The sequence below is a fragment of the Camellia sinensis genome, chromosome 7 (assembly GCF_055761805.1).
Source record: "Camellia sinensis isolate YWXY chromosome 7, ASM5576180v1, whole genome shotgun sequence".
In the NCBI taxonomy this organism is placed as follows: Eukaryota; Viridiplantae; Streptophyta; class Magnoliopsida; order Ericales; family Theaceae; genus Camellia; species Camellia sinensis.
In genome coordinates this window covers 164,461,903-164,533,991 of record NC_138967.1, presented here as the reverse complement: position 1 = coordinate 164,533,991, position 72,089 = coordinate 164,461,903, and the positions used below count along the sequence as shown (strand labels likewise).

Sequence of the window (72,089 nt, the reverse complement as noted above, 5' to 3'; positions counted from 1 at the left end):
TAAGTTGTAAGAAGATCAATTTTGAACAAAGTCAACTTTTATTAAAACTTTTCAAAACCATTTTCGATATGGATCAGAACTGGACACGCCTGAAATCTGTCACTGAGATGCACAACCCCGAATCCCAGCAACTGGAAAGTTGCCCCTAGTCTGAATTGTACCGCAGCATTGCGCAGTAACGGAAAGTTGCCCCTAGTCTGAAGAGCACTGCACCGGAGATCATAACCGAACTCTTGAATGCTGAATAGACAAAGATGGCCGAGATGATCAAATGGACAAAGTTGATCGGGGAAAAGTTTATTGCTGAACTTCAGGATGAAGTTGCCTACGTATCCCAAAGATGGGAATCAAGCCTTACGTAGTTCAGGCTTAGGTTCACTCGAGTATTTTTACTCTCCTTTTATGCTCTAACTTTTAAAAAGGCCGCCCTTTGCGGGTTTTCAACCTTGCGAGCTCAGTTTTTATATTTTCCAATTTTCTGTGCTCTAACTTCTGCCTAGGTCGCCCTTTTGGGTTTTCGGCCTAGTGAGCCTCTCGGGGGTAATATTTCTTCAACTTGTCTATGTTGATCGGTTGGGAGAACTCTAGGCCATCTAGGTCCATCAAAACCATAGCTCCACCCGACTAGATAGACTTAATGATGTAGGGACCAGTCCAATTGGGTCTGAACTTGCCCCTAGGGTCGTGGATGAGAGCTCGGTTGTCCTTGAGCACCAAATCTCCTTCTTTTAGATTCCTGGGCTTAACTTTCTTGTTAAAAGCCCTGGCAATTCTACGCTGATAGCCTTGAACATGGTACAGTGCTTTCAATCTATGCTCGTCAAAAAGCATGAGTTCTTCAAATCTACTCTATTGCCAATCTACTTCGACTATCTGACACTCAGCCAGCACTCGCAAAGACGAAACCTCAGTTTCAATAGGTAGAACGGCCTCCATCCCATAAACTAATGAATACGGAGTCGCCCCAGTAGAAGTTCTAATTGAAGTCCGGTACCCCCACAGAGCAAACGGCAGCTTATCTGGCCAATCCCAGTAGGTTTCCACCATCTTCTGTAATATGTGTTTGATATTCTTCTTGGCGGCCTCGACTGCTCCATTGGTTTGCGGCCGGTATATGGATGACTTATGAAAAGCCACGTTGTATTTCTTCAACAAGTCAGTCACTTCCTTCTTGAAGTGGGAACCATTATCTGAAATGACCTCGTTCAGGACCCCATAACGACAGATGATGTTGTTTCTGATAAACTTTACAACATGCGACGCCTTCAACACCGCATAAGATTGGGCCTCAACCCACTTCGTGAAATAATCTATCGCGACCAGGATGAACTCATCCCCATTAGACCCCTTCGAGGTAACAGCCCCGATCACATCGATTCCCCAAACTGAAAATGGACATGGCGAAGTCATATTGTACAGCTTCGACGGCGAGATGTTCATGCGGTTTGCATGGATCTGACATTTGTGGCATCGCCGAACAAAGCCGATACAATCCTCCTCCATGGCGGACCAGTAGTAACCCTGTCTGAGGATTTTCCATGCCAGCATTACCCCGTTCATATGCGCACCGCATTCCCCTCCATGGATGGCCTCCATCAGGTGTTTTGATTCTTCAACTTCAACGCACAGCTTATGCATTCCCAGATGACCTCTCTTATACAATTTACCTCCACAGATGATGAACTGAACGGCCATTCTTCTGATTGCCATTTTATCCTTGGTATTTTCCCCTGGTGGATACGCCTCTTTCTCTAAGAAATTCCAAATATCGTAATGCCGGGGGTTCTCATCCTGAACCTCATCTATAGCAGCAATTGACTCGTAAGCTGACACAAATTTCTGGTCGATAATGACTGGACACATCCGGACTCCAAACGGGATGTCTATCATAGAAGATAGAGTTGCTAGTGAATTTGCAAACCTGCTGTTTTCTCTTAGTAGATGAGTAAAGTTTAACTTCTCAAACTGAGGAATTAACAAATCCAAGGTCTGGTGATACATAATCATCTTTCCTTCTTTGACTTTCCAATCTCCTTTCGCTTGAGATACAACAAGGTTCGAGTCCCCAATGACGTTCAACCGTTTTGCTCCTAGTTCCAAGGCTACTTCTAGACCGGCAATGCATGCCTCGTATTCTTCTTCGTTGTTCAAGATTTTGAACTGGAGTTTGAAGGCTAGAGGGATACGGGAATTGTCGGGTGCTATCAGCAACACTCCTATCCCATACCCATACTGGTTGGACGCTCCGTCAAAATACATCGTCCAAAACTCGTCGTCGATATGCAAAATGGCCTCATCTGGGAATAAGTACTCAACAGCTTCACCCCCTTCCACTGGATGATCGGCTAAGAATTCTACTACTGCTCTTCCCATGACTGACTTGCGCGTCACATATTTCAAATCGAATTCGGAAAGTAACAGCAACCAACAAGCTAGCCTACCCATAAGTGCTGGTTTCTCGAAGAGATATTTGATGGGATCTAGACGTGAAACCAACATTACGGAGTGAGCTAACAGGTAGTGCCGCAGCTTCCTGGTAGCCCATACCAAGGCTAAGCAAGCCTTCTCCAATGGTGTGTAGCGGGTCTCATACTCTAGCATCTTATTGCTCAGATAGTAGATGGCCCTCTCCACTTTGTCCTCTGATTGCTGCGGGAGCATGCAGCCCATTGTGGTCTCAGTTACTGAAAGGTACAATATCAACGATCTCCCCGGCTCTGGCGGTGACAACACGAGTGGGTTCTGTAAATATTCCTTGATTTGTTCAAAAGCAGCTTGGCATCGGCCGTCCCACTGGAATTTCTTTCATTTCTTCAGGAGACCAAAAAGTGGTTCACAAGTCAAGGTTAATTTTGAGATAAACCGTCTTATGAATTGCACTTTACCCATAAAGCCTCGCACCTCCTTTTCAGTCCTTGGTGGTGGCATTTCTAGGATGGCCTTGATTTTGGAAGGGTCGACTTCGATACCTCTCTGTGTAATCAGAAACCCCAGTATTTTCCCTGCTGTAACACAGAACGTACACTTCTGAGGATTCAGCCGCAACCGAAATTCTCTGATCCTTTGAAAGAACTTTTGCAAGGCGGTGTAGTGGTCGTCTCTTTCTTTGGACTTGACAATCATGTCGTCCACATACACCTCAACCTCTTTGTGGATCATGTCGTGCAATATTGTGGTTGCGGCCCGTTGATATGTAGCTCCAGCGTTCCTTAGCCCAAATGGCATCACTCTGTAGCAGTAGGTCCCCCACGGGGTGGTGAATGCAGTCTTTTCCCGGTCTTCAGGTGCCATCACTATCTGATTATAGCCTGAGAAGCCATCCATGAACGAAAGCAAAGCATGCCCCGCTGTGAAGTCCACCAACTCATCAATATGGGGCAAGGAAAAGTCGTCCTTCGGACTGGCTCTATTTAAGTCCCTGAAATCCACGTATACCCGGATCCTACCATCCTTCTTCAGCACCGGAACGATGTTGGCCAACCAAGTTGGGTATTCGGATACCAACAGGAAACCTGCGTCAATTTGCTTGGTGACCTCTTCCTTAATCTTGAGAGCCCAGTCCGGACGGATCCTTCTGAGTTTTTTTTTAACGGGTCTGGCCTCGGGGTCAAAAGGGATCCAATGCTGTACAATCCAGGATCGATTCCAGGCATGTCTTCGTAAGACCACACGAAAACATCTTTGAAATCTTTTAATAAAGCGACTATGCGCTCGCGTTCCTCCGAAGACAACGTGGACCCGATCTGGACCAGCCGCGGGTCCTCCTCAGTACCAATGTTCACAGTACTGATTTCATCCATTAAGGATTTAACAAATCTTTCTTGCTCTTGTTCAATTAAGCGTTGCAAAATCGGAGGAATTTCTTCCTCGTCGTTTTCATCAAAATTTTGAAAGTCTGAGTTAATGCAATAAATCAAGGGCACAGAAAAGTACTCAGAAATCGCAGCCACAGCATTCTCATTAAGCACATCCAAAGCGTCTGATTCTTCAGTTACAATAGACTCAAAAGAGAAAGAAAAAGACGACCTGGACAGGACTGTGGTATTCGGGTTATCACCCCCTGGAATACCGAACTCAGACTCAGTCAAGCTGGAACCTGATTCTGACTCAACAGACTCAGTGGAATCAGATTCCAGCTCACTACCTGACCCAGTGCTGCTTGACAAAAATCCCTCTTCATACTGCCAAATGAGAGAGGGTGCGATAGATGCATCCAAAATGTTTGCTGGTAGGTCCGCAGCCGTTCCATTCCCTATCACGCATACCGAGAAGTTATCCCCTAAGCACTTTTATTCGATCGGAGGATCTGAAAGTAGACACGCCAGCGCTACCCCCATTTCACTTTCGGCGTCCTCAAACTCCACTTTCTTGCTCTGCTCAACCTCAGCTAATGGGTCTGTCTACTCTTCGGCAACGTCATCCCCGGATAACTATAGGTCAAAGAAAATCTCAAAACTTGGCACGTGCTTCCTCTCCGCATTTAGCCACGGCTTTAGGAAGCCACAAAATAGAAAATCCTCCCCCTCCCGGACGAAACGTTCGTTTAGGGTACCCTGAATGGGCCGGTGCATTAAGGCTTCCCCGCCTTCTTCGCTCTGGCTCTCCCAGCCATCTCCTTACCCTTCCTTATCCAATCCTCTTTGGTGGCCAGATAACCCAAGCCAAAGGTATGTGGGTTGTGTGGCACCTCAGCCAATGCTACGATGCCCTTCCGGCCGCTCTTTCCCAATCCCATCCCGGGGATGTGTTGAAGCTTGTTCATGAGGTGTACCGATTGAGCACTGACATGCACCCCCTCATTAACAGCTAAGATGTTCTGCACGACCCGAGCCTTAGCTAGGGTAAAACCGAATAAGAACACATCCTCCATACCGTGCTCAATTTCCAAAACTGGCGTAGATACTTCCAGCAGTGGATGGATCGATGAATTCCCAAAAATAATGTCTACTCCCTTTCCATGGGGGTATTTCACCATCTGATGCAAGGTAGAAGAAATTGCCTTCACTTGATGCAGCCATGGCCGTCCCAAGAGTAGATTGAAAGTGATGGGAACCTCTAGGACGTGAAAGTTAATTTCATGCTGCCCCGGCCCAACCTTGGTCTGAATTTTCATTGTCCCCATGACTTCTCTGCTTGTGTTGTCGTATGCCCAAATCACATGGGCTGTTGGCACCAAGTCCGCGGTCTTCAAACCGATTGCATAGGCAGTCCTTGCTGGGCACACATTGATGGCGGACCCTGTGTCGACAAGCACCACGGGTATCCATTTGTTTCTGCACTCCACAGAAATGTAGAGTGGCTTGTTATGGTTCGCGCCCTCAGGTGGCAATTCTTTGTCGGAGAAAGTCAACATCAAGGTAGCCCCTCCCGGAAAAACTAAGCCCACCAGCTGCTCGGGCGTGGTGTCTATTGAGAGCTTGGCCTTGTCCATGGCGGATAAGACAGCTTGTCAATGCACTCGCGATGCCATAGGCAGTCCCCAGATGGAGATGTCTGCCTGTATCTTTTTCAACTGCTTCAGTACAGCCTCTTCTTCGAGTTGCTTCTCTTTCTGCTTCTTCGTCTCCTTATCTTTCCCAGATGCCTCTGGCTGGTCTAGGTGCGGGGGCTTGAAATACCGCCGCTCCTGGTCATATGATCGACTTCGCCGATATACCAGGTATCATCTGGCTAATTGCTCCCCCAATCCTCATCCGTGTGGGCAAGACATAAATCATCGTCCTCCCACCACATTCCGTCGGCAGCCAACCGACACCTGTCTGGCTCCGGTACAATTGCACCTGCAGTACTCTTCGTCCACATGCTCGCAGCATTCTCTATCCTCGTGCACACAGCACTTTCAGTCCCCTCAGGGCCCTTAGCTTTCCTGATTCTTTCAGAATCCTCAAACCTTTCTTGTTCCAACTGCGTCAATACAGCTGGCTGTTCAAAAATTCTCGTATTCACAATGCCCAAGTCTTGAGCGAAATTCTTAGCACCGGTGCTCTCCGACGATTCATTCTGATTTCCGGCCCTTCCGGCCACAACTGATATTCTTGCCCCTGCCGGGCCCCATTCCAACTGAGTTTTGTCGACAACGTCTGGCAGGTCATCAAGCCACTCAGTGACCTCTGCTGACTCCTCAAAATCTGACCAGTTGACTACCATGCCCTCTAGCTTTTGTTCATTAAAAAATTAGAGGTTAGCAAAGTCCTCTTCCACAGCTGCTAGGTCATCTATCCTCTGACCAGATTCATCCCCCTGTATTATACAAAGCTCTGCCCCCGCCGGCAGTTCAAAGTTCTGTCCAACCTGGCCCACTGATAGAATGTAGTCACTCGGACTGTATACTTCCTCAGCAAAACTCCCAGATTCCTCAGATCCTGGATCGGCAATCCCATTCTCCCCTGGAATCTCCCCTGTTCTGTCTTCGACAGTCATCACCAATGGTTCGGGTTGGGCTCTGGAGATGTCCAACATGCACAAGTCAGTGCAGTCAGGAAGGAGAACCTCCGGCTTGGGTAGGTGGGTTGGGGTAATATATATGCTGGGATCGTAAGACACGACCCCAGCCTAGATAAAGTTGATTCTTTTGGGAGGTGGAGCTTGGTTATGCGGTGGGAGAGGGTTTGTTGTAACATTGGGTTTTTCTAGAGGCACAATCACCTGCTTTGTCAACGAGATCTTGAATCTCATGACGCAATCTAAAACATTGGTCAATGTCGTGACCATGTTGTTGGTGATATGCACAATATTTTGTTGGGTTATGAGAGGGAGGGAGTGGATTTGGCAATGGCCTCGGTTCCAGGGGCTTTAAGTGCCCTTTCCTGATTAATACCCGTAAAGCCTTGGACAGGGGCATGTATAAAGGCGTGAAGGTTCTTTGGCCTCTGGGTTGGAATTTGGTGGTTTGTGTGTTGCTTCTGGACGCGCCGGAGAAAGGTGTAGCTGCCATGGGTCTTGGAGGGGGAATGGTGGTGGCCCATGCTTACTTCTAAAGCCCTAGCTTTTGCGACATTGCTGGTGCCTGTGTTGTTGTTACGGTTGAAGGTTCTTCGGGGTTTCTCTCTATCTTGGTCAATCAGACCTTGTTTCATAGCATCCTCTATTTGTACCCCCATCTCGTGTAAATCTGAAAAGGTAGAGAAGGGGAGCACAATCATTTTCTGCTTCAGTTTTGGCTGGAGATTGCACACAATCATCCAAATTTGATCTTTATCTGTAGGCCTTAAGGTCATCATTGAGGTCTTCGCCCTCCATCGGGCCACAAAATCCGAAAAGCTCTCCTTAGGCTCCTGCCTTGTTGTCTCAAGATCACGGGTTGTAATCTCGATCTGAGCGTTATAGGAGTATTGTGCAATGAAAGCCTCGGCCATCTCGTCCCAGTTCCACTTAACATCATCTTCTAATTTTGCATACCAGATAGCGGCCACACCTGACAAGGTCCGGCCGAATAGTGAAAGCTTCTGTGGTCTGGTGAGGCCCATCGGTCGTAGTATATCTGAGAACAACTGAAGATGGACCATGGGATCCCCGGATCCGTCAAAGCGGTCGATTTATGGCATCTTGAACCTATCTGGCAGTGTCACGGCCACGTTAGTATATCCGTCCTCACTGTCTGGGATGGACTTCACCCCCTAGGATTTCTTAAACAACTTCTCAAGCTTGCTCAATTTCAATGCTGTATGGTCTACCTCGAACTCAAAGGGAGAGTCCAGTTGATTGACAAGCATAGGTGCCCTGGATAACTGTGGTAGAATCGGGGGCGGAGCCAGCCCCGTTGGGATGTCTGTATCTCCTTGGACATTTAGTGCCTCCCCGGGTGCTGGAACTCCTGGTGGGGGAGGAGCTGGGTGTGAAGCAGATGCCCCGGTTTGTTGTTGCAACCTGGCAATTAACTCTGCCTGCTGGGCCATGATCTCGGCTTGTTGTTTGGCAAACTCATCCCGGCGAACAGCGTCCTGCTGCATGGCTCTCATGGTCTCCTGCATCTGGCGCATCATTTCTTCAACTCCTGTCGGTACCGCCATACTTCCTTGATCTGTCTGAACTACTGGCAGGTCTATCTCTATAGCAACAATTGAGATCTCAGTCCGACTATCCACTGATGGGGTAATCCACTGCTCTGGCAACCTCTGCTCGAATACACTGCGTCTTCTCGACCTCCGTCTGATAATCGGGGGTAGGGAATGATACATTGGTTGTCCGTCGACCAGATCCTCAGATCGATGGAGTCGGCGACCTCTTGTCCATAGTACTTGGGGAATATTTGCTTGGTCTGAAGCAATTGTGCTAAACTACCCCTAGCCAAAAGATAAATAAAGCAATGATAAGGAAATAAACGAGCAGACAAACGGACAGCATAACAGCATAAATAAACACAACACACAGTCGGGTATAATTAACACGCAATTGATACACTGTTCTTAAAGACTGATCATTATTCCCAAATCACTATCCCGGAACCTGAATCTGATACCCGCAGATAACTGATTCCGAAAATACCGAACTGGTGCCCACAGGCCTGATACCTAAAATACTGAACTGGCGCCCGTAGGCCTGATGCCTAAACTTGTAAACTGATACATGCATTCGTATAGAAACGCACTCTAAAAGCACATAACAAACAAGTGAATGCCAAAACACCCTTATGTTGGGGTAGGGTTTCCCAGTCCTATTTTGTCAGGAACTAGGGTTTCACTACACACACAGCGGTTTCAAACAACCTATAATCGGGTAAGCAACCTGTCCTAGCTTTGGAATGGTCACTATGGATTCCGAGTATGCACTAGGTCGAATGGTCAAAAAGGGTGCCCCGATAAAACTGGGGTTTGTGTTCTCATCGTGGCAGAGCCCGCAACCGGTCAGCCTAATGGCACGCTTCTCGAAGCGAGCCTCCGACAAACCGTTCATAAATAGCATGAGGCAAACACGGTGTCCTAGGCACACCAATGCAAATGCAATGCAAAGAAACACACAAGTGTAGTCAAAACCAGATATCATGAGTTCGAGTCAAGTTCTCTAATTCCCCAGCGGAGTCGCCAAAAACTGTAGACGTCCCCGAACGTCCCGGGAGGATGAGTCTTGTTCTGTTCATTTGGGCTCACCACAGTTCAGGACTCAAAGTCACGGTCCTATATCTAATCTCACAGAGTGCAATGCAAGACCGATGAATCATCAAAGAGTCCAAATCCGGCAAATCGTTTTTGAAAACAGATTTTTTTTTTTTAAAGAAGTGTCAAACATGGACTGCTTTGCCAGATACAGAATCACCACCTAAATATTTTATTTTGGAAAATTTAGGAAACCCTGACTCGTTGCCTAAGGCCACGTGTCCGTCATCACCAAAGTTGCCTTGGCTCGGGAACTTGGGTACGATTGGGGAAGGTCACTTCGTGAGCACCCCCGCTCGCCCGATCAAAGATCGGCCTCTACTAACCATGATATCAAGTTTTGAAAACATTATGTATTCTTATTCCGGTTATTAACCTAGATTTACTATGTGATGCGCACAGCATACAAATATAGACCAGATCACCTGAGTTGGAACAATACATCTCAAGTTTGTTTTGAAAATGGTTTGCTACTCGCAAGTAGGCTTAAAATGCAGGTTTTGCCACCCTCGGGTGGGCTTAGAAAAACAAGATGATTTGCCACTCTCAAGTGGGCTTAAAAACTCACAGCCGATAAATTGTTCCAATCCAAATAACCCAACCTTCACCCACAGGCATTCAGGCAGGTATATCACATAAGCAAATAGCCTCATGGTAAGCACGCTATCATGGCAGTCACTCACACGCATGCAAGGATGCTAAAGCATAAAACTTACGGAGTATTCCAAGCCAAAACAGAAGCTAATTACAAATCATGCATGATCCTAAATATACAGAAATGCTTAATGCAACACATGCAAAATGCAACTATAGTAGGCTCAGCTATTCTAAGGATGGCATGTCAAATGCTACAACTAACAAGTATTCAACTCGAAATTGAAATACAATGCAGTTAATATGATGCGCCGAGCCCGGTGCATGCAATACAGATAAATGATGCAAACATGCAAGCATAAGTATGCTAATTGAAACATGCCCTGATCTAACCATCATAAGCGAGTAAATAAAAGGAAAAAAGACGTGGGGTTGGAAGACATACATCACACGCACACACACTTATTACAATTGTGCCCTCGCTCGGAGGGTCCGAATAAATAATACAGTCCGAATAAGTACAAAACCCTAATTAATTAACAATTTAACTAGAAAATCAAGTAAATTAGCATGCAAGCTTATGGACCGCCTCAACTCTGTTCCGAATGATGAAAGATGCATGCTTGAGTTGCCTGGCGCGAAAATCCATTGCGATGCCCCGATTCACCTCTATTTGCAATTAATCCCGGAATGCTATGCCAGGCTCTGGAAGGCTGTTGATTTCTGATTTGCTGTAACAGAGAGCAAGAAAGGGGCACAACAAAGTATTTTCACATATGTATGCAGGACTACTCTTCAAGGAGTGTAGTCCTCGATCCTCGTGCCACCAATCACGCATCTCGATGCATGATGGCCGAGGAGTCGAATTGCACGACTCAAAGCGATATGAATGCACATAAAAACACAGCAAGACCTAAACTCCATCATGGGTAATCCGGAATGTCGGCGACCGGGAATTGAGACACGTTCCGTCACTCGGAGTACGAAACGTCCCTCGTTTCCCGTGCTTGGGCTAACTCCTATCCCAAACACAATGCAAATGAGATGGCATACACAATGCGACTAACATACAAACTAGCATACGCAATGCTATGAAATGGCATACACAATGCTCGATGTAACATGGCATACACAATGCTCTAACATGCAACCTAGCATATGAAATGCTATGGACCGAAATGGCATACACAATGCATGATGGACTTACACCAAAATGAGTGGACCTCAACCACACTCACATCAGTGGCCATTAGATGAAAATGAGACACTCGAAATGCGTGCACACATGCACGAATACCAACGACCGAACCTAAGGCATGGAATGCCACTCTACCAAAGCATGGCAAGGATGAAACATGACATGGAATAGCATAAATTATAGCTCTAAAATAGCATGAAATATGGTCCCGAAATATGCAAATATGGCACACAATGCAAGCTAGGGGCCCGGGTACCGAAACTAGTGAAGTGCGTTACACTAGAGGTACCCAAAGCAATGCACCAAAGGCAAAACCAACCCCAAACAGATCCTAGGTAGGTCTAAAACAGTGGGGAAATGGCCTAAAATGATGGCTCGGAATGCAACGGAATGGAGCTCATTCAATGGTCGGTAAATGAGGCAAGCAAGCCCGACTCTCAAATGCATTTAAAGAGATGAAAACATGGCAACATGGCATTCATATAAGCTCTGAAATTTGATAAAAAATGACCCCAAGGCATGAAAATACCTCAGTATATGCATGGAATGGATCTCAAAACTCAAAGCTAAGCATGGACCTTGAACTAGAAGCATGCAAAACTAACATCATTCAACCACAAGACCCAAAAATAGAGCTAGGGCAGTCCAAAATAATCACATTATCAGTTTAAGGCATAGCCAAAATATGCTAACATGAGGAGCTAAAACAACACGCAACCTAGGCTAGTAAGCATGGTTTACATGGCATGTACATGAAGTATAAGAGAGGTCACCAAACCAGCCAAAAATAGGAACATGATATATCAAATAAACCCCAAATAACCACTGAAATGCATCCAATGTATGCAAAAATGATGAGCTCCTTTGGAGGGCCATGCAAGGGGTTACTCAACACACACAACAACACTTAACATGGAAAAACCAACTCTGGAAATCAATTATGATAGCCCTAAAAATCACCAAATTGGCCCTAAAATGGGTCAAGGAAGCGTGCAATGAAAGGCCCCTTTGAGAGGCCTTGAATGGAATTGTTCTACACATGCATTATAGACATAAAATATGGTCAAAGAGGCTTTGGACAGGGCTAAGGCAGACCTTGAAACTCACCAAATTGGTCCTAAAAAGTGACTTCACAACATGCAAGTAAAGGGCCCTTTGGAAGGTCAATAATGCTAGTAAAGAGAACAAGGGGTGAGACAGTCACCCCTCTCTGATTTTGAAGCTCAAAATTACATCTAAGCCACTGAAAATCCACTGGATTTCAGTGGCTAAAAGGCCAAACCAAGACCAATGCAAATGCTCAAATGCAAGGCTCAAAACATGAGGAAATGAAGCGTGAAAGGGGGAAGATGACCCCAAACAGAAAAGTAACCTTAAGTAAACATGTTTATAAGCTCAAAAGGAAACTTTTTTTAGTTTATGAAAAATCTCGAAAATGCTCACAAGTAGGACTAAGATATGAAGCAAGACAAGCCTACAAAGAGGGATAGAGCATACAAGGAGGTATATGACCTCAAACAGAAAAGTGTCCTTAATCAAACATCAAGAGGAGAACAAAATAAGACACTTTTAAGTTTATGACAAAGTCCAGAAAAGCTTGCAAACAAGGCTAGTCAATGGAGCAAAATAATGCAAAAAAAGGGAAAATAGAGACTTACCCTTGAAGAGTAGATTTCCAGCAACTTTTGGACCAAGAAAGGACTTCTTCAACCTCTAAAAATCAGCTCCAATATGCTTGAATGGATGGTGGAGGTGGTAGGCTATGAGGTGTAGTGTAAATGGTGTGAGAATATTTGGGTTTGGAGCTTGAAGAAGAAAGCTATGGAGGGTGGAGTGTAAATGCCTTAGCAAAAATTGTTGAACCCTTGCAAATGAAGACAAGCCTCTCCTTTATAGAGGAGAGGCTCTAAAGCTTCTCTAAGAAGCCTCAAATATCCTCCATAAGTCCAAATGCCTCCCAGCTGGCACAGCTGGATTGCATTCAAAGAGAGCAAAAAGCAAGAAGCAGGCTGACCAGTTCAAGTGGCCAGCTGGCCACTTCCCCTGGTCGGCCGACCAGAGTCAAAAGGTTCAAGGAGAAATGCTGGCCGGCCACCCCAGAAAGGTGGCCTCCCAGATGAGTGCAACACAGCTGTATGGTGGAAAACCAGAAAATATGACCCAAGAGAGAGAAAAACCAACTTTTTAGCAAGGTTCAAAAGGGTCAAGAAGAATTACTGGTCGGCCTACCCATATTGGTGGCCTCCCAGATGGGCATAACACAATGGTGGTATGAAAAACCAGAAATTGTGGCTCAAAAGTGAGAAAAACCAGCTTTCTGTCAGAAAACCCAGTTTTAGGAGAGAGAAAAAAGAGAAAACTGGTTTCCAAAGGGAAAGGGTGGCCTCCCACCATACTACCACCTCCCTAACAATGAAAATAGGGTCCCCACCAAAAATAGACCAAGACGGATGCAAAACGAGGGTTCGGGGGGCCAAAAAGGCTGTTAGGCACCGGAAGTGGCGTATGACCATGAAGGTGGTCTCCTGGGCCACAGTGTCCCTCTAAAGGGAGGAAATAAGGTGTGTGCCAAAAACCGGAGCAAACAGAAGTAATTAAGCGGTCCCGAACCGAGGCACATGGTCGACGGCTCTGAAAACTGAAAACTGGCCTCCAAACGGGAAAAATGGCCTACAACCACGAAACATAGCCTACGGCTGCTGAGAGATGGTCTACGAGACCTCTCCCTCCCTTCGGGAAGAGAAAACAGAGAAAACAGGACCTGGTTCGCAAACCGAGGCAAAGCACAAAAGAGCCCCGAAGTCCGGGGGCAAGGCTCGCAGCCGAGACTCCGCAACCTCAGAACGAGCACAATATGCAACATCACCGAGCGCTCAGTTGGTGACGTCTGAGTCTTAAGGTCGGTCAAAAATAGGGGTGTCTACACGGTGTGGTTGGGGGCCTAGTTGGTGGAGGTTTCCTATGATTGGGAGCTTTGGTGGTGATGGTGGAAAGTTTTGTTTGTTGTTGGTTTGCGGAGAGAAGAGCCATTTCAAAAGAAACACAAAGAGGGAGAGGAAGAGAAGAAAGATAGGGTGGAAGGGAACATTTCTCTGTTCCTTTTGCGTGACTTGTTAATAGTGTAGCCTAAGAAAAGCTCTTATTTAACCAACTTGGCCACCCTTCATTCCTTAGGGTTTAGTCCCAAAAAGGTCATGAGTTCAATTTTTCTTAGAGAGGTTGGATTAAGGGAGTACAACCATTTAGGTACTTTGTCAATGGAGGAGAAATTTTCTCCCATAGGTACTAATCTAACAATTAACATTTGCCGATCCAAAAAAAAAAAAAAAAAAATTCCTATTTAAGTTAGCGAGTTAGCCATGAAAATGAAAAAATCTATGTACACGTAAAGTTCGAAATACATAATGGATAGATGTGAGGTAAAAAATATTCATATATGTAATGCTCAACGTGTTCACATCTATTTTTTCTCAATACTAAGCACCAAAAGAATATATGAGTAATTAATATTAAAAAAATTAATTACCCAAAAAATAATATGGGTAATTAATACTAGCAATACTAGGCATCAAAATAATAATAATAATACTAAAAAATATGGGTAATTAATAGTAATAAAAAATATATATAGTAGCAATACTAGGTACCCCAAAAAAAATAATATATTCGGTGGTGTTGATAAAAGAGAAATGTTAGAAGCATTACATAGAATTTTTGATAATTTTTTTAGGATTTCTAGCATGGAGCTGGGGTGCCTAGTTGTGCTCGGTCACAGCAGGCAATGTTGTGCGGCCTTATGGGTTTATTTTGAGGTTCGTTTTGATAATCTAAATCTTTCACATTTTAAAATATATCAAGTAGAATATTCATGTAAAAAATTAAGTTAATCGGATATCGTTAACCCTTTCATCTATTCACATTTGTATTCATTTTAATACTTTAAATCACAATATCATTTATTTTTGAAGACACAAATATAAGTGGATGAAAGGTTAACGATAACTGATTAACTTAATTTTTTACAGGTATATTCTACTTGATATACTCTAAACTATGAAAAGTTCGAATTATCAAAACAGACCTCGAAATAAACCCATAAGAGTGCACAAGAGTGCTTACTGTGCTAGGTGCACAGCAGACATCCCAAACTCCTCTAGCATTGGTTGTCGATAAATTTCTTCTAGAATAAGTATAGTTGGTGTTCCAAATTAATAACTATTTGTCTAAACAATAGGCCATCACTTTTGTATTGGTAATTTAAGTGACAATATTGAAGGTCTATAGAGCAATGTTTTAAGTTTCCATAATAATTTTTTGGTAGTGTTGGAGTTTCTGAGTAATATGTGACATTATGATATGATGCTTTCAATTAATAATTTGTAGAAAACTTTATGGGTAGAACAACATGGACTCATTTTTATTAAATAATTGATTGACAAACAATAAATTTCCTAGTGTGTTTGCAATTCTTTATTTGTCACCAAGTACCTAATAATTTTTCATGCTTTATATGCAACATATAGCTTTTGAATCGTAATCTTTAAGTAACATGTGACATTATTACTATGGTGCTTCTAATTAATAATTCTATAGATTTTCTATATATTATATATTAAGCAAAATGGGATTTTTAACCCTAAGCCTTGTGGAAGTTCCAATCTCCCAATCTAAAATTCCTGTTTTTTTTTTTAATTTAAAAAAAAACTTGGCATTTATTAACTTTTTCCAACCCCCAAGTCTTACCTTTATGATAACACTTTAATGCATTAAGAACAAGCAAAAAAAAAAAATTGAAATCCAACACATGAATTCTTTGAAAAGTCCCAACACATATGATTAGTATCCCTCATAATAACGCTTTAATGTATTAAGAACAAGCATAAAAAAAATTTTTTTGCAAAGTCCAACACATATAATTATTATCAAAATATTAAACTTCAATATAATATAATAAAAAAAAAGACATTTAATTTTTTGAAAAGTCTAACACATATGATTATTATCAAAATATTAAACTTTAATATGATATAAAAAGGGAAAAAAAAAAGCATTTAAAAAAAATACATTTAAAAATCGCAATTTACATATATAGTTAATTGTAAACACATAAATGCAACTCTTACTCTTTTTTCTTTTTCTTTTTTTCATTTATCAAATGGTCGTTTATGTTAAAATATTTTTTTTACTTTCCCCCTTGTCACCTAAATCAGCCAAAATCAAACATATAATTTTTATTTGATTAAATAGCCAATATATATATATATATTATATTAAGTAAAATGGGGTTTTTAACCCCCAAGGCCTATGGGAGTTTTAATATCCCAATCTGAATTTTCTAAATTTTTTATTTAAAAAAAAAAACTCAGCATTTATTGATTTGGTCAAAATTCCCTGATCAGCATTTATTAATGTTTTTCAATCCACATGTCTTTCTGCATGCCTGCATTTATTGATTTTGTCAAAATCCCTTGATCAGCATTTAAAATTCCTTCATGCAAATAATTATAGATACAATCTGTGTATAATTACTACAGTACCCTTTTCAACTTCTCCCACACACTATAGTTAGTGATAAGATTGTTAAATTATTTTTATAAAAAATCTTAAAAAACATAATTTATATATTAAAAAAAATATAAAACAAATATAAACATCTATAATTATCCCGTGCATAGCACGGGTGGTAGGCTAATATCTATCTATACTATATATTAAGTAAAAGGGGGTTTTTAACCCCAAGCCTTGTGGGAGCTCCTATAGCGATCCTGGGTTTTCCCCTTTATGTATAGTATTTCGGACTTGGGTTCCATGATTGAGTATTGTTGTATATGTCTCTTTCCATCCTTTAATTCTCTGTATTTGAGTTTTAGGATGTGTTGGGCAGGTTTGTAACAAGTTGGGTATGTTTTGAAACAAATGGTTGTTGTCCAGTTTTTGGTCTCTTCGCTCGAGCGAGGACTTTGTCGGTCGAGCGAGCCTTGTGTTTTTTCTTCTTTGCTCGAGCGAGGACTTTGTCGGTCGAGCGAGTGTTGTGGGTCTTCAGGTCTTTCCTTTCAAACACAGCCTTGGCTCGAGCGAGCTTTTCTTCGCTCGAGCAAGGTTGGTCTGGTGTGTCTCTTCGCTCGAGCGAGCTGTCCTTCGCTTGAGCGTGCGTCTGCGTTTCTGTTAGACCTGAAGGTTGTAGTTCTTCGCTCGAGCGAGCTTTTCTTGGCTCGAGCGAGCGAGGCCTATGTTTTGAGTTCTTTTGCTCGAGCGAGCACTCTTGCGCTCGAGCGTGCTTCTGGGTTGCAGACCTGAAGCTTCGTGTTGTTCGCTTGAGCGACCCTTCTTGCGCTCGAGCGAGGTTTCTTTGTGTCTGGTTACTCGAGCGACCACTCCTTCGCTCGAACGAGCCTCACATATATCAATTCGTAGTAGTGGGTTTAAACTTCACTTTTTCTTCTTCTTTTCACCACAAACCCTAAATTCGGCTATCTCTCATTCTAAACTCTCTCTCTCTATACAAATACACTTGGTTCTAGGGGTTTGCTACCTTGGTCTCTTTGTAAAAAAGGTAGAGCTTCGCGTGGTCTACATTTTGATCCGAAAATCCTTGGACTTGGACCAACTTGAGTTTCCTCCTTCATCTGCTTTGAGTCTCTCCATTTGAGATAGGGATAACTACGCATTTTTATGAGCTTTGACATAAACTTTAGACATTTTGATTAAATGGTGGAATTATGAAAATTTTGGAAAGTTAGGGTTTGAGATTTGAAATGTTAGAAAGAGGCGTTTTGTAATTTTGAGCTCTATGTGCCTATGAGTCCTTGAAAGTGAGATTAATGGTGTATAATGGGTAGAATGTGGACTTGGAAACAATATTTGAGAATAGAGGAAAAGTGCCATAATTTAATATAATTGATTAATTTGTATAATTAATTTAGTAATTGTGGGAATATGAAATTGATTTGAAAATCATGAAATTGGATGGAATTGAGATTGAATGGTGTAGTTGGATTGATTAATCACTCACCTTGGAAATTGTTGATAGTTTATCTATTTGATAAATTTATTATCTGTTTAGAAATAACTGTTTTGGGCTATCGGTGGAGGATAATCTTGAGTGTTGTAGACACTGTATGATGATTAGCTAAACTGAAACTAATCACCTGGAATATGTCCTGAATATGACGGTTAAAATAACACATTGTATATGTGCATTAAATGATCATTGTATATGATAAAGTGTTTAAATACATTGCATATGTATCTTGTATGGGAGGAGATAGGGGATGTACTCTATGGGTTGGGAGGAGATAGGAGATGTACTCCACTGTTTGGGAGGAGATAGGGGATGTACTCCATGGTTTGGGAGGAGATAAGGGATGGACTCCATTGATAATTGAGTTGTAATCTCATTTTGAATTATTGATAATTAAAGTGTTAATAACACGAGTTGTACTCTCATTTTGAATTGTGGATAATGGAAGTGTTGATGATATGAGCTGTAGTCTCACTTAAATTGTTTGGTTAGATAATGAACCATGCTCTAGAATTCAATTGGATAAATAAAAGGGAAGTGGATTGAAATATGGATATAAATGTTGATTGGTATGGAAGTGAAGTACATTGGTTTACCTGCGTTAACCATTTGGTAAATGCTAATGTTTTAGTTATCGTTCATATTATGTTTAGCATATCTCTACTGGGCTTTGGCTCACCCTATATGGGACATCATTTTCAGGTACAGGAGACATGCCGCCTCCAAGGACTTAGCTTGGGTGGTTTAGAGGCTGCAGGCTTCTTTTTGTTGTATTATTGATTCTGTATTACATGTAATTCAAGCTGAGGGCTATATATGTAAAGAGTTAAAACTCTTCTTTTGTTGTAACCAAGTGTTGACTTGGAAAGTTGTAAACCCGTAGGGCATTTACTTTTGTTGTCAGAATGTAATACCTTTTGTAAAGAATGCTTTGATGTATGAATATATGATATTTCATTTATGTTTATGGATCTGTTGTATGATGGGTTTATGTATTTTTTTGAGGGCGTTATAGCTCTAATCTCCCAATCTAAATTTCCTATTTTTTTATTTAAAAAAAAAAAACCTTAGCATTTATTAACTTTCTCCCAACCCCCAAGTCTTACCTCATGATAACACTTTAATGCATTAAGAACAAACATAAAAAAAAATTCTTTCAAATCCAACAAATATGAATTCTTCAAAAAGTCCCAACACATATGATTATTATCCCTCATAATAACACTTTAATGCACTAAAAATAAGCAGAAAAAATTTTCTTGAAAAGTCCAACACATATGATTATTATCAAAATATTAAACTTTAATATAATATAATAAAAAAAAAGACATTTAATTCCTTGAAAAGTCTAACACAGATAATTATTATCAAAATATTAAACTTTAATATAATATAAAACGGAAACAAAGAAGGCAATTAAAAAAAACGTTTAAAAATCACAATTCACATATATACATAATTATAAATACAAAAATGTAACTCTCTCTCTTTTTGCTTATTCTTTTTTTCATTTATCAAATGGCCGTTTCTGTTAGAATATTTTTTTTACTTTCCCCCTTGTCACCCAAATTAGCCAAAATCAATCATAAATTTTTTATTTGATTAAATAACCAATATATATATATATATATATACATATACTATATATTAAGTAAGAGGGGATTTTTAACCCCCAAGGCCTGTGGGAGTTTCAATATCCCAATCTAAATTTTCTAAATTTTTTATTTAAAAAAAAAAAAGAAAACTCAGTATTTGTTGATTTGGTCAAAATCCCCTGATCAGTATTTATTAACTTTTTTCAATCCACATGTCTTTCCACATGCTTGCATTTATTGATTTGGTCAAAATCTCCTGATCAGTATTCAAAATCCCCTCATACAAATAATGATAGATATAATCCGTATATAGTTACAGCAGTACCCTTTTCAACTTCTCCCACACACTATGGTTAGTGATAAGATTGTTAAATTATTTTTATAAAAAATATTAAAAAACATAATTTATATATTAAAAAAAATCTAAAATAAATATAAATATATGTAATTATCCCGTGCATAGCACGGGTGATAGGCTAGTTTTAAAGGTAAGACAATGACCCATTTTTGTTAAATAATTGACTGATAAAGATAAAAATGTAGATCTCCTTCAGTCCATAACCAAAATTGAAGGACAGTGTTTAGACTCATAAAACCCAACACCAATTTCATTTCAAAATTTCCACTTAATTTTGGAATTAAGAGTAGATAGGATTTGAGGTGTGATCCATTTGGAAAATGACAATATGAGATCAACCATCGATTTCGTTTCAAAATTTTCACTTAATTTTGAAGAAATGGTAGATGGATTTTGAGATCGGATCCATTTGTAAAATGACAAATGGATAGATAGGGGTGTAAATTTGGCCCGGCCTAGTCCTTGTCGGACCTTGCAGGCTCCTACCAAAATTCGGGCCAGCCCATGTGTCAGAAAATTAAGCCCAGGCCCAGGGGTATTTGGGCCTTGGGTGGGCCGATGGGCCTAGCCTCGGGCTTGGGGCGGACCTGAACAATTTTTTTTGTTTTTTTTTTATTTTTTCTACCAAAATTTTATTATTTTTCACTAAAAAAACGCTGGGCCTCGGCGCAGGCCAGGTCTCGAGCCCAACCTTGTGTGGGCCTTAAGCAGACCGATGGGCCGGGTCTACGGGTCGGGTTGGGCTTCAAAATGATGGCCTTGGCCCTGGCTCAGAGTCTCTGGCAGGGGCTCAGGCATAGGCCTAAAATGAGTCGAGCCCACCCTGAGCCGTGGGCGAACTTCGAACCGCCCACAGACTGCGGGTCATTTTTATACTCCTATGAATAGATTATTTGTGGTTATAAAGCCAAGGCAGTGGTGGGATCTTTTATCAATGATTTGAGGGATCTCCAGTTTACGTGGAAGCGCGTCCATCTATAAATTCAAATATATATATATATATTTAAAATTTAAATTATATGAACTAAATTTATTGTCTTATCCACCCAATTTCTAGATAAATCTCCTCCATAGTTTCTAGATTCTTATCATTTCTATCTCCTTGAAGTGGTGGACATGCGTATCCAAGAGGGTAACGACTACAGCACCCCAAAATGGTTTTCTTGTACCATACCAAAAAATAAAATTTAAGCCCCGTTTGGAATGCTCATTTAGATTAAAATAGTTATATAAGATAACATAAGTTATTTTAATTAAATTGAATAAAATATTATATCTAATTCATAATCATTTCATTTTTTTCTCACAAAAATTAAAAAAGTCAAAAAATATATCCCAAACGAGACTTTTTAACTCCAGATTAAAATAATCAAAGCCAAAAAAACCAATCTACATCCCAAACAAACCCTTAGTCATTAGTTTTGATAGAATAATCTGAACTATTCAATATAAAATATGCTAATCGATTAAAACGGGTAAATCTCCAAGGCTCCGTTTGTTTTTGGATGTAAAGGGTGGGATGGGATTAGGATGGAGGTGGGGTCTATTTAGTATTGTGTTTGTTTGTTGAGTTGGGGAAGGGATTAGGATGGAGGAGAGGATTGAAATGGAGGTTGGAATGGGGATTGGAATAGAGGAGGTGGAGATGGAGGTGGAGGTGGATGTGGTATTAGAAAAATAGTGAGGGGATTAGAAATTTTTTTATTTATTTTATTTTTTTACATGTTGGGCATTTTTTTTTTGAACATTAATGTTTAATTTTTTGTATTTTTTATTTGTTTTATTATTTTATATAAAAATAATTTAATAATTTCTACACTAATAACTATCATCAAAACAAATACAATTTTACTTAATCTCTTCACTATCAATCCCTTCACTATAAATTCCCTCCATTCTACCTCTGAAAACAAACGAGACCTAACAGAGATATGCTACACAGAGCCCAACAATTTGCACCATTTTCATCCTGTAGTGGAGTAATAAAAGTAAGAATAAATTATAAATACATTCAAATTTATTTAAAATATAAATTATTTTTTTAATTTTAAAAATTATATTTTTTCCCTTTAAGTTTCTAATAACATAACAAATAATTATTTTTATTAATAAAGTATCAAGACATTTAATAGTTATACGCAACATATAGCTTTTGAATCGTAATCTTTAAGTAACATGTGACATTATTAATATGGTGCTTCTAATTAATAATTCTATAGAAAATTTTAAAGGTAAGACAATGAATCATTTTTGTTAAATAATTGACTGATAAAGATAAAAACGTAGATCTCCTTCAGTGCATAACCTATATGGAAGGACGGTGTTTAGACTCATAAAACCCAACACCAATTTTGTTTCAAAATTTCCACTTAATTTTAGCGTTAGGGTAGATAGGATTTGAGGTGTGATCCATTTGGAAACTGACAATATGAGATCCACCGCCGATTCCGTTTTAGAATTTTCACTTAATTTTGGAGAAAGGGGAGATGGATTTTGAGATTTGATCCATTTGTAAAATGACAAATGGATAGATAGGGGTCTAAATTTGGCCCGGGCGAGCCCACCTAGGTTGGCCTATATCAGGTGTCACGAGCTCCTGCCAAAATTCGAGCCTGCTCACGGGCCAGAAAATTAGGCCTAAGCCTAGGGGGTATTCAGGCCTTGGGTAGACCGGTGGGCTTGGGCTCGAGCTTGGGGCGGACTTGGGCAAGCCTGAACAAATTTATTTGTTTTTTTATTTTTTTTATTAAAATTTTATTATTTTTCACTAAAAAAACATTGGGCCTTGGGTGGGCCGAGCCTTGAGTGGGCCTTAAGTGGGCTGATGGGCTAGGCCACGGGTCGGGATGGGCTTCAAAATGATGGCCCAGGCCCTAGCTCAGGTTCTCGAGCCCGGGCCCAAATAGGTCTGAACGGGCCGGGCTCACCCTGGACCACCCACAAACCACGAGCCATTTTTACACTCCTATGGATGGGTACGAAGATACTGTTGCGCCTAAAGCGCAGTAGTTACTACTACTGTCACTTTAAACAACAGCGTTTTCTTATGGTCTTGACTTTTCTTTTTACTGTCTTTTGTGTAAACCACTATAATTTCTAAGGCTTGAGAAGTCATTTGCTCATGAATTTGTATACTTTAATATAGTATTTGTAATATTTAGTATACTGGTATAGTATACTAGTATAAAATAAGAATTGTGGATAAAAAATTTTAATTTAATTTTAATACATGACTAATCGAAGATAAATTCTTATGATTTAAATCGTTTCAATGTGTACATTTTGTTGAATATATTATTTTTACAAAAAAATTAAGTTATTGAGATATTGATAACCATTTGATCAAATCACATTTTTGTCAACAATTTATTTTGAAAATCATATGCCATTGATACAAATATAATCTGATCAATTGGCTATTGATATCCAATCAAAGTAATTTTTTTCAAGAATGATATACTCAACAAGATGTATACATTGAACAGTTTTGATCATCAAAATGGACCCAAATCAGGGACCACAACACTCTCCAGTCAGACTGGAGACGAATCTATCCCATTTCTTATATTGTGAAAATATTATTTCAAAAAATAAAATGTAAATATATCTAAACGGTCATTATTTTTATTCTTTTCTAAAATTTTGGAACTATAGAACTCATATAATTGAATTTTCTTAGAAAACCATCAACTATAACTCAAATTTCATTTATTAATGTGTAGTAATTAGAGATCATTTATAAAATATGTTATTAATTTTGTATTGTATTTCATCAGTATTTTACAATGTACACTGAGACGATCTGTATTTGTTTCACATTACAAGTAATAACATCAATCCATTTCATTTATATAAGAGATATATGTCACTTATTTTTATCTTTTTATTTTAAAAATTACAGATGAATGACTTATTTTATTAATAAATTATCGATTCAATTAACAATTTTTAATGATATTAAAATTTTACTTTAATTAATAATTTAGATAAATTTATTATTATATAATAGAGTAGTTAAAATTTTCATTTTTTAGTTAATTTCGTTAAATAAAACATTTTAACAAGTGAGTATTTGTAATTTGTCAAATCACAAGAGATAATTCGTATATTAAGTAAATTTCAAAAAATATATTTATAATTTATCCTAGTCTTTACAAATTACAACTGCTATACTAAAATATTAAACTATTAAAAAACTGTAATATAGAAAGGTTGTTGATTCATCGTGGATCAATAAACCATCAGGAAATGAATATCAAAAGCATGTTGGTTTAAAAAAAAAAAAAAAAAAGAGAAAGGAATAGGCAAAATCAATCATGCATGAGCCAAAACGTTACCATTTAAAATGACAACAATAACTGTTGCACCTTAGACGCAGCAGTATCCCGTACCCGCTATGGATAGACTGTGGTTATAAAGCCAAACCAGTGGAGCGATGTTTTATCAATGATTTGAGAGATCCCCAATTTACGTGGAAGCACATCCATCTATAATTTAAGGGGTTGTTTGGGGTGTTTTAAATAAATATATTTTTTATCTTTTTGTACCAAAAAATTGAAGAAAAAAAGATGGATGTTTGGGTTAATTTTTTGTTTTGTTACAAAAAAATGTATAATAAAAAATTGTATAAATAAGGTGTATAGTGGAAGAAATATGAGTGGTTGTAAGGCTGCACGGCTGTCCCAGCATGTCTTATCTAAAAAATAATTGCTTCCTTCGGGACAAAGTGTTTGGACAATAATGATTGGTCAGTGGGGGCCACTATGAGTCCCATTTTAATAATCTGAACCGTTCAATATATACAACTCGTCAAATATTATATGCCTATAAAAATCATGTTGATCGGATATCGATAGCTATCTGATTGGATTAATTTTTTGCAATAGTTAACTATCACACTATACATTTTGTTTATACAAAACTGATTTGATCATATAGTTAACGATATCCGATCAACGTGATTTTTTACAAACATATATTAATCAACGAGTTCTACATATTGAAACGGTTCAGATTATCAAAACGAAACCCTTAGTGGGCCCCCAAGGGCCCAACATTACCATCAAATTTTGTGGCTTTATATATGTTTTTTTTTTTGCCCAAAAAATGTATAATGACTGGCAGCATCCATCAAACTTTTGTATTATAAAAATATATTAAAAAAAATTTAATATTTTTTATTTATGAATAGTTATGACTTTTTTACTTTTTGTATAACTTTTTGACATTTTAAATTATTTTAGACTTGCCAAACCAATCCTAAGTTCTATGAACCAAATTTATTATCTTATCCACTCAATTTCTGGATAAATATATACATAAAATTTAAATTATATGAACCAAATTTATTATCTTATCCGTCCCATTTCTAGATAAATCTCCCGCCACAGTTTCTAGATTCTTATCATTTCTATCTCTTTAAAGTGGTGGACATGCGTATCCAAGGGCTGAACGACTACATTACCCCAAAGTGGTTTTCCTGTACCATACCAAAAAATAAATTTTAAGCCCTGTTTGGAATGCTCATTTAGATTAAAATAGCTATATAAGACAAAATAAGTTATTTTAAATAAATTAGATAAAACGTCATATCTAATTCATAATCATTTCATTTTTTCTCTCACAAAAGTTTAAAAAGCTAAAAAACTTGAAGGGGCTAAATGTGAAATAGGTCGGGTCCAAGCCTTGGGCCAGCCCAATCCACTGAAGTCTAAACCCAAGTGGGTTGGATGAGTATATGGGCAAACCAATTGAGCCCAACATCATGATCAACTGTCAACCCAAGTCCTCAAGCACTTGGGCCTAACCCGCAGTGGAAAGGCTAGTTCAACCGTGGTGCTGGACTGGGCCGAGCTGCGAGACTGAACCTATGGGCCGAACAGAAAATAGGCCGAGCCCATACAAAGATATCCGAATGGATCAGCCCATCTCCATGAATGATCCTGTAAAAGGCCGAGACAAGGCATAATGATGCCGAGCTGAGGCACAGCGGTACTGAGCTAAGGAAACCTTGCAAGAAAACGTGGAAGTTGTGAATGTGTGCATGTGCAAGTTGCCACCTCAGCTGGTCCACTGCACCTAGAATCACGGAAGTTGTTGAACCAAAGGAATTTGGTTTGTTATCAGCATGACTACAATGAGCATATGCATTCAATGACAACTACCAGGTGGTCCCCCCCTTGAGCAATGCTAAAAGGACACCTGCCAGCATCCAAGCTCCATGAACCCATCTTGAGAAACAAGCAAGGAACACTATATATACAACATGAACTTCACATTGAAGGTAACTGAACTATTCCAAGAAAAACCACATTTAGATATAAACTGAACTCGATATACTCTCTTTCTCCGATCACTACGATTCCCACACCGGAGGGGTTATCCGGCCAACCCCGGCCGGGCAGCTCTAACAGTGCTTCTTGTGGCAGGAACCTCAGTCCCTGGATAGTCCAACCGAGTGCAGGGCCCCGATCCACTTTCATCTAGTACGCAATCCGATACGCACAATTGGTGCGGTGAACGTGGACCACTTCATCTCTAAGCTCTGCGCTCAGTTCCGACGATGAGGATTGAGGACATTCCACCTTCAGCACATACCCCACAGACGGAGAAGACAAAGGAAAAAGGCTTGGCACTCCCAACAGTTCTGGAAGAACAAACCAGAAACAACAACTGAACCCCTGAATCCGTCGAGCATCGATTACCCTTCGCTGGAGGTTCTTCTCATCACTTTCTTCTGGAAAAGGATTACAGGGATTGAATCATAGACTCCATGGGGATGGAGATACAAGAGTTGAAAGCCCAACTTAAGAGAGTGTTGGGCGATCTGACGGAAAATAAGAAGGAAGCGGAGCCCTTTCGTTTGCGACGGAAGAGCTCATCCAGAGAGCCACCAATGAAGAAGTTCCCCAGGAATGAGTCTGGGCAACAAAGCCAGCCTATCCCTTTACAGAGTGAGGCAGCAAGTGTAGACGTCCCCGAACGTCCCATGAGGGAATCCCCCGTTTTGTTCGTTGGGCTCACTACAGTTCGGACTCAAATTGTCACGGTTCTGAATCTAGTCTCGCAAAGTGCAATGTAAGACCGATAAAACACCAAAGAGTCCAAATCCGGCAAATCGTTTTGAAGAACTGTAGTGCCAAACATGGACTGCTTTGCCAGATACAGAGTCGCCACCTAAATATTTATTTTGGGGGAATTTAGGAAACCCTGACTCGTTGCCTAAGGCCACGTGTCCGTCATCACCAAAGTTGCCTCGGCTCGGGAACTTGGGTACGATTGGGGAAGGTCCGCTATGAGCACCCCCGCTCGCCCGATCAAAGATCGGCCTCTACTAACCATGATATCGAGTTTTGAAAACATTATGTGCTCTTATTCCGATTATTAGCCTAGAATTACTATGTGATGCACACAACATACAAGTATAGACTGGATTGCCTAAGTTGGAACAAAGCATTGCACATCCGTTTGTTTTGAAAATGGATTGAATTTTGCTACTCGCAAGTAGGCTAAAACACGGGTTTCGACGAATTATTCCAACTCAAGCAACCCAACCTTCACCCACAGGCATTCAGGCAGTTATATCACATAAGCAGTTAGCCTCATAGCAAGCATGCTATCATGTTAACACTCACACTCATGCAAGATGCTAAAGCGTAAAAGCTTACCTAGTACTCCGAGCCAAAACAAAAACTAGTTAGTAATCAAATGCATGATCCTAGTTCATGTTAAGATGGCTAATGTAACACATGCAAAATGCAACTAGAAATAGGCTCGGCTATTCTAAGATGTCATGTGAAATGCAACTTGATACATGTGTTCAAATAGGAATTGAAATACAATGCAGTTAGTATGATGCGCCGAGCCCGGTGCATGCAAGACAAATGTATAGATGCACGCATGCATAGCATAAGGTATGCTAATTTAAATATGTCCTAATACTAACCATTGAAAGCAGGTAAGTAAAAGGGAGAAAGAAATAGGGTTGGAAGACACGCACGCACGCACGCACACTTATTACACAATTGCCTTCGCTCGGAGGGTCCGAAATAATAATACAAGCCGAATAATGAATTAACTATCCTAGCTAATTAATTATTACAAAACTTCTAATTAATTAACAAATTAATTACAAAAAAAAGCCTAAATATGAAACTAAAGAGACCGCCGCAGCTCTGTCTCGGAATGCGTGGATGATGCATGCTCGATTTGCCTTGCTCGGAAACCCGTTACCATGTCACAGTTGCCTCTGTTTGCACTGTTCTGCACCTCTGAGGGATGTGAAAATTCTTGAGGCACCTCTGAACCATTCCCTGATCATTTTGGAATGCCACCGGCCAATGAAAAGCACCACCGACCATGTAAATGTGATCATCAACCATAAAATTGGTCACCGCCTGGACTTTGATGGTCGGTCAGCACTTAAAGTGGCCAGCCGACCATTTATTCCTGCAGAATCTTGTTTTTGCTGCAGCAGTGGACTGACAACGCATGGCAAGGAAATTTCAAAGCAATGTATGCATGGCCACACTCCCTATCATGTTATGGACTCAAGGGAGTATGGCCCTTGGTCCTCGGGCCACCAATCACGCATCTCGATGCATGATGGCCAAATGCACCAAGTTTGCCAATCAATGTAAATGAATGCAACAAAACGAATGAATGCTTCACGCCCTATCATGTTGAGATCAAGGGCATCGGCGACCGAGGGCTGAGACATGTTTCGTCACTTTGAGTACGAACATACCTCAATCCTCGTGTTTGGTTTGACACCCCAAACCAAACACAATGCTATGTATATATGCTATATGCAATGCGAAGTAATGCAACTAATGCAATGCAATATGAGCATGCTAAGCTAATGCAACATGACACTACCTAACCATGCAAGCCAAACTAATGCAATATGAACATGTCAAGCATACAATGAGACTATGTAATGCAACTAGCTAAACAACATGCAAACATGATATAATGTAAGCATGCAACCAATGTAATGCAACATGTCAATCATGCAATTTATATACAAGAATGGACTTAAATTGAAATGGGAGGCCTCAGCCATGCCTCAAAACAGTGGCCAAACATACTAAAAATGATAGACAAATGCTCATGCAAACACGCACACCAATGGGCCTAAAACTAAGGCATAAAAGGGAGCACTCCATTACAACTATCATGACCACACGTGGCATGGATTATGCAACAAAAAACAGAGTTTTAGTGCGTCAAAATACACCCCAAAATCCACATGAATGGCATCCCAAATGACTTAAACAAAAGGCATGCACTATGACCCATTTCAAGGCACAAAAGGACGATTCTTCAAAGCATGAAAGGGATGATGAATGCAAGCATACAAGCATGGATTATGGACTAAAATAGCATGGGATATGACTCCAAATCACTAAAACAACCCAACTACAGCATGCTTACGGCTCACACACTCAAGGCCTACAAGCTAGAATGCAAAGGGGCTACACAAAACATGGCAAACATGACTCTAAAGACCCAAGACAGACTTTAAACATGATGAAATAGGACTAAAAGCTTCATGGAGTCAAACCAAAATCATGCTAAAATTTCATCTCACAACATGATACATGTTAGGCCAAAACATGGGATTACAAGGCAAGCATATAATGCATGAAATGGACCATCAAACCAACTAAAAACAGAGATATAATATGACCAAATATCACCAAATACCTACTGAAATGATGCTAAAAACAACTAAGCATGCGTGCTACCCTTAAGAGCCAAAAACATAAGCAAAAGAGAGACAAAGGGAGAGGGGTGTCCTTCTCCTATGCAAGACCTCAAAACCTCTTCTTCACCACTGAAAATCTTCTGGATTTCAGTGGTGAGAAGGCCAATACACGAAGGTTCCTGAAGCTCAACAAAGGAAGCAGAAAAAGGGCCAAACAAGGCCTAAGTGGGGGTGGACGACCCCCAACACCAAAGTGACCTTAATGAAGTATCTTAAACACACAAAAAAAAACAGAACTTTTATATGTTATACACAATGCTCAAAACAGCATGCAAAGTGGGTTAAAAGCTAGTGCAAGAATGGAAAATATAAAGTAATTATGCTCACCCTTGAAGAACACTTGAAGAACCAAAACTCCAGCCCCCTTTTCTGATCAAAACCAACTCAAAAGCTCCAAGAACAACCTCTCAACACCTCAATAACCAAGGTATGGTATGGTGTAGCACTAGGTGTTTTAGTGCAAAACTAAGAACAAAACACCCTTTTAAACTCTCAAACACACACAAATGAAGAGAGAGAGGGAGATATAGAGAGAGAGTGGTTTATATATCAGATATATATGTATTATCTCTAGTTTTGCTAAACCTCTTCAAAGGAAGAGGAAGGTCCTCTTATATAGAGCAAGATGAAGGCTTGAAGCTTCTAAGGGAAGCTAAACAAAAGGGTCAAGGGGGTCAAGCTTCTCAAGGAAGCTAACCCAAAGGTCCAAGCTTCTTGAGGAAGCTAAGACAAAGGGTCAAGCTTCCTCAAGAAGCTTGAGCAAAGGGTCCAAGCTTCTTGAGGAGGCTAGGACCAAAAGGGTGCAATTCCTCCATACACCTGTATGAGGACAAATTCGTGCACTCTAGCTGGCACAGCTGGCATGCATAATGCCTGAAAAAGGCAAAAAGGTGGTACCGGCCAGAAAAGGAGTCCATCGGCCAAATAAATGGTCGATCGATCATGCAAAGTGCCGACCGGCTATCACCGATGGCCGGTGGAGAGAAGACACGGCCGGTGGCCTCAAGCCATGGCCGGTGAGGCGTGGGGATGGCCAATAAGCCATTCTCTACCTTCCAAAGCAAAAACCAACAAGTGTTTGGTCCAATCAAGCATAAGACAACCGAGTTGAGAGATCGTGAGGCAAGGCGCGTAGCCGAGACCTCCGGGAACTCAAAACGAACACGAACATGGATGATCACCGAGTGTTCAAACGGTGACGTCCAAGTCTTGAGGACGGTCAGAAATGAGGTGTCTATAGTTGCCCCTCTTTGACAGAACTCGAAAGTCATAAAAATGACGGGAGTGAGTGTCAAAGCCCAGAGACGACCCATTTTTAACAAGGCCGAAGACTTAGACAAAGCATACAAGCTACAAGCAAAGATATGCGCCCGAAGGCAGGGGCAAAATGCATGACAATGCACAAAGCCGAGCATAACTTATGATCATGTAAAGAAAGCTGTAACAAAGCATATACATACAATAAATGCAACAGTTTTAAGCAATCTAACATAAATCCAACTACATTACAATTCAGAAAGCATGTAAGAGAATTATGTAATTCTCGCTACGTTTCACGCGAAGAATACAATACCTGTACGGTTCGTCTAGTCGCGCCAGCTTCAAATGAACCGTTCATACAATATCGTGCATATAAGAGAAAGAAAACTTAACAGGTACAATATCGGTAGCAGTATGCATAACAATCCAATCTGAAGCTGCGTGACAACGCAAGTCAAGTAGGACGCATAACAATGCAATTTGGGGTAGGCATAACAATGCTATAAACACATGTAAGTGAAGAACACGTGACAACGTGCACAATGTGTGAAGATGTAGACACATGTAGGTAAAGCATACGCGACAACGCATACAATGTGTATAAAAAGGGACTTGAACACATGTAAGTAAAGCATAACGTGACAACGCATGCAATGTGTATAAAAAGAACTTGAACACACGTAAGTAAAGCATAACACGACAATGCATGCAATGTGTATAAAAGGAACTTGAACACATGTAAGTAAAGCATACGCGACAACGCATGCAATGTGTATAAAAGGAACTTGAACACATTTAAATAAGGCAATACGTGACAACGCATGCAATGTGTATAAAAGGGAACTTGAACGCATGTAAGTAAAGCATAACACGACAACGCATGCAATGTGTATAAAAGGAGCTTGAACACATGTAAGTAAAGCATAACGCGACAACACATGCAATGTGTGAAGCAAGCAAGGTATGAACACGTGTTCAACATAAGTATAGTGAAGGCATGCTACTCGTATTTGTTGAGATGCAACCAGATCGAGACGAGGCATTTGTTGAAAGCAAGACGCGTAACGAGCGTGTTTATTACAGTGACATGCGGAACTCGCCAGATAAAAGGATACGGGAAAGGATACACTTTGCGCGCACCGAGCATCACACGCAGAAGACATGGCTCGAGGTCAACACGAAGACCAGTTAACATTCCAAAGCGCACTTTCTTGCGCTATCTCGAGTAATGAAGGTGCCAAACCGTATAATTGACCCGAACAAAGGCGCGGGAGGTGCATCGATCACAAGAGGAGGCCACCGGTATTAATCCAGACACTCTGCTGCCCTGCTCTCCTTTTGCTTTACTTTCTTTACTACTGTTAGTTTTAAGCACCTTGCACTGCCTCAGGCAGGTTTTACTTTTTCAAGACTGTGTATTTTTGCAAAGACATGATGGAAATGAAACATCTATTTTGTTCAAAAAGGTGTTACATTGGTACTCTCCATACATCGCATCGCATTGCATTACATAACAATGTAAATGAGATTTGAATCTTGTTTGAAAACCAAGCGTTTGCCTCATAATAATCAGATAGTGAACCGACTAATAACTCGATAAGCAAAACAAAGAAACTCGATAAGCTAACCAAGCGCGAGTACAACTCGATGAGCAAAACAAAAACTCGATAAGCTAACCAAGTGCGAGTACGACTCGATAAGTAAAGAAAAAACTTAAAGAATGTGACATACAACTCGATAAGCAAATATACAACAACTCGATAAGCCAATAGGCGTGACTCTGCAAAATCAATCACTAAAGACACTAGAAGTGGAACCAGTCACAAGTTTTCAGCATTTTCAGCAGATGGACAACTCTGAGGATAGGAGGGAAGGCCACCGGCCAAATAAAGAGGTCACTGGCCACAATAAATGGCCACCGGCCATTATAACTAGCCGATCGGCCAAACATGGTGGTCGGTCGACACTATTTATGGCCGGCCGGTCAAAAATGGCAAGAACCACCAGAATGTTGACACCTGTCCTCCACCCACCTTATCCTCTACAAAAGGCCTCAGCTTCGTAGTTTTTCTCAATTCAACACTGATTTGCTCCAAATGGAAGAGTTTCTTACCAAGAATCTCATGGCTTGGATTGCCAACTTGGATGGCTCGGAAAAGTTGAATTTCTGGGGCTTCGACATAAATGCACTATTCACTCTGAGTCGTACCCCGCTGCACTTTCTGTTCCTTCATGCCGTGGCAAGGTTTTGGAACTCAGTAACACATGTCTTTAGCTTTGGCGGGCAAGAGGTATGTCCTACCTTCGAGGATTTCCAAGCTTTGATGGAATCTGAGTGCAACGAAGAAGTCTTGCCTCAGCTGCGTTTTGGCCACGCCCAAGCCTTAGGGCGAATGTGTGGGCTCACGATGCATGATGCTCGCTCTTTGATTGGTGATGTTCTGAGTTTGATTTGCCGATTTTCTGATGCCGGTAATAGCGGCGACCATCACTGGCAGGGCTTTCGGCAACAAGCCCTCTGTTTGTGCATGCTATCTTAGTTTTTGCTTGCCTCAGGCTCCGGAGGGTCTAGTGTCCGGTTGATCGAGGATGCCCAAGGCTTAAAAGAGGGCAAGAGCTATATTGCCATGACTCTAGCTGAGACGTTGATGGGCTTGGATGCCTTTTATCACTGAGAGACGACCAGATTTGTGGGGAGTCCGCTACTGCTGCAGGTAATGTTTCCCACCCAATCTCACATATGTATTTGCTCACATCACTCGGCCCTCAGGCTCGGTTTTTCTCACAAAACCCTTTTCTCACTTTTCTCTCAACGTACATCTCTCTATTCTTATTCTCTCATTTTTCATCCCTTCCCAGGTGTGGTTGATGGACAAGTTGCGGGTTGTGGACTCTTGCCCAGCATACTCTGCTCACGGTTACTTTTTCCGGCAATGCCTAGTCAATGCCCTTGATGAGGCCTGGTGGTTCGACTGGATGTGTAGTTTGTCCGCAGACCGCATTGCTTGGCGGTGCCATTGGCTCAATCTACCGGCAATGGGCTACAGCATGTCCCGGCAAACTGAGATTCAGTTGATTGGTTTAACTCACTGTGTGTTCTACTTCCCATTCCAGTTCCAGCGCCAGTTCGGCCATGACTAGATTTGCCCGCCAGAGGGGATAGAGTACCCAGCTGCATTTCCGGTCCGAGGCGCATAGCTTGCTCGATATGCCACGGCGTAGGGAACTAGAGAGCTCCTGGTCTCCACTCCCACTTTCAGTTGCACTTTGTCTGATGAGTGCATTGATTGGCTCAATGAAGAGGCACAGATTGGGCCCAGCTTGGCATCAGAGGCCTCGACCAGCTCTGGGAGGGGGCGCAGGAACACCTGACTTATCTATGCCCCGGATTTATTGCTTTATTAGTACTTTCAAGTTTTCTTTATGAATGTAATAAACAAAGCAACTTCAATTTGTATGCAAGAGTAGGAGAACTCTGTATTGAAATCAATGAAATTGAAGGTTGTGGGTACTGAAGATTTTCCGCTTTGGTCCAAAAATGGTCTAAGTTGTAAAAAGATTAATTTGAACAAAGTCAACTTTTATCAAAATTTTTCAAAACCATTTTCGATATGGATTAGAACTGGACACACCTGAGATCTGTCACTGAGATGCACAACCCCGGATCCCAGCAACTGGAAAGTTGACCCTAGTCCGAGTAGCACTGTACCGGAGATCACTACCGAAGCTCTTGAATGCTAAATAGACAAAGATGACCGAGGTGATCAAATGGACAAAGTTGATCGGGGAAAAAGTTTATGGCTGAACTTCAGGACGAGGTTGCCTACGTATCCCAAAGGTGGGAATCAAGCCTTATGTAGTTCAGGCTTGGGTTCACTCGAGTATTTTCACTCTCCTTTTGCGCTCTAACTTTTGCCAAGGCCACCCTTTGCGGGGTTTCAACCTTGCGAGCTCAGTTTTTATAATTTCAAATTTTCTATGCTCTAACTTTTGTCTAGGTCGCCCTTTCGGGTTTTCGGCCTAGCGAGCCTCTCAGGGGTAATATTTCTTCAACTTGTCCATGTTGATTGGTTGGGAGAACTCTAGGCCATCTAGGTCCATCAGAACCACAGCTCCACCTGACCAGATAGACTTGATGATGTAGGGACCCGTCCAATTGGGTCTGAACTTGCCCCTTGGGTCGTGAATGGGAGCTCGGTTGTCCTTGAGCACCAAATCTCCTTCTTTCAAATTCCAGGACTTAACTTTCTTATTGAAAGCCCAGGCAATTTTGCGCTGATATCCTTGAACATGGTACAGTGCTTTCAGTCTGCGCTCATCAAAGAGCATGAGTTCCTCAAATCTGCTCTGCTGCCAATCTGCTTCGGCTATCTGATACTCAGCCAGTACTCGTAAAGACGAAACCTCAATTTCAATAGGTAGAACGGCCTCCATCCCATAAACCAATGAATAAGGAGTCGCCCCAGTAGAAGTTCTGATTGAAGTCCGGTAACCCCACAGAGCGAATGGCAGCTTATCTGGCCAATCCCGGTAGGCTTCCACCATCTTCTGCAGTATGTGTTTGACATTCTTGTTGGCGGCCTCAACTGCTCCATTGGTTTGCGGTCGATATGCAGATGACTTATGAAAAGCCACATTGTATTTTTCCAACAAGTCAATCACTTCCTTCTTGAAGTGGGAACCATTATCTGAAATAATCTTGTTTGGGACCCCATAACAACAGATGATGTTGTTTCTGATAAACTTTGCAACGTGTGACGCCTTTAACACCGCATAAGATTGGGCCTCGACCCACTTTGTAAAGTAGTCTATCGCAACCAAGATGAACTCATGCCCATTTGACCCCTTTGGAGTAACAGCTCTAATCATATCAATTCCCCACACTGAAAATGGCCACGGCGAAGTCATGTTGTACAACTTTGACGGCGGGATGTTCATGCGGTTTGCATGGATCTAACATTTGTGGCATCGCCGAACAAAGCCAATACAATCTTCCTCCATGGTGGACCAGTAGTAACCCTGTTTGAGGATCTTTCGGGCCAGCATTACCCCGTTCATATGCGCTCTGCATTCTCCCCTATGGATGGCCTCCATTAGGCGCTTTGATTCTTCAGCTTCAACGCATAGCTTATGCATTCCCAGATGACCTCTTTAATACAATTTACCTCCGTAGATGATGAACTGAACGACCATTCTTCTGATTGCCCTTTTATCCTTGGCATTTACCCCAGGTGGATATGCTTCCTTCTCCAAGAAATTCCAAATATCGTAATACCAGGGGTTCTCATCTTGGACCTCATCTATAGCAGTAATCGACTTGTAAACCGGCACGAATTTCTGGTCGATAATGACTGGACGCATCCGGACTCCAAACAGGATGTCTATCATGGAAGATAGAGTTGCTAGTGAATCTGCGAACCTGTTGTTTTCACTAAGTAGATGAGTGAAGTTTAGCTTCTCAAACCGAGGAATTAACAAGTCTAGGGTCTGGTGATACATTATCATCTTTTCTTCTTTGACTTTCCAGTCTCCTTTTGCTTGGGATACAACAAGGTTCGAGTCCCCAATGACGTCCAACCGTTTTGCCCCTAGTTCCAGGACTGCTTCTAAACCAGCAATGCATGCTTCATATTCTGCTTCGTTGTTCGAGACTTTGAATCGGAGTTTGAATGCTAGAGGGAGACGGGAATTGTCGGGTGCTATCAGTAACACTCTTATCCCATACCCGTACTAGTTTGACACTCCGTCAAAGTACATCGTCCAAGTTTCATCGTCGATTTGCAAAATGGCCTCATCTGGGAATAAGTACTCAACTGCTTCACCCCCTTCCACCGGATGATTGGCTAAGAATTCTGCTATTGCTCTTCCTTTAACTGACTTGCGCGTCACATATTTCAGATCGAACTCGGAAAGCAACAGCAACCAACGAGCCAGCCTACCCGTAAATGCTGGTTTCTCGAAAAGATATTTGATGGGATCCAGTTGTGAAACCAACATTACGGAGTGAGCTAACAGGTAGTGCCGCAGCTTCCTGGTAGCCCATACCAAGGCTAAGCAAGCCTTCTCCAATGGTGTGTAGCGGGTCTCATACTCTAGCATCTTCTTTCTCAAGTAATGGATGGCTCTCTCCACCTTGTCCTTAGACTCTTGCGTGAGCATGCAGCCCATTGTAGTCTCAGTTACTGACAGATACAAAATCAACGGTTTCCCCGGCTCAGGCAGTGACAACACGGGTGGGTTCTGTAAGTATTCCTTGATCTGTTCAAAAGCAGCTTGGCATCGGCCGTCCCACTGGAACTTTGTTCCTTTCTTCAGGAGACCAAAAAGTGGTTCACAAGTCAAGGTTAATTTTGAGATAAACCGTCTTATGAATTGCACTTTACCCAGAAAGCCTCGCACCTCCTTTTCAGTCCTTGGTGGTGACATTTCTAAGATGGCCTTGATTTTGGAAGGGTCAACTTCGATACCTTTCTATGTAATCAGAAACCCCAGCATTGTCCTTGTTGTAACGCCGAACGTACACTTCTGAGGATTCAGCCGCAACCAAAACTCTCTGATCCTTTGGAAAAACTTTTGCAAGGCGGTGTAGTGGCCCTCTCTTTCTTTGGACTTGATAATCATGTCATCCACGTATACCTCTATCTCTTTGTGGATCATGTCGTGCAATATCGTGGTCGCGGCCCGTTGATATGTAGCTCCAGCGTTCCTTAGCCCAAATGGCATCACTCTGTAGCAATATGTCCCCCACGGGGTGGTGAAAGCAGTCTTCTCCCGGTCCTCGGGTGCCATCACTATCTGATTGTAGCCCGAAAAGCCATCCATGAATGAAAGCAAAGCATGCCCCGCTGTGAAGTCCACCAACTCATCGATATGCTGTAAAGGAAAGTCGTCCTTCGGACTAACTCTATTCAAATCATTGAAATCCACGCATACCCTGATCCTGCCATCCTTCTTCGGCACCAGAACGATGTTAGCCAACCAAGTCAGGTATTCGGAAACCAGCAGGAACCCTGCGTCAATTTACTTGGTGACCTCTTCGTTAATCCTGAGGGCCCAGTCCGGGCGGATCCTTCTGAGTTTCTGCTTGATGGGTCGAGCCTTGGGGTCAAGAGGGATCCGGTGCTGTACAATCTCAGGATCGATTCCAGGCATGTCTTCGTAGGACCACGCGAAAACATCTTTGAAATCTTTTAGTAAAGCGACTAAGCGCTCGCGTTCCTCTGAAGACAACGTGGACCCGATCTGGACCAGCTGCAGGTTCTTCTCAGTACCAACATTTACAGTAGTGATTCCATCAACTAAAGGTTTAACAAATCTTTCTTGCTTTTGTTCAATTAAGCGTTGCAAAATCGGAGGAATTTCTTCCTCGTCGTTTTCATCAAAATTTTGGAAGTCTGAGTTAATGCAATAAATCAAGGGCACAGAAAAGTACTCAGAAACCACATCCACATCATTCTCATTAAGCACATCCAAACCGTCCGATTCTTCTATTACAACAGACTCAAAAGAGAAAGAAAAAGACCACCTAGATAGGACTGTAGCATCCGGGTTATCATCCCCAGGATTACCCGACTCAGACTTAGTCGAGTTGGAACCTGATTCCGACTCACAAGACTCGGTGGAATCAGATTCTAGCTCACTACCTGACCCGGTGCTGCTTGACAAAAATCCCTCTTCATAATGCCAAATGAGAGAGGGTGCGATGGGTGCATCCAAAATGTTTGCTGGTAGGCCCGCAGCCGTTTCATTCCCGATCATGGACACTGAGAAGTTATCCCCCAAGCACTTCTGTTCGATCGGAGGATCTAAAAGTAAACATGCCAGCGCTACCCCCATTTCACTTTCGGCGTCCTCAGACTCCACTTTCTTGCTCTGCTTAACCTCAACTGTTGGGTCTATCTGCTCTTTGGCAACATCATCCCCGAATAATTGCAGGTCAAAAAAGATCTCAAAACCTGGCACGCACTTCCTCTCCGTATTCAGCCACGGCTCTGGGAAGCCACAAAACGGAAAGTCCTCCCCCTCCCGGACGAAGCATCCATTTAGGGTACCCTGGATGAGCCGGTGCATTAGCTCAAAAGGCTTCCCTGCCTGCTTCGCTCTGGCTCTCCCAGCCATCTCCTTGCCTTTCCTTATCCAATCCTCTTTGGTGGGCAGATAACCCAAACCAAAGGTATGCGAGTTGTGTGGCACTTCGGCCAATGCTGTGACGCCCTTCCGGCCGCTTTTTCCCAATCCCATCCCGAAGATGTGTTGGAGCTTGTTCATGAGATACACTGATTAAGCACTAACATACAACCCCTCATTAATAGCCAAAATGTTCTGTACAACCCGGGCCTCGGCAAGGGTAAAACCCGACATGAACACATCCTCCATACCGTGCTCAATTTCCAAAACTGGCGTAGATACTTCTAGTGGTGGATGGATCGACGAATTTCCAAAAACAATGGCTACTTCCTTCCCATGGAGGTATTTCACCATCTGATGCAAGGTGGACGAAACTGCCTTTACTTGGTGCAGCCACGGTCGTCCCAGGAGTAGATTGAAAGTGGCGGGAACCTCTAGGACGTGAAAGTCTATCTCATGCTGTCCCAGGCCAACCTTGGTTTAAATTTTCACTGTTCCCATTACTTCCCTGCTCATGTTGTCATATGCCCGAATCACTTGGGCTGTCAGCACAAAGTCCGCGGTTTTTAAACCGATTGCATATGTAGTTCTTGCCGGGCACACATTGATGGCGGACCCTGTGTCGACAAGTACCACGGGTATCCATTTGTTTCTACACTCCACAGAGGTATAGAGTGGCTTGTTATGGTTCGCACCCTCAGGTGGCAATTCCTTGTTGGAAAAAGTCAACATTGGGGTAGCTCCTCCCTAAAAAACTAAGCCCACCAGCTGTTCAGGCGTGGTGTCTATTGCGAGCTTGGCCTTGTCCATGGCAGATAAGACAGCTTGTCGATGCACCCGCGATGCCATACGCAATCCCTAGATGGAGATGTCTGCTTGTATCTTTTTCAACTGTTTCAGTACAGCCTCATCTTTAAGTTGTTTCTCTTTTTGCTTCTCTGCCTCCTTATCTTTCCCAGACGCCTCTGGCTGATCTAGGTGTGGAGGCTTGAAATACCGTCCACTCCTAGTCATATGGTCGACTTCACCAATATACCAGGTATCGTCTAGTTGATTGCTCCCCCAATCCTCATCCGTGTGGGCAAGACATAAATCGTCGTCCTCCCACCACATTCCATCAGTAACCAACAGACACCTGTCCGATTCCGTTTCTACTGTCCTTGTACTCACAGTATTTTCAGTCCCCTCATGGGCTTTAGCTTTTCTGATTCTCTCAGAATCCTCAAACCTTTCCTGTTCCAACTGCGTCAGTACAGCTGTTTGTTCAATAATTCTCATATTCAAAGTGCACAGATCCCAAACGAAATTCTTAACACCGGCGTTCTCCGGCGATGCACTCCGATCCTCGGCCCTTCCAGCCACAACTGATGTCCTTGCCCCTGACGGGCCCCGTTCCAACTGAAATTCTTCGACAACGTCTAGTAGGTCATCAAGCCACCAGGTAGCCTCTACTGATTCCTCGAAATCTGACCAGTTGACGGCCATGTCCCCTGGGCCTTGTTCGTTGAAAAATTGGAGGTCAGTAAAGTCCCCTTCCACAGCCGCTAAGTCCTCTGATCTCTGATCAAATCTATCCTTCTGCATCACACAAAGCTCTGCCCTTTCTAGCAATTCCACACTTGGTCTATCCTGGCCTACCGACAAGATGTAGTCACTCGGACTATACATCTCTCCGGCAAAACTCCCAGATTCCTCAAATTTTGACTCAACAATCCCATTTTCCTCTGAAATCTCCTCTGTTCTGTCTTCGACAGTCACCACCATTGGTTCGGGTTGGGTTCTGGAGATGTCCAACATGCACAGGTTAGTGCAGTTAGGAAGGAGCACCTCCGGCTTGGGTAGGTGGAATGGGGTGATATATATGCTAGGATCGTAAGACACGACCCCAGTCTGGATAAAGTTGATTCTTTTGGGAGGTAGAGCTTGGTGGTGCGGTGGGAGAGGGTTTGTTGTGACATTGGTTTTTTCGGGAGGCACAATCACCCCATTATCAATGAGATCTTGAATCTCTTGACGTAATCGGAAGCATTGGTCGGTGTCATGACTGTGCTGTTGGTGAAATGCGCAATATTTGGCTGGGTTGTGGGTAGGGGGAAGTTTTTCCGGCAATGGCCGCGGCTCTAGGGGCTTTAAGTGCCCTTTTCTGATTAAAACCCCCAGAGCTTTGGACAGGGGCATATATAGTGGGGCGAAGGTTCTTTGGTTTTTGGGTTGGTATTTGGTTGTTTGTGTGTTACTTCCGGACGCACCGGAGAATGGCGTAGCTGCCATGGTTCTTGAAGTGGAGTTGGTGGTGACCATGCTCACTTCTGAGGCTTTTGCAGTTACAACGCTGCTCGGGCCTACATTGGTGTTTCAGTTGAAGGTCCTCTTGGGTTGCTCCCTATCATTATCAATCAAGCCCTACTTCAAGGCATCCTCAATCTGTACTCCCATCTCATGCAGATCTGAAAAGGTAGGGAAAGGGAGCACGATCATTTTCTGCATCAGCTTAGGCTGGAGATTGCGTACAATCATTTGAATTTGATCTTTATCGGTGGGCCTTTGGGTCATCATTGAGGCCTTGGCCCTCCATCTGGTTACGAACTCCGAAAAGCTCTCCTTAGGCTCCTGCCTTGTCGTCTCGAGATCACGGGTCGTAATCTCGATTTGCGTGTTATATGAGTACTGTGCAATGAACGCCTCGGCATCTCATCCCAGTTCCTCTTAACATCATCTTCTAATTTGGCGTACCAGATGGCCGCCACACCCGACAGGGTCCGGCCGAACAAAGATAGCTTTGGTAGTCTGGTGAGGCCCATCGGCCTTAAGATATCTGAAAACAACCTCAGGTGCACCATGGGGTCCCCGGACCCATCAAATCGGTCAATATGCGGCATCTTTAATCGGTCTGGCAGCGTCACAGCTGCGTCGGTATACCCGTCCTCAATATCAGGGATGGTCTTGACTCCCTGGGATTTCTTAAAGATCTTTTCCAGCTTGCTCAGCTTTAATGCTGTGGGGTCCACTTCAAACTCAAAGGGAGAATCCGGTACATTGATAGGCGTGGGCGTCTTGGATAGTTGCAGTAGAATCGGGGGCGGAGCCGGCCCTGTTGTAATGTCTGTATCCTCTTGGATATTTTGGACATTTGGTGTCTCCTCGGGTATCGGAACCCTTGGTGGGGGAGGAGCTTGATGTGAGGCAGATGCCCCGGCTTGCTGCTGCAGCCTTATGATTAACTCTGCTTGTTCAGTCATAACTGTGGCCTGTTGTTTGGCGAACTCTGCCGGTCGGACAGCGTCTTGCTGCATAGTTTTCATGCTCTCTTGGAACTGGCGCACCATCTCCTCTAAGCTTGCCATACTGCTCTGCTCTGATTGAATTACCGGTATATATTCCCTTTCTGTGGTGAAAACTGAGGCCTCGGCCTGACTGTCCACTAGTAGGGTTGACCACTGCTCTGGCAATCTCTGCTCGGATACACTGCGTTTTCTCGACCTTCGTCTGATAACCGGGGTAAAGAATAAAACACTGGTTGTCCGTCGACCAGATCCTCAGATCGATTAAGTTGGCGACCTCTAGTCTAGAGTGCTTGGGGAATATCTGCTGGGTCGGAAGCAATTATGCTAAACTACCTAGCAAAAAGATAAATAAAGCAATAATAAGGAAATAAATAACCTGACAAACGGACAGCATAACAGCGTAAAATAAACACACAACACACAGTTGGGCATCACAACACACGATTGATAAGCTGAATACACTGTTCCTCAATACTGATTATTGTCCCTGAATCACTGTTCCCGAAAACTAAATCTGATACCCGCAGATAACTGATTCCTAAAATACTGAACTGGTGCCCGCAGGCCTGATACCCAAACTTGTGAGCTGATACATGTATTCCTGTGGTGGCCAACTCTAAAGCACATAACAAACAAGTGAGAGCCAAAACACCCCTATGTTGGGGTAGGATTTCTCTGTCCTACTTTGTCAGGAGCTAGGGTTTCACTACGCACACAGCGGTTTCAAACAATCTAAAATCGGGTAAGCAACCTGTCCTTGCTTTGGAATGTTCACTATGGATTTCGAATATGCACTAGGTCGAATGGTCAAAAGGGTGCCCCAGTAAAAACCAGGGTTTGTGTTCCCACCGTGGCAGAGCCCGTAACCGGTCAGCCTTATGTCACGTTTTTCAAAGCGAGCCTCCGGCAAACCGTTCAGGAATAACAGATGGCAAACACGGTGTCCTAGGCGCACCAATGCACATGCAATGCAAAGAAACACATGAGTGTAGTCAAAACAAGATATCATGAGTTCGAGTCAAGTTCTCTAACTCCCCAGCGGAGTCGTCAGAAACTGTAGACGTCCCCGAACGTCCCGGGAGGGAATCTACCGTTTTGTTCGTTGGGCTCACTACAGTTCGGACTCAAATTGTCACGGTTCTGAATCTAGTCTCGCAAAGTGCAATGTAAGACCGATAAATCACCAAAGAGTCCAAATCCGGCAAATCGTTTTGAAGAACTGATTTTTAGAAAGTGCCAAACATGGACTGCTTTGCCAGATACAGAGTCGCCACCTAAATATTTATTTTGGGGGAATTTAGGAAACCCTGACTCGTTGCCTAAGGCCACGTGTCCGTCATCACCAAAGTTGCCTCAGCTCGGGAACTTGGGTACGATTGGGGAAGGTCAGCTATGAGCACCTCCGCTCGCCCAATCAAAGATCGACCTCTACTAACCATGATATCGAGTTTTGAAAACATTATGTGCTCTTATTCCGGTTATTAGTCTAGAATTACTATGTGATGAACACATCATACAAGTATAGACTGGATTGCCTAAGTTGGAACAAAGCATCGCACATCCGTTTGTTTTGAAAATGGATTGAATTTTGCTACTCGCAAGTAGGCTAAAACACGGGTTTCGATGAATTATTCCAACTCAAGCAACCCAACCTTCACCCACAGGCATTCAGGCAGTTATATCACATAAGCAGTTAGCCTCATGGCAAGCATGCTATCATGTTAACACTCACACTCATGCAAAATGCTAAAGCGTAAAAGCTTACCTAGTACTCCGAGCTAAAACAGAAACTAGTTAGTAATCAGATGCATGATCCTAGTTCATGTTAAGATGGCTAATGTAACACATGCAAAATGCAACTAGAAATAGGCTCGGTTATTCTAAGATGTCATGTGAAATGCAACTTGATACATGTATTCAAATAGGAATTGAAATACAATCCAGTTAGTATGATGCGCCGAGCCCGGTGCATGCAAGACAAATGTATGGATGCATGCATGCATAGCATAAGGTATGCTAATTTAAATATGTCCTAATACTAACCATTGAAAGCAGGTAAGTAAAAGGGAGAAAGAAATAGGGTTGGAAGACACGCACACACGCACGCACACTTATTACACAATTGCCCTCGCTCGGAGGGTCCGAAATAATAATATAGGTTGAATAATGATTAACTATCCTAGCTAATTAATTATTACAAAACTTCTAATTAATTAACAAATTAATTACAAAAAAAAAGCCTAAATATGAAACTAAAGAGACCGCCGCAGCTTTGCTTCGGAATGCGTGGATGATGCAAGCTCGATTTGCCTTGCTCGAAAACCCGTTACCATGCCACTGTTGCCTCTGTTTGCACTGTTATGCACCTCTGAGGGATGTGAAAATTCTTGAGGCACCTCTGAACCATTCCCTGATCATTTTGGAATGCCACCGGCCAATGAAAAGCACTACCGACCATGTAAATGAGATCATCGACCATAAATTTGGTCACCGGCTGGACTCTGATGGTCGGTCGGCACTTAAAGTGGCCGGCCGGCCATTTATTCCTGCAGAATCCTGTTTTTGCTGCAGCAGTGGACAGACAGCGCATGGCAAGGAAATTTCAAAGCAGTGTATGCATGGCCACACTCCCTATCATGTTATGGACTCAAGGGAGTATGGCCCTTGGTCCTCGAGCCACCAATCACGCATCTCGATGCATGATGGCCAAAGGCACCAAGTTTGCCAATCAATGTAAATGAATGCAACAAAACGAATGAATGCTTCACGCCCTATCATGTTGAGATCAAGGGCATCGGCGACTGAGGACTGAGACGCGTTTCGTCACTTTGAGTACGAACACACCTCACTCCTCGTGTTTGGTTTGACACCCCATACCAAACACAATGCTATGCATGTATGCTATATGCAATGCGAAGTGATGCAAGTAATGCAATGCAATATGAGCATGCTAAGCTAATGCAACATGACACTACTTAACCATGCAAGCCAAACTAATGCAATATGAACATGTCAAGCATACAACGAAACTATGTAATGCAACTAGCTAAACAACATGCAAACATGCAAACATGATACAATGTAAGCATGCAACCAATGTAATGCAATATGTCAATCATGCAATTTATATACAAGGATGGACTTAAACTGAAATGGGAGGCCTCAACCATGCCCCAAAACAATGGCCAAACATACTAACAATGATGGACAAATGCTCATGCAAACACGCACACCAATGGGCCTAAAACTAAGGCATAAAAGGGAGCATTCCATAACCACTATCATGACCACACATGGCATGGATTATGCAACCAAAAACAGAGTTTTAGTGCCTGGACCGCGGCCTTGGGCGCGGCCTTGCGCAGCATGGCGTGGCATGCGCGCGGGCGTGGGCGGCCTGGCATGGGCGCGGCATGGGCAGCACGGCATCAACCATGTTCGAGGAGTCATAATGGGGTTTTTTTAAAAAGTAATGGTTTTTTGCCAAAACTTTCAACATGAAAGTTGTAGGAAATAATTTAATACACCATAAAAAAAATTAAAAAAAATATTTTTTTACCGAAAATATTTTATTTTAACTTCAAAATACACCCCAAAATCCACATGAATGGCATCCCAAATGACTTAAACAAAAGGCATGCACTATAACCCATTTCAAGGCACAAAAGGACGACTCTTCAAAGCATGAAGGGGATGATGAATGCAAGCATACAAGCATGGATTATGGACTGAAATAGCATGGGAAATGACTCCAAATCACTGAAACAACCCAACTACAGCATGCTTACGGCTCACTCACTCACGGCCTACAAAGCTAGAATGCAAATGGGCTACACAAAACATGGCAAACATGACTCTAAAGACCCAAGACAGACCTTAAACATGATGAAATATGACCAAAAGCTTCATGGAGTCAAACCAAAATCATGCTAAAATGTCATCTCACAACATGATACATGTTAGGACAAAACATGGGATTACAAGGCAAGCATATAATGCATGAAATGGACCACCAAACCAACTAAAAACAGAGGTATAATATGACCAAATATCACCAAATACCTACTGAAATGATGCTAAAAACAACTAAGCATGCGTGCTACTCTTAAGAGCCAAAAACATAAGCAAAAGAGAGACAAAGGGAGAGGGGTGTCCCTCCCCTATGCAAGACCTCAAAACCTCTTCTTGAGAAGGCCAATACACGAAGGTTCCCGAAGCTCAACAAAGGAAGCACAAAAAGGGGCCAAACAAGGCCTAAAAGGGGGTGGACGACTTCCAACACCAAAGTGACATTAATGAAGTATCTTAAACACAGAAAAATAGAACTTTTATATGTTATACACAATGCTCAAAATAGCATGCAAAGTGGGTTAAAAGCTAGTGCAAGAATGAGGAATATAAAGTAATTATGCTCACCCTTGAAGAACACTTGAAGAACCAAAACTCCAGGCCCCTTTTCTAATCAAAACCAACTCAAAAGCTCCAAGAACAACCTCTCAACACCTCAATAACCAAGGTATGGTATGGTGTAACACTAGGTGTTTTAGTGCAAAACTAAGAACAAAACACCCTTTTGAACTCTCAAACACACACAAATGAAGAGAGAGAGGGAGATATAAAGAGAGAGTGGTTTATATATCAGATATATATGTATTATCTCTGGTTTTGTTAAACCTCTTCAAAGGAAGAGGAAGGTCCTCTTATATAGAGCAAGATGAAGGCTTGAAGCTTCTAAGGGAAACAAAACAAAAGGGTCAAGGGGGTCAAGCTTCTCAAGGAAGCTAACCCAAAGGTCCAAGCTTCTTGAGGAAGCTAAGAGAAAGGGTCAAGCTTCCTGAAGAAGCTTGAGCAAGGGGTCCAAGCTTCTTGATGAAGCTAGGACCAAAAGGGTGCAATTCCTCCATACTGGTGTATGGAGGACAAATCCGTGCACTCCAACTGACACAGCTGGCATGCATAATGCCTTAAAAGGGCAAAAAGGTGGTACCGGCCAGAAAAGGAGTCCATCAGCCAAATAAATGGTCGGCTGACCACACAAAGTGCCGACCGGCCATAACCAATGGCCGGTGGAGAGAAGGCACGGCCGGTGGCCTCAAGCCATAGCCGGTGAGGCGTGGGGATGGCCAACAAGCCATTGTCTACCTTCCAAAGCAAAAACCAACAAGTGTTTGGTCCAACCAAGCACAAGACAACCGAGTTGAGAGATCCTGAGGCAAGGCGCGTAGCCGAGACCTCCGGGAACTCAAAACGAACACGAACATGGATGATCACCGAGTATTCAAACGGTGGCGTCCAAGTCTTGAGGATGATCAAAAATGGGGTGTCTATAGCAAGCAATCACACCCGTGGGTCACGTCGGAGAAGGGCTAAGAGGCAGAAGACGGTTAGTGAACAAACTGAATAACCCCCTCAAGACCTTCGTACTTAGTTGATTGGCAACAAGCAGAGCGAACAACATCGGGATCATCTAGACCGTACTGTTCACCAGATAGAACACCGAGCGCTGGATAGGCTCGTCTCCTCACCATTCTCCCCGAAAATTGAGGCCATAAGACCTCCAAAGAAATTCACCCCACCAAAGTTCACTTCATACGATGGGAAATCAGACCCGCTGATACATATTAGCCATTACAGACAAATGATGTCCCTATGGAGCCAAGATGAGGCACTGATGTGCAAAGTCTTCCCATCCAGCTTGGGAGAAATCGGACTCCGATGGTTCGATCGACTCCCCGCTGGATCGATCCGTGGCTGGAAGCAACTCTCCAAAGAGTTCCTAGCCAGGTTCGTCTCCAACACTAAGATTCCGAAAGAGTCGGATACACTGTTCGACCTTCGAAAGGAGCAGGAAGAAACACTGCGCAGTTATGCTAGGAGGTACTGGGAAGAATATAATGATCTGGAGGAAAATGTATGTAGTGAACAGATGGCTGTCTTGTCTTTCAAGCATGGCCTGCACCCAGAAAGTAAGTTGAGACAATCACTTACCAAGCACCCGGCCGCAACATTAAAAGACTTGCGTGCCAGGATTGAGCAATACGCTCGCCTCGAAGACAATCAGATCCCCATTGAGGTAGCGTCAGCAGAACAAACAGCTCTACGTAAGAAGAGAACAGATTGAGGAGAACACAAAGGGATCGCAGTGAATGAAGTGGATAAGTCAAAATCCCACAAAGCCGTCGTGACTGTGTTCAAAGAGCCAATTTATCGAATCCTGGAAAAGATCAAGAGAGAGCCCTTCTTTGTTTGGCTGCCAAAAATGTTGGGAGATCGGGCTCGGTGCAATCAGAAGCTCAGATGCACTTACCATCAAGATAGGGGGCACATGACTCAGAACTGTAGAGCACTGAAACAATACTTGGAAGACTTAGTAGCAGCTGGGCACCTTCAGAATTACATTGATCAGGATAAGGAAGTGACCGCACCGGGGAACCCACCACCAAAACCAAATATTGAGCATCTACCTCGGGTGATAACAAATGTGATCCGCAGGACAACGACTCAGGAACTTGAGGAGACACTGAGAAAAGAGATTGCTAAGGCTGTGCAAATCTAACAAGTCATGTCAGTGAAGCCCGCATCGAAAAAGGTACGCGCGTTATCCAAATCCCCCTTGTGCACTGTTTCATTTACTAGAAAGGATTTAGAGGGCATACAGCACCCACATACTGATGCACTGATTATAACTGTGGGAATTAGGAAACGATTTGATGTAAAACGAGTCTTGGTAGATCAAGGTAGTGCAGCAGATATATTGTATTATGATTTGTTCAGAAAGCTTGGTCTCTCCGAGCAGTACCGCACCCTAGCGGCAACCCCGTTGGTTGGTTTCAATTCACAGCCAGAATGGCCGCTTGGCAGAATAATGTTACCAGTCGTGGCAGGAACAAAAAACCCCCCAGATAGAGTTCTTGGTTATTAATACACCATCCCCTTACAACGCCATACTTGGTCGTCCATGGATTCATCAAATAGAGGCAGTCCCTTCAACCTACCACCAGCTCATCCATTTCCCAACGGAACACGGAGTAGAGCAGATCTCAAGGGATCAAGTTGCGTCCAAACATTGCTTCATGGCAGCATTAAAGGCAAAGCAGCTCTGCAATCGAGTACAGACAGTAGAAGTGGTCGAACAGCCATTCTTGGAAGATGTAGGGGGAGCCCCAGAGGAGAAGATAGTAGAGGATTTGGAGAGAGTCCTGGTAAAAGAGGATGACCCAAAAAATTACTTCCTTATCGATACCTCGCTAGGCGCTGATGAGAAACTTCAGCTGCTGGAACTACTGAGAGAAAATATGGAGGTATTCGCATGGTCAGCATATGATACTCCAGGGTTGGACCCATAATTTGCTTGTCACAAGCTCAACATCAACCCTTCAGCTCGGCCTATCGTGCAGAAAAGTCGGAGATCCTCAGTTGAGCACACCAAAGTAGTAATTATCGAAATTAAAAAACTCCTGGCTTCAGGAGCAATCAGAGAAGTTCAGTACCTGCAATGGCTGTCCAACACAGTTATAGTCAAGAAGAAGAGCGAAAAATGGAGAGTTTGCGTTGACTTCACTTGCCTAAACAAAGCCTGCCTTAAAGATAGCTTTCCGCTGCCTCGCATTGATCAACTAATAGACTCAACAGCAGGGCATGAGCGTATGAGCTTTCTGGATGCTTATAGCAGTCATCATCAGATACCACTATTCGGTCCAGATCAAGAAAAGACAGCATTTATCACTCCGAGAGGAACTTACTGCTACAAAGTGATGTCGTTCGGCCTCAAGAACGTCGGAGCAACCTACCAGCGGATGATCACTCGGATGTTCAAAGATCAACTCGGGAAAACCATGGAAGCTTATATAGATGATATGGCAGTCAAGAGCAAGTTCGCTACAGACCATCTTACAGACTTGAGAGAAGTTTTCGGCATCTTAAAAAACCATCAGCTTTGTCTCAATGCCTCAAAATGCGCTTTCGGGGTAGGAACAGGGAAGTTCTTAGGATATATGGTCACTCACAGAGGAATTGAAGCGAATCCGGACCAAATAAATGCAATACAAGATCTTGAAGTACCAACAAAGGCTAAGGAGCTGCAGAAACTGGCCAGAATCATCAGCAAATCTTCAGATCGGATGAAGCCCTTCTTCCAGCTTTTGAGGAAAAGGGCAGCATTTGAATGGAGTTGCGAGTGCACCAAAGCACTGCAAAGCCTCAAAAGATACCTCAGTACACCTCTCCTTCTGTCCACTCCAGAGCCAGGAGAGGAGCTGTACCTCTATTTAGCAGTCTCAGATCATGCCGTCAGCGCAGTATTAATTCAAGAAGTTAACAAGGAACAGAGGCCTGTATACTACGTTAGCAAGACTTTACTAGATGCCGAGACACGGTATCCACCATTGGAAAAGTTAGCTTACGTGCTACTTATCGCCTCGAGAAAGTTACAACATTACTTCCAGGGGCATACCATCAATGTCCTCACTGAATTCCCCCTCAGATCTGTATTTAGCCGAGCCGATTTCTGTAGCAGAATAGCAAAATGGGCAGTAGAACTTGGCGAGTTTGACATTTGATATCAACCTAGGACAGTAATTAAGGCCCAGGTCTTAGCAGATTTCGTCGCAGAATTTGCTCCCACCCAGAGTACCGAACCAGGGAATCCAAGTTCGGCACAGGTGCCACGCATCACCGAACAAGGAAAGCCCTGCGCTTCGGAAGCCTGGAAACTCTTCATTGGAAACATTTGACTGCTCTATGTTGACGGGTCGTCCAATAATCGAGGTTCGGGGGCAGGAGTAGTACTTATCTCACCAGAAGGATTTATCTGGAAACAGGCTCTTAGGCTCGGTTGGAAGGCTTTGAACAACGAGGCAGAGTACGAAGCGTTGTTGGCTAGCTTACGTAGTGTCGAACACTTTAGTGCAGAACAGCTTCTTGTTTTCAACGATTCACAGCTAGTGATAAACCAGCTTTCTGGGGTCTATGAAACACGGGATGAAAGAATGGCCATGTACGCAGGTAAGGCCAAAGACTTACTCAAAAAGTTTCAATCCATACGAGTGGAACGAATTAGTCGGGACAAAAATGGCCATGCTGATGCTCTGGCTTGTCTCGGCTCATCAGTGGATACCAAAGATGCCAGAAAAGTTTGGGTTGAGTTCGTGCCAGAACCAAGCATTGCATCTCCAGTCCTCTGTAGCAGTGTAGAGCCGAGCTGGATGGATCCAATACTTGCTTTTCTAAAATTTGGTACTCTCCCCGAAGACAAAAAGGAAGCCAACAAAGTCAGACATAAGTCAGCTCAGCTTTGGATCTTATCATCCAGGAAACTGTATAGACGCTCCTATCTTGGCCCTTATCTTCTATGTGTGCATCCAAATCTGGTCGAGAATGTTCTTTACGAAATTCACGATGGGATTTGTGGATGCCACGTTGGCGGCAGGTCACTGGCCCACCGAGCCCTCACTCACGGATATTGGTGGCCACGGATGCAACAAGATGCTCAGCAGTACGTACAGAAGTGTGATAAATGTCAGAAGTTTGCTCCATTCATTCATCAGCCAGCCAAAACTCTCACTCCACTCACCAACCCATGGCCCTTTGCCCAATGGGACCTGGATATTGTGGAACCATTAGCGCGAGGCACGGGGATCAGACGATTCTTCATTGCTATAACCGACTATTTTACTAAGTGGGTCGAAGTTGAGGCATTGGCAAGTATCAAAGAAGTGGATACAAAGCGGTTTGTCATGAGAAACGTGGTGGTGCGTTTTGGCATCCCGCGAGTACTGATTGCGGATAATGGAACGCAGTTCGATGGTAAGATCTTCAGAAAGTTTTGTGCCGACCTCAGGATTGAGTATAGGAACTCTTCTCCAGGGTACCCAAAGCAATGGACAGACAGAGGCGTCAATCAAAACCATCATCAACGGAGTAAAGAAACGGCTTGAGCATGCCAAAGGAAAATGGGTTGAAGAGTTACCCCACGTGCTATGGGCATACCGAACCATAGCACGGTGCTCAACGGGGGAAACACCTTACTCTCTAACTTATGGAATGGAGGCCGTCATCCCACTCGAAGTAGGCCTCCCAACCCTTCGATCTGAATTGTTTGAGAACACCAGTAATGACGAAGCTATTGCACAAGCACTGGATATGGCAGAGGGTCGAAGAGAAGCAGCACTGATTAGAATTGTAGCGTACCAGCAGCAACTCATCAAGAGTTTCAACCAAAAAGTTTTCCCAAGGCAATTTACTCCAAGAGAACTGGTCTTGAGGAAAGTTATGGATCACAAAAGGGTGCCTGACGAGGGCAAACTTGGGCCTAACTGGGAAAGTCCCTACAAAGTCACAGTTGTTGTTGGAAATGGAGCTTACTACCTAGAGGATCTGAATGGCAGAGCTATACCTCGGCCCTGGAACGTCGCAAATCTCAAGAAATACTATCAATAGAATTATCCCCCAACTTCTCTATCAGAATGTAAAGGCATTTATCTGTTGACCAATGCAAATGCTTCCCCACTTCTCTCAAATTTATCAAATTCTTGTAATTAGCTTTGGTTCTTACTAAACGGAATTAGCTTTGATGTTTATCAAACGGAATTAGCTTTGGTTCTTACCAAACGGAATTAGCTTTGATGTTTATCAAATGGAATTAGCTTTGGTCCTTACCAAATGAAATTAGCTTTGATGTCTATCAAACGGAATTAGCTTTGGTTCTTACCAAACGGAATTAGCTTTGATGTTTATCAAACAGAATTAGCTTTGGTCCTCACCAAATGGAATTAGCTTTGATATTTATCAAACGGAATTAACTTTGGTCTTCACCCAAATGGACTTAGTTTAAGAACGACTGAACGGAATATAAATTTGGTTAGCACTCAAACATGCTAAGTGGTATTGCTTGGTGGAATAATGTTTGGCAACTAAATTGGACTTTGGCCAAGTGGACTTGCTTGGTGGAAACCACACTAACATGTCTTAAGTAAATGTCTTTGAATCCACAGAATTCCTTAAGTACCAACACGTCAACACTTCAGTACTGATTCAAACAAGCAGAGTTGGAACAAGCATGACCAGGTTCAGTCAGGAGTAAACTTCCAGCATTAGTCTTACTCAACTCCAGGTGGGGGCAAACAATTGTTTTTTTTTTTAAAACTAACCTGGACCTGAGTAAGACACCTCTTCATGCCTTTATCTCATTCAAGTGCATCTGCACTATCAAAGTTGTAACAGACTTAAGAAGTTCTATCTAAGAGCACAATCTTTAGTATCAATCTTACTTAGCTCCAGGTAGGGGCAAACAATTGTTTTCTTTCAAAACCAAACAATTGTTTTCTTTCAAAACCAACCTGGACCACATATCCGTTAGCCACACCGAGCATCAGTTCGGCCCCGAGGTCCTAACAGTGCTCAGCCGGGGGCAAACAGTACAAAGCCACACCAAGCATCAGTTCGGCCCCGAGGCTCCAACAATGTTCGGCTGGGGGTAAGCAGTACAGAATCAGACAGAGCATCTATTTAAAAGCAATACAGAACCAGACCGAGCATCTATTCGGCCCCGAGGTTCCAATAGTGCTCGGCCGGGGGCAGGCAGTATAGAAAACATTCAAACATAAAAGCCAAACAACATCCGATTGCAAGTTCAAAGAGAAAATTCTATCATCCAACAAAAGGCATAGATGGCCTCATGACCAACAACAAAGAAAAGAAAAGAGAAAAGAAAAATTGTCTTGGCAAGTACAGAAAGAAAGCTCGTTATGGAGACCAAGCCACAATACATCAAAACAGAAAAGTAAAAAAGTTCAAATCCTTTCAACATCAACTTTCATTAACAGAGGGAAACTCAGGAACAACATCAACAATTTCATCTAAGTCGTCTGGGGGAGGAAAAGTAGAGGCAGCTCCAACTTCCTGAGAAGTAGAAGCCTCCTTAACCACATCTCACGCGGCTTCGGTCTCCAGTGTTTCAATCCCTTCAACATCCACTGTTTCAGCAACAACATTACTGTCCTGGGTCTTGTTTGCAGAATCAACTTCTGGGGAAACTTCGGCTGGAAGAACAGCAGGGGTGGAAACAGTCTTCGAACCCAAGGATCTCGAAGGAATGGGGATATCCTGAAACAGGGAAGAGCCTTCAGGAACCAGCGCAGCAGCCAAAGCACTCGTCCAACCCTTTAGAAAGAGCTTATCTCGCAGCACTAGCACCTCTTCCTTATAGGCAGCCCCAGCTTCATCCCAACCCTGTTGCCAGTGTTTGGCTTCCAGCGCAGAATGCTCGGCAGCCATCACGGCAATAACGGCCTCCAGTTCGGCCACCTTCCCCTCGAGTTGAGCCTGTGTCCCAATAGCAGCCTCCTTCGATTTTTCAACTGAAGCGACAATCTTGTTCAAACGAAATGCTTCATTCTCTGCAGTTCGGCGTCCTTCTTTCTCTGTCTCCAAGCTTACTGTTAGTCTTTCAGTGTTCATTGCGGCCTCCAGCACGGCCCTTCCTAGCTCTTCAACACGAGTAATGGACAGATGCGTTCTCTGGATACACTGCAAAGGACAACGAAGAATTAAGAGAAAATGAGACAGCAACGCAACAATAAAGACAAGTGAAACGAGGAAACACTTACAACAGTCATCATCTGAAGGGTCCCCTTCAAGATAGGAATATCACGGGGCCCATTATGGTCAGCCATGTCAACCGGTATCAACAAAAACTTAGTCAAATCAAAGGCAAAATCTTGTGAAGCGACAATTGAATCAGAAGTGGAAATGGGCCTGCCTTTATGCGACATTGGCGGCTCCTATTTCTCAAAAGCCTCATCCTCAGCAGGATCCTCAGAAGCTTCCCCCACCACTGCTTTGCCAGCTTCTCTTTTTCTCTTTTTTGCTTGCGCAGCGACCGAAGCTGAGGGCTCGGCAGCAGTTGCAGGGGTCCCAGAAGCTCCCACCTCCATCTTCACTTCCATGAGGCTCTTCGCCTCGGTCTTTTCCAGAGGGGTTTCCAAAACATCGGAGGCTCCGAAAGCCTCGGCCTCTAAATCCACCAATACCCTTCTCTTCGCCACAAACCCACCCCCTGCGAAACTGGAGGCAGGGGAGGGCGATCTCTCAAAAAGTGCACCCTGACTCCTGCGATGGTTCGTGACCAAAGGAGTGAGAGACGTGTCAGTCTTGGTATCAGAGTCTGGAAGGGAAGTAGCGAGCCTCGCCTTCTTTGGAATAGTGAAGCGATAAGTAGACTGGTAATCCAATAACTTGGGTGCAGATCTCTTTTTATACCTTAGGGCAGCTTTTATGGCTTCAGTATTCTCTTGGTTCGGTCTTCGTTGGAAACGAAAGGCCTCTGCAAAAAAGAAGTGACCCATTAGAGCAACATCCAAAATAAAGTAAGAAATACAAAAGGCATTAGAAGGAGAGGCCCGAACGTGGGTAGCTGTCTTTCTGGGGCATCTGCTCAGAATGAAACTCAGTTCCGGTGGAGAACTCCCAGTTTCCACCAACTTGTAAGAAATCATCGTTGTGTTTATCCGAATCGGGCAACCCAATAACCAAATGGCAATCAAACGAGCGAACATGCAAGTAATACGTGCTGTGGTCTTTGTTATGAGAAAGAGTATAACAACCTAAGATATCCCATATGTCAAGGTTCAAACCCAATCGTCTATTGAGGGCAGATACGCCGCAAACAACATGGAAAAGGTTCACAGATACTTGCATTGGGGTTAACTGGACTTGATGTAGAAACTGGAGCACCAACGGATCAAAGGGAAACCGAACCCCTCCCTCAACTATGGCCGCGATAGGAAAAGTGACGGTATTCCTCGTGCCCATACGCTTGGCGTCTACTTTCGCCAACGAAAGGGTAACGTCGTCGGGAATATTATAGTCCAGGCGAAACATAGCCATGGCCTCGGGGGTATCAACTAGTGAGCGGAACTTCCCTATTTAACAAACCTAATGGGACAAAGGTAGGACTCAGATAACAGAGTGTGGAACACAGACAGCGAGTGGGCCAAACAAGATGATTAAGATAGAAAGAGGCAAGAGAAGAAGAATCACAAAAGGACTTGCAGAGACTAGAACAGTGGTAGCAGAGCAAGACCAGCGGCGAAAAAGTCTGAGCAGAGCACCAACGAGACTGGTTCAGAGGAACGGGAAGAGTTCTTTCTCTCTCTTTGAAACTCTCTAGAGGAACGAAAAAGCAAATAAAGGGATTTGTATTGATAGCCAAAGCATTAATTGCACTAGCCGGCGCGCAGGTACATGGAGCACGACCTTCGGTATGGAATCGATGCACTATCTCTGCACACCTATCTCACATCGCCACGTGTCAACATGAAAGGACACATGCAGGGATTGTGTCAGGATTGAACCGTCACCAAAGCCGAACTAGGGAAAATCGAAACGACGCGACGCTTGGGAAGCAGAGCAATAGCTCCCCCCAAGGGGAACCTTAGTGCAAGCTAGGGGGCAAATGAAGTGGCTAAATGTGAAATGGGTCGGGTCCAAGCCTTGGGCCAGCCTAATCCACTGAAGTCCAAACCCAAGTGGGTTGGATGAGTATATGGGCAAACCAATTGAGCCCAACTTCATGATCAACTGTCCACCCAAGTCCTCAAGCACTTGGGCCTAACCCGCAGTGGAAAGGCTAGTCCAGCCGTGGTGCTCGGCTGGGCCGAGCTGCGAGACTGAACCTATGGGCCGAACAGAAAATAAGCCGAGCCCATACAAAGATATCCAAATGGATTAGCCCATCTCCATGAATGATCCTATAAGAGGCCGAGACAAGGCATAATGATGCCGAGCTGAGGCATAGCGGTACCGAGCTGAGGAAACATCACAAGGAAACGTGGAAGTTGTGAATGTGTGCATGTGCAAGTTGCCACTTCAGCTTGTCCCCTACACCTAGAATCACGAAAGTTGTTGAACCAAAGGAATGTGGTTTGTTATTAGCATGACTACAATGAGTATATGCATTCAATGACAACTACCAGGTGATCCCCCACCTTGAGCAATGCTAAAAGGACACCTGGCAGCATCCAAGCTCCATGAACCCACCTTGAGAAGCAAGCAAGGAACACTATATATACAACATGAACTTCACATTGAAGGTAACTGAACTATTCCAAGAAAAACCACATTTCGATATAAACTCAACTCGATATACACTCCTTCTCCGATCATTGATTCCCACACCGGAGGGGTTATCCGGCCAACCCTGGCCGGCAGCTCTAACGATGTTTCTTGTGGCAGGAACCTCAGTTCCTGGATAGTCCAACCGAGTGTAGGGCCCCGATCCACTTTCATCTAGTGCGGAATCCGGTACGCACAAAACCTATTCCAAACAAAATTTTTTAATCTCAAACTAAAATAGTCAAAGTCAAAAAAACCAACTCATATCCAAACAAACCCTTAGTCGTTAATTTTGATAGAATAATTTGAACTATTGAATATAAAATATGCTAATCGGTTATAGCCCCGTTAAGTAGAGCTGTGAAAAATGATTATAGATTATAACTTAACAGATTATGATTTATAACTGTGAACATAAACTGTTAACCTGTTTGGTACAACTGTGGAATTATGGATTTAAGCAGCTGAGTAGTGTTTAGTTAATAAGCTGTAAAATAACTTTTTATTGTGTAATTGTCCTTTTTCCTTTATATGTTATAAAAATGATTATTTTGTCATTTTTTTTTTCAATTTTAATTTTAAAAAAAAATATTTCATTAATAAAAGTTAATATAATTAGTATTACAAAAATTATCATTTCATTCATAGTATCAATTAGTATAAAATTATTTCATTTTTTCAATACAAATTAATTAGTGACAATTAATGGCTTAATTAACATCAATTAATACTAAAATTATTAATAGTATCAATTAGTATAATGTTTTTTCATTTTTTCATTCTAAATTAATTAGTGTCAATTAATGACTTAATTAGCATCAATTAATACTAAAATTATCAATAGTATCAATTAGTATAAATTTTTTTTCAGTTTTTCATTCTAAATTAATTAGTGTCAATTAATGGCTTAATAAGCATCATTAATACTAAAATTATTAATAGTACCATTTAGTATAATTTTTTGAGTAATGCTAGAGACCCCAAATATTTTACTAAAAGTTTTACCAAATGTCTCACATGGGTGTGGGACCCACACAATGTGGGTCCCATGTGGGTCCCACACCCATGTGAGACATTTGGTAAAACTTTTGGTAGAATTTTTGGGGCCTCTAGCATTTTTGTAATTTTTTTTCAATTTTTCATTATAAATTAATTAGTGCCAATTAATGGCTTAATATGCATCAATTAATACTAAAATTATTAATAGCACCAATTAGTATAATTTTTTTCATTTTTCCATTATAAATTAATTAGTGTCAATTAATGGCTTAATATGTATCAATTAATACTAAAATTATTAATAGTACCAATTAGTATAATTTTTTTTTTATTTTTTCATTATAAATTAATTAGTGCCAATTAATACTAAAATTATTAATAGTACCAATTAGTATAATTTTTTCGTTATAAATTAATTAGTGTCAATTAATGGATTAATTAGCATCAATTAATACTAAAATTATTAATAGTATCAATTAGTATTAATTTTTTTTCATTTATTCACTATAAATTAATTAGTGTCAATTAATGACACAAATGATTTTCGGGGGTTTGTTCGACATTTTCAAACTCCCGAAAATTTATCCCCTTGGTTTGATTTTGGCCTGATTGTTGATTGGGTTGGGCCTTGTTTATGTATCGCTATAATAGAAAACAGTAATGTTATATTTCTTATTTTGAATTTCTAATTGAGTTCTAATGATACGAAAATTTATACCCAAAAAAAAAGAAAATTAAGGCCAAAACAGCACATTAATAGATGGGACCCACCCCTAGAGCTCATTTGGAACTCATATTTTAGAGCTCCCAAATATTTTTCAATAAAAAAATTATTTCAGCGACCATATTTTTCACTGTTTGGTATTTTTTCAGTTCATTCATTATGTGAAGTTAAAATGATTTTCAAGTGTGATTGAAAAGATGATCGCACTTAGTAATTTTTTTAGCTTTTTTGGATTATTGTGGAATCATTTGGTTTTGTTTCAAATTTCATGGTCCTCAAAATTTTGAATTTTTTGGTGCCGATCCAAGTCTTTTTATTGAAAATAATTTATGGGAAGCAGTAATCCATTGATATTCCTATCTCTTAAATAATAATTTCCCTTAAAGAACAAATTTTAGTCTTTTATTTTTTTTTTAATCATCGATATTTTCTGTCTAATTAATTATTTGAATTGGATAACCAACTCGCTTAACATGATCCCTGGTTTTAAAGATGATGACATGGCTAACAAAGTTTTGGGGATTGCAAAATTTAGGCTCATATGATCAAAGCAGTGAAAATATTAATAATTGAGTCACATAATGGTTCAAGAAATAATCAAAATAACCTTAGAAACAAGGAGTTGCAACAAGAATTAAGGGAAACTTTCTATGAATAGTTATCCCTGAAGATTCGGCTAAATCCATATTATCCCCTGTTACCCCTCCAGGCAACGCCCAATCAAACTTGTGCACAAGACTGGCTAACACAAGCTCAAGATTGGCAATAGCAAATACAATTCCAGGACACCCTCTTCTTCCAGCCCCAAATGGAATAAATTGAAAATTTTGTCCGTTGAAGTCTATCAAACTATTCAAGAACCTTTCTGGTCGAAACTCCTCTGGCTCTTCCCATGATAAAGGGTCTCTCCCAATAGCCCATGCGTTGATGAATACTCTTGTTTTGGTCGGGATGTCGTAGCCTTGTAATTTGACATGTTTGGTTGATTCTCGAGGAATTAGTAATGGCACCGGAGGGTGTAGCCGAAGAGTCTCTTTGATTATTGCTTTTAAATAGTGCATTTGTTCAAGATCATCCTCACTTAAGTTTGCTTTTTTAGGGGTAATTCCTCTAACCTCCTCTTGGAGTTTCTTCATTATTGTAGGGTGCCTTAGCAATTCAGTCATAGCCCATTCTAATACTGTGTAGGTGGTATCCGCTCCAGCAGCAAACATATCCTACAAAGAATGATAAATGGATTAGGTTTTTTACTATAGTTTTTATGATCCTTTGTTAGAATACAAAAACTAGATAAGGCATTTTGCATTGATGATAAAATGAACATTACAGTCAAGATTCATCGGCTAATGACAATTTTTATATTACAAATTATTGTAACATAACATTTAGTACAAAAATGCGTAACAAATATTAGAAAAATGTAGCATAAGGTGCATATAATACTGAAGGGATTTCCTTTTAACTATGGGACCGTTAAAATTTAGTGTAAGAAAAGTTTTAGATTAATGGTATACTTGACAAATATTAATAATTAAAAAAATAATTACACCGTTTGACATTGTACTTTTTGTCCATTATGTAATTTTGATTCTTGTAATTTCAATTGGTTCTCTTTGTCTCAAATTGATTCGCATGTGTCATGCTTTTAATGAAAAAATTATAAACTTGAGTAATTTAGTTACTTGATGTTAATTAACTTAGTAATCATTTTCTATCCAAAACTTTAAAGACGTTATCAATTGGATCAAATTAACATAAAATATAAAATTAAGGGTAAAAAATTGAGCGAAATGAAACTATATGGATCAAAATGACACAAGTGGCAAAATGTAAGGACTACCAATGTAATTGTTCCTAATTAAAATTATAAATTTTTTCATGAATCTGTAATTATAAAAAATAAAAAATAAAAAACACTGAATTGTAATTTCCCCTTTTAACTATTAGCTAGATGCAATTTTAGCCAAAAAGTTTTCAACCCATAGACTTTCATTATCACTTTACATTTTACACTTTTTTTTCATTAAAAAAAAATCAAAAAAATATTCAAAAAAATCAAAAAAAATAATAAATCCAAAACATATTAAATTTTTAACCAAAAAAACCCGCTGAATAAGTTACTTCCCAAAAATCACAAGAAGATAAATTAACAAAAAATTAGAAATCATACCAAAATAATAGCTTTGAGGTTATCTCTACCCAAGGAAGCACCACCATCCATGCTACTACTACTATCTTTCTGAATTTCAAGCAAAACATCCACTAAGTCCATTTGCTCATCTTCCCCTTTATCACCACCCTTTTTTCTTCCACTCCTCCATTGCCCCATATGATTATCAATAACCTCATCAAGAAAGGAATCAAACTCCCTAAAATTCCTCTCCACTCTCCCATTCAAACCACTCACATAGTTCACCCAACCAAGCCATGGTATAAAATCACCCACATTAAAAACACCCAACAATGCACCAAACTCTTCCAACAACTCTTTAAACTTCTTCCCTCTCTCACCTTCACTGTACTTCCTCCCAAACGCAACCCTACAAATCACATCATTCGTAAGTGAAGCCAACATTTCGCTTAAGTCCATCGGAGAAGAAGACCGGTTTTCTATCTTTTCAAGCAAGGCAATAGTCTCTTCTTCTCTCACTCGTCGAAACGAGTGAACCCTTTTGGTGTTTAGAAGTTGTAAGACACATATGCTTCTCATTTGTCGCCAGTAGTCGCCGTAGGGGGCTAAAGATAAGTCCTTCAAATCATAGAGGAGGCGTCGCGGGATGGCTGAGTTGGGCCTGCTTGAGAAGAAGAGATCATGGGTTTTCATGACCGCTTGAGCGAACTCAGCTGAGGAGACTATGAGAGTGGGGATGTTCCCAAGGTGGAGGAGGATGAGGGGTCCATGACGGCGAGCTAGGGTTTGGAGAGAGCGGTGTGGTTGGGGACCTAGTTGGTGGAGGTTTCCTATGATTGGGAGCTTTGGTGGTGATGGTGGCAAGTTTTGTTTGTTGTTGGTTTGAGGAGAGAGGAGCCATTTCCAAAGAAACACAAAGAGGGAGAGGAAGAGGAGAAAGAAAGGGTGGAAAAGAGTTGCAATAGTGAACATTTCTCTGTTCCTTTTGCGTGACTTGTTAATAGTGTAGCCTAAGAAAAGCTCTTATTTAACCAACTTGGCCTAACTTACATGACCATCATTTCTTTCTTAGAGTTTAGTTTTAAAATAGTTATGTGTTTAATTTTTCTTAGAGGGATAAAATTAGAGGGATAAAATTAAAAGAGTATAAGTATTTAGGTATTTTGTCAAGAATTGGAAAATTTTTTTCCATAAATATTAATCTAACAACTAAAATTTACCGATAAAAAAAAAAAAAAAAAAAAAAAAAAAAAAAAAAACTTCTTATTTGAGTTAGCGAGTTAGCCATGAAAATAAAAAAAGAAAAATGTTTGAGGGTCACAATTTTTGTGGCTCAAATGGCTCGAAATTGCCAAAACGACGTCGTTTTGACAATTTCGAGCCATTTGAGCCACAAAAATTGTGGCCCTCAACCATTACTGATGAAAAAAATTTCCGTACACGTAAGGTTCGAAATACATAATGGATAGATGTGACGTAAAAAATATTCATATATGTAATGCTCGACGTGTTCACATCTATTTTGTCTCAATACTAAGCACCAAAAAAAAAAAAAAAACATGAGTAATTAATATTAAAAAAATTAATTACCCAAAAAATAATATGGGTAATTAATACTAGCAATATACTAGGCATCAAAAAAGTAATAATAATACTAAAAAATATGGGTAATTAATAGTAATAAAAAATATATATAGTAGCAATACTAGGTACCCAAAAAAAATTAATATATTCGGTGGTGTTGATAAAAGAGAAATGTTAGAAGCATTATATAGAATTTTTGATAATTTTTTTAGGATTTCTAGCATGGAGTTGGGGTGCTTGTTGTGCTCAGTCACAGCAAGCAATGTTGTGCAGTCTTATGGATTTATTTTGAGGTCTGTTTTGATAATTCGAATTGTTCACATTTTAGAATACATCAAGTAAAATATTCATATAGAAAATTAAGTTAATCAGATATCGTTAACCCTTTCATCTATTCACATTTGTATTCATTTTAATACTTTAAATCACAATATCATTTATTTTTGAAGACACAAATGTAAGTGGATGAAAGGATTAACGATATCTGATTAACTTAATTTTTTACAAATATATTTTACTTGATGTACTCTAAAATATGAAACGTTCGGATTATTTAAAACAGATCTCAAAATAAACCCATAAGAGTGTACAGCACCCCAAACTCCTCTAGCATTGGTTGTCGATAATTTTTTTCTAGAATAAGTATAGTTGGTGTTCCAAATTAATAACTATTTGTCTAAACAATAGGGCCATCACTTTTGTATTGGTAATTTAAGAGACAATATTGAAGGTGTATAGAGCAATGTTTTAAGTCTCCATAATAAATTTTTGGTAGTGTTGGAGTTTCTGAGTAATATGTGACATTGTGATATGATGCTTTCAATTAATAATTTGTAGAAAACTTTATGGGTAGAACAACATTGGCTCATTTTTATTAAATAATTGATTGACAAACAATAAATTTCCCAGTGTGTTTGCAATTCTTTATTTGTCACCAGGTACCTAATAATTTTTCATGCTTTATACGCAACATATAGCATTTGAATCGTAATCTTTAAGTAACATGTGACATTATTACTATGGTGCTTCTAATTAATAATTCTATAGAAAATTTTAAAGGTAAGACAATGACCCATTTTTGTTAAATAATTGATTGATAAAGATAAAAACGTAGATTTCCTTCAGTCCATAACCTAAATTGAAGGACAGTGTTTAGACTCATAAAACCCAACACCAATTTCATTTCAAAATTTCCACTTAATTTTGGAGTTAAGAGTAGATAGGATTTGAGGTGTGATCCATTTGGAAAATGACAAGATGAGACCCGCCACCAATTTCGTTTCAAAATTTTCACTTAATTTTGAAGAAATGATAGATGGATTTTGAGTTCTGATCCATTTGTAAAATGACAAATGGATAGATAGGGGTGTAAATTTGGCCCGGCCTAGTCCCTGTCGGACCTTGCAGGCTCTTGCCAAAATTTGGGCCGAGTCGGGCCAGCCCATGGGCCAGAAAAGTAAGCCTAGGCCCAGGGGTATTTGGGCCTTGGGTGGGCCGGTGGGCCTAGCCTCGGGCTTGAGGGGGGCCTGAACAAATTTTTTTGTTTTTTTTATTTTTTCTACCAAAATTTTATTATTTTTTACTAAAAAAATGCTGGGCCTCGGCGTGGGTCGGGTCTCGAGCCTAACCATGTATGGGCCTTAAACAGACCGATGGGTCGGGGTCCACGGGTTGGGCCAAGCTTCAAATTGATGGCCTTGACCCTGGCTCAGGGTCTCTGGCAGGGGCTCAGGCATAGGCCTAAAACGAGTCGGGTCCACCCTGGACCGTGGGCGGACTTCGAACCGTCTACAGACTGCAGGTCATTTTTACACTCCTATGGATAGAGTATTTGTGGTTATAAAGCCAAAGCAGTGGTGGGATCTTTTATCAATGATTTGAGGGATCTCCAGTTTACGTGGAAGCGCGTCCATCTATAAATTCAAATATATATATATATATATATATTTAAAATTTAAATTATATGAACCAAATTTGTTGTCTTATCCACCCAATTTCTAGGTAAGTCTCCTACCATAGTTTCTAGATTCTTATCATTTCTATCTCCTTAAAGTGGTGGACACGCGTATCCAAGAGGGTAACGACTACAGCACCCCAAAATGGTTTTCTTGTACCATACCAAAAAAATAAATTTTAAGCCCCGTTTGGAATGCTCATTTAGATTAAAATAGTTATATAATATAACATAAGCTATTTTAGCTAAATTAGATAAAATATCATATCTAATTTATAATAATTTCATTTTTTTCTCACAAAAATTAAAAAAATCAAAAAATATATCTCAAACGAGACTTTTTAACTCCAGATTAAAATAATCAAAGCCAAAAAAACCAATCTACATCCCAAACAAACCCTTAGTCATTAGTTTTGATAGAATAATCTGAACTATTCAATATAAAATATGCTAATCGATTATAACCGGTAAATCTCCAAAGCTCCGTTTGTTTTTGGCTGTAAAGGGTGGGATGAGATTAGGATGGAGGTGGGGTCTATTTAGTGTTGTGTTTGTTTGTAGAGTTGGGGAATGGATTAAGATGGAGGAGAGGATTAAAATGGAGGTTGAAATGGGGATTGGAATAGAGGAGATGGAGGTGGAGGTAGAGGTGGGTGTGGTATCAGAAAAATAGTGAGGGGATTAGAAATTTTTTTATTTATTTTATTTTTTTACATGTTGGGCATTTTTTTTTGAACATTAATGTTTAATTTTTTTGTATTTTTTATTTGTTTTATTATTTTATATAAAGATAATTTAATAATTTCTACACTAATAATTATTATCAAAACAAATACAATTTTACTTAATCTTCATTCACTATAAATCCCCTCTATTCTACCTCTGAAAACAAACAAGACCTAACAGAGATATGTTACACAGAGCCCAACAATTTGCACAATTTTCATCCTGTAGTGGAGTAATAAAAGTAAGAATAAATTATAAATACATTTAAATTTATTTAAAATATAAATTAATTTTTTAATTTTAAAAATTATATTTTTTTCTTTTAAGTTTCTAATTACATAACAAATAATTATTTTTATTAATAAAGTATCAAGACATTTAATAGTTATACGCAACATATAGCTTTTGAATCGTAATCTTTAAGTAACATGTGATGTGACATTATTAATATGGTGCTTCTAATTAATAATTCTATAGAAAATTTTAAAGGTAAGACAATGACTCATTTTTGTTAAATAATTGATTAATAAAGATAAAAACGTAGATCTCCTTCAGTCCATAACCTATATTGAAGGGCGGTGTTTAGACTCATAAAACCCAACACCAATTTCGTTTCAAAATTTCCACTTAATTTTGGCATTAGGGTATATAGGATTTGAGGTGTGATCCATTTGGAAAATGACAATATGAGATCCACCGCCGATTCCGTTTTAGAATTTTCACTTAATTTTGGAGAAAAGGGTAGATGGATTTTGAGATCTGATCCATTTGTAAAATGACAAATGGATAGATATGGGTATAAATTTGGCCTGGGCGAGCCCACCTAGATCGGCCCATATCAGGTGTCGCGAGCTCCTGCCAAAATTCAGGCTTGCTCACGGGCCAGAAAATTAAGCCTAAGCCTAGGGTGGTATTCAGGCCTTTGGTAGACCGGTGGGCCTGGGCTCGAGCTTGGGGCAAACTTGGGCGAGCCTGAACAAATTTATTTGTTTTTTTATTTTTTTTATTAAAATTTTATTATTTTCCACTAAAAAAACATTGGGTCTCGGGTGGGCCAAGTCTTGGGCTGATCCTTGAGTGAGACTTAAGCGGGCTGATGGGCTAGGCCATAGGTCGGGTTGGGTTCTCAAAATGATGGCCCAGGCCCTAGCTCAGGCTCTCGGGCTTGGGCCCAAATAGGTCTAAACGGGCCGGGCTCACCCCGGGCCGCCTACAAACCACGAGCCATTTTTACACTCCTATAGATCGGTACGAAGATACTGTTGTGCCTTTAGGCGCAACAGTTACTACTGTCACTTTAAACAACAGCGTTTTGCTATGGTCTTGACTTTTCTTTTTACTGTCTTTTGTGTAAATCGCTATAATTTCTAAGGCTTGAGAAGTCATTTGCTGATGAATTTGTGCACTTTAATATAGTATTTGTAATATAGTATACTAGTATAAAATAAGAATTGTGGATAAAAAAATTTAATTTAGTTTTAATACATGACTAATTGAAGATAAATTCTTATGATTTAAATCGTTTCAATGTGTACATTTTGTTGAATATATTATTTTTACAAAAAAATTAAGTTATTGAGATATTGATAACCATTTGATCAAATCACATTTTCGTTAACAATTTATTTTGAAAATCATATGCCATTGATACAAATATAATCTGATCAATTGGCTATCGATATCCAATCAAAGTAATTTTTTTCAAGAATGATATACTCAACAAGATGTATACATTGGACCCAAATCAGGGACCACAACACTCACCAGTCAGACTGGAGACGAATCTATCCCATTTCTTATATTGTGAAAATAGTATTTCAAAAAATAAAATGTAAATAAATCTAAACGGTCATTATTTTTATTCTTTTCTAAAATTTTTGAACTATAGAACTCATATAATTCAATTTTCTTAGAAAACCATCAACTATAACTCAAATTTCATTTATTAATGTGTAGTAATTAGAGATCATTTATAAAATATGTTATTAATTTTGTATTGTATTTAATCAGTATTTTACAATGTACACTAAGATGATCTCTATTTGCTTCACATTATAAGTAATAACATCAATCCATTTCATTTATATAAGAGATATATGTCACTTATTTTTATCTTTTTTATTTTAAAAATTAATATGAATGACTCATTTTATTAATAAATTATCAATTCAATTAACAACTTTTAATGATATTAAAAATTTATTTTAATTAATAATTTAGATAAATTTATTATTATATAATAGAGTAGTTAAAAATTTCATTTTTTAATTAATTTTATTAAATAAAACATTTTAACAAGTGAGTATTTGTAATTTGTCAAATCACAAAAAATAATTCGTATATTAAGTAAATTTTAAAAAATATATTTGTAATTTATCATATTCTTTACAAATTACAACTACTATACTAAAATATTAAACTATTAAAAAATTTCAATATATAAAGGCTGTTGATTCATCGTGGATCAATAAACCATCAGGAAATGAATATCAAAAGCATGTTGGTTTAAAAAAAAAAAAAGGCAAAATCAATCATGCATGAGCTAAAACGTTACCGTTTAAAGGGACAACAATAACTGTTGCACGTTAGACGCTGCAGTATCCCGTACCCCCTATGGATGGATTGTTTGTGGTTATAAAGCCAAAGCAGTGTGGAGGGATATTTCATCAATGATTTGAGAGATCCCAGATCCATCTATAATTTAAATTATATGAACCAAATCCACCCAATTCCTAGATAAATATATATATATATATATAAATTAAATTATATGAACCAAATTTATTATCTTATCCACGCAATTTCTAGATAAATCTCCTACCATAGTTTCTAGATTCTTATCATTTCTATCTCGTTAAAGTGGTGGGACATGCGTATCCAAGAGGGGAACGACTACATTACCCAAAGTGTACCATACCAAAAATAAATTTCAAGCCCCGTTTGGAATGCTCATTTAGATTAAAATAGTTATATAAGACAAAATATGTTATTTTAATTAAATTAGACAAAATGTCACGTCTAATCCATAATCATTTCATTTTTTCTCTCAGAAAAGTTAAAAAAGCTAAAAAACCTATTCCAAACGAAATTTTTTAGACTCAAACTAAAATAGTCAAAGCCAAAAAAACCAACTCATATCCCAAACAAACCCTTAGTCATTAGTTTTGATAGAGTAATTTGAACTAGGAATATAAAATATGCTAATCGGTTATAGCCTCGTTTGGTAGAACTGTGAAAAAGTGATTATAAATTATACCTTAACAGATTAGGCTTATAACTGTGAACATAAGCTGTTAACCTGTTTAGTGCCGCTGTGAGATTATGGATTTAAGCAGTTGAGTAGTGTTTGGTTAATAAGTTGTAAAATAACTTTTTATTGTGTAATTGTCATTTTTGCCCTTATATGATATAAAAATGATTATTTTATCATTTTTCAGTTTTAATTTAAAAAAATTATTTCATTAATAAAAATTAATATAATTAGTATTACAAAAACTATCATTTCATTAATAGTATCAATTAGTATAAAATTATTTCATTTTTTCATTATAAATTAATTAGTGTCAATTAATGGCTTAATTAGCATCAATTAATACTAAAATTATTAATAGTATTAATTAGTATAAATTTTTTTTCATTTTTTCATTATAAATTAATTAGTGTTGATTAATGGCTTAATTAGCATCAATTAAAACTAAAATTATTAATAGCATCAATTAGTATAATTTTTTTTCATTTTTTCATTATAAATTAATTGGTGTCGATTAATGGCTTAATAAGCAGCAATTAATACTAAAATTATTAATAGTACCAATTAGTATAAATGTTTTTCATTTTTTCATTATAAACTAATTAGTGTCAATTAATGGCTTAATTAGCATTAATTATTATTTTTATTCATTAATTATTATTATTTTATTAAAAAAACACTGAAAACCTCCACACACACACACACATACACACAAGAAAAAAAAAACTTAAAACCCTAGTGTAGACGTCCCCGAACGCCCCGGGAGGGAAATCCTGTTCTGTACATTTGGGGTTCACTACAGTTCAGGACTCTAAAATTGTCACGGTTCCAAGTCTGAACCAAAGAGTCCAAATCCGGCAAATCATTTTGAGAAAATAGATTTTTGAAAGAAGTGCCAAACATGGACTGCTTTGCCAGATACAGAGTCGCCACCTAAATGTTTTATTTTGGGAAAATTTAGGAAACCCTGACTCGTTTGCCTAAGGCCACGTGTCCGTCATCACCAAAGTTGCCTCGGCTCGGGAACTTGGGTACGATTGGGGAAGGTCACTTCGTGAGCACCCCCGCTCGCCCGACCAAAGATCGGCCTCTACTAACCATGATATCTATAGTTGAAAACATTATGCGTTCTTTTTCCGATTATTAGCCTAGATTTACTATGTGATGCGCACAGCATACAAGTATAGACTGGGTCGCCTGAATTGGAGTAAAACATTTCATGTTTGTTTATTTGAAAATGGTTTGCTACCCGCAAGTAGGCTAAGACGTGGATTTGCCAACCTCAGGTGGGCTTTAGAAAACATGATTTTGCCACTATCTAGTGGGCTTAAAACACACATTTGATGAATTGTTCCAATCTAAATAACCCAACCTTCACCCACAGGCATTCAGGCAGTTATATCACATAAGCATATAGCCTCATGGTAAGCATGCTATCATGGCAGTCACTCACACGCATGCAAGGATGCTAAAGCATAAAACTCACCGAGTACTCCAAGCCAAAACAGAAGCTAATTAGAAATCCATGCATGATCCTAATTATACGGAAATGCCTAATGCAACACATGCAAAAATGCAACTATAGCAGGCTCGGCTATTCTAAACATGGCATATGAAATGCTACAGCTAACATGTATTCAACTTGGAATTAAAAATACAATGCAGTTAGTATGATGCGCCGAGCCCGGTGCATGCAAAACAGATGAATGAATGCAAACATGCTATCATACTGTATGTTAATTGAAACATGCCCTAATCTAACCATCATAAGCGGGTAAATAAAAGGGAGAAAGACTTGGGGTTGGAAGACATACATCACACACACGCACACTTATTACAGTTGTGCCCTCGCGCAGAGGGTCCGAATAAATAATATACAGTCCCGAATAAATAATTACAGTCCAAATATGTACAAAACCCTAATTAAAAGCTATAAACTAGCATGCAAGCTAGGGACTGCCTCGACTCCGCTCCGGATGATGAATGATGCATGCTCGGGTTGCTTGGCACGGAAATCCACTGCGATGCCCTAATTAGCCTCTGTTTGCGATTGACGCCGAGATGCTGTGCAAGGCTTTTGAAAGGCTACTGATTCTTGATTTGCTGCAACAGAGAGCAGGAAAAGGGCATGGCAATGTATTTTCACAAATGTATGCATGCCTCGATCCTCGTGCCACCAATCACGCATCTCGATGCATGATGGCCGAGGAGTCGAATTGCACGACTCAATATGAAATGAATGCACATATAAACACAACAAAACCTAAACTCCATCATGGATAATCCGGAGTGTTGGTGACTAGGAATTGAGACACGTTTCGTTACTCGGAGTATGAAACGTACCTCGTTTCCCGTGCTTAGGCTAATTCCTATCCCAAGCACAATGCAATATGCATGACATGCATGAATGCAACTAATATACAACCTAGCATATGTCATGCTATGAATTGAAATGGCATACACGATGCACGAGGTAACATGACATACACAATGCGCTAACATACAACCTAGCATACACAATGCTATGAAATGAAACGGCATACACAATGCATAATGGACTTACACCAACACAAGTGGACCTCAGCCACACTCACATCAGTAGCCATTAGATGAAAATGAGACACTCGAGATGCGTGCACGTATGCACGCAAACCGAGGACCGACCCTAGGGCACCAAATGCCACTCTAACAAGACATGGCAAGGCATGGAATATGGCATACTAGCATGCAAATTTCAGTACCAAAATATGATGCAAAACAGCCCCAGAACATGGAAACATGGCACCCGATACATGGAATGAGACTCGAAACATGAAATTAGGTACATGGAATGGCCTATGGCTATGCAAAGCATGCACTATTTGAACATGAAGTGTGAAGACAAAATCAAGACAGTCCCAAAAAAAGAATATTTATAGTTTTAAGCAAGGCAAAAAGGTGAACACAAATAGGGCTAAGCTAGCATGCAAAAATGGCCTCGAAAGAGAGGTAAAGAAGCAAGTAGCAGTTTCTGGCCCTGAATGGCCAAGAGCCCTTCAACAAAGTTGAATAGGAGCTGAAAAAAAGCTACTTTACAGTTTACGGTCAGGCCCAAAACAGTGCACAAGCAAGCTTAAAATACTATGCAAAATAAGGCATAAAAGAGAGCTTCAACATAAGGAGCAAAAAGGAAGCCTCAAAAAACAAAAGACCCTTGACCAAATATGAAGAGGGGGTCAAAATAAGGATATTTACAGTTCTGACCAGAGCCCAAAAGTACAAGCACAAGAGGCTAACAAAACATGCAAAAATAAGGCCAAAAGAGGGATAAAG

At 40.8% G+C, this 72,089-nt stretch overlaps 1 protein-coding gene and 1 long non-coding RNA gene across 2 annotated transcripts; one reads left to right on the top strand and one right to left on the bottom strand.

Moving 5' to 3' along the window:
* Window positions 1–22,751: 22,751 nt before the first annotated feature.
* Window positions 22,752–66,961, top strand: LOC145795423 (uncharacterized). Its single transcript, XR_014336356.1, has 2 exons — window positions 22,752–22,858; window positions 66,802–66,961. It is a non-coding gene; the product is annotated as an uncharacterized LOC145795423 (long non-coding RNA).
* LOC114297007 (cytochrome P450 736A117) lies at window positions 59,675–62,520 on the bottom strand. Its single transcript, XM_082879691.1, has 2 exons — window positions 61,303–62,520; window positions 59,675–60,349 (listed from the first exon to the last, which is right to left on the bottom strand). The coding sequence occupies exons 1-2, from the start codon at window positions 62,233–62,235 to the stop codon at window positions 59,741–59,743; spliced, it is 1,542 nt and encodes a 513-aa protein (XP_082735817.1). The 5' UTR covers window positions 62,236–62,520; the 3' UTR covers window positions 59,675–59,740.
* Window positions 66,962–72,089: the final 5,128 nt, after the last annotated feature.

Excerpts from the sequence above, each read along its gene's own strand:
- LOC114297007 (XM_082879691.1), bottom strand. The coding sequence starts at position 62,235 with ATGTTCACTATTGCAACTCTTTTCCACCCTTTCTTTCTCCTCTTCCTC. Across the intron at positions 60,350-61,302 it reads ACCTCAAAGCTATTATTTTG|GATATGTTTGCTGCTGGAGC; the intron begins GTATGATTTCTA and ends CATTCTTTGTAG.